The sequence below is a fragment of the Aphelocoma coerulescens genome, chromosome 25 (assembly GCF_041296385.1).
Source record: "Aphelocoma coerulescens isolate FSJ_1873_10779 chromosome 25, UR_Acoe_1.0, whole genome shotgun sequence".
NCBI lineage: Eukaryota > Metazoa > Chordata > Aves > Passeriformes > Corvidae > Aphelocoma > Aphelocoma coerulescens.
This window is the reverse complement of record NC_091038.1, coordinates 1,353,822-1,404,668: the sequence shown is the minus strand read 5'-3', so window position 1 is coordinate 1,404,668 and position 50,847 is coordinate 1,353,822. Positions and strand designations below refer to the sequence as shown.

At 49.7% G+C, this 50,847-nt stretch overlaps 5 protein-coding genes across 5 annotated transcripts; 1 reads left to right on the top strand and 4 right to left on the bottom strand.

Moving 5' to 3' along the window:
• Nucleotides 1-9,814: 9,814 nt before the first annotated feature.
• Nucleotides 9,815-10,705, bottom strand: LOC138098468 (keratin, type I cytoskeletal 9-like). The gene has a single exon (XM_068995035.1). The coding sequence runs from the start codon at nucleotides 10,703-10,705 to the stop codon at nucleotides 9,815-9,817; it is 891 nt and encodes a 296-aa protein (XP_068851136.1).
• Nucleotides 10,706-20,852: 10,147 nt separating this feature from the next.
• Nucleotides 20,853-21,416, top strand: LOC138098467 (scale keratin-like). Its single transcript, XM_068995034.1, has one exon. It carries the CDS (start codon nucleotides 20,853-20,855, stop codon nucleotides 21,414-21,416), a length of 564 nt encoding a protein of 187 aa, XP_068851135.1.
• Nucleotides 21,417-22,657: 1,241 nt separating this feature from the next.
• LOC138098466 (feather keratin B-4-like) lies at nucleotides 22,658-23,290 on the bottom strand. Its single transcript, XM_068995033.1, has 2 exons — nucleotides 23,047-23,290; nucleotides 22,658-22,734 (listed from the first exon to the last, which is right to left on the bottom strand). Exons 1-2 carry the CDS (start codon nucleotides 23,288-23,290, stop codon nucleotides 22,658-22,660), a joined length of 321 nt encoding a protein of 106 aa, XP_068851134.1.
• Nucleotides 23,291-37,174: 13,884 nt separating this feature from the next.
• Nucleotides 37,175-38,104, bottom strand: LOC138098433 (uncharacterized). Its single transcript, XM_068994999.1, has one exon. It carries the CDS (start codon nucleotides 38,102-38,104, stop codon nucleotides 37,175-37,177), a length of 930 nt encoding a protein of 309 aa, XP_068851100.1.
• A 6,661-nt stretch (nucleotides 38,105-44,765) lies between these two features.
• On the bottom strand, nucleotides 44,766-46,568 carry LOC138098464 (G surface protein, allelic form 156-like). Its single transcript, XM_068995032.1, has one exon. It carries the CDS (start codon nucleotides 46,566-46,568, stop codon nucleotides 44,766-44,768), a length of 1,803 nt encoding a protein of 600 aa, XP_068851133.1.
• Nucleotides 46,569-50,847: the final 4,279 nt, after the last annotated feature.

Sequence of the window (50,847 nt, the reverse complement as noted above, 5' to 3'; positions counted from 1 at the left end):
ACCCCAAACCTGCCCGGCTGGTTCAAAATCGCCCGCGGAGAGAGGGGGACACCCCCCAAAAATGCCTCCGAGCAGCCGGAGAATGGAGATCCCAAAATCCTCCTCTTTTTTTGTGGATTACAGCGGGAACCCAACTGGCTGCCCTGAGTTCGGGGTCTGAGGAAAATCTCCGCTTTGTTTTCTCTCATTTTGCACTAAAAGTCGTCCTTGAGGAGGGGAAGTCGAGTTCTGGGAGCTTGGAATGTGCGGGGAGGATAAATCAGGGAAAATATTGGGCAGGAATGAAGGAATTCCGGCCGCTCTGAGGAACCAGCAGCAGATTTGGGATTAGCATTTATGGGCTCATTATCTCCTTACTGAGCCCGTAAATCCCGGTAATTGCTGGATGCTCCCGTTCCGTGGGACACCCTAAAGGAGCAAATCCTGCACGATCCAGCAGGAATTGCCTTCCCTGAGGGCTTTTCCTTCTCAGCACAAACCAGCAGCCTACAAAGAGGAGAGGGATTTATGGAAATTGTATAAACCCGGTTGTGGAGGCCCAAATGGATCCAAAAATCCCGGGCTTCCCGAACATTTAATATTTATAAAGCCATGGAATTTTGTGGAGGCCCAAATGAATCCAGAAATCCCGGGCTTCCCAAACATTTAATATTTATAAAGCCATGGAATTTTGTGGAGGCCCAAATGGATCCAAAAATCCCAGACTTTCCGAACATTTAATATTTATAAACTCTCCTGAAACTTTGTTACTTCTGAGTGTCCCTCCCTCAAAATCCAAATTAATTCCCCTCCCAATGATCTCCTCTTCCTTCCTTGTCTCCTTTTTTTTCCTGCTGCCAGACCAAATTTAATTATTTGTTACTTATTTGGGTTATTTAATCGATCTCAGGGCAGCCAAACATCAAAACCTCCCTGTGGGGTTGAGGAAATCCTATAATTTATGCCAGACGTGGCGGGAGATACCAAGAGCTGGATCCCGTCCAAACTCCTCCATGGAATCAGCACGATTCCCGGAGGGCAGCAATTATCTCCTCTATAAAAAGGGATTTAATAACCCCCCCGTGCTTTCCTTAAAATCTCAGCAGCGATGCCAAAAAAATAAACCACTGGGAAAGTGTTGGGAGCGGCCTCGGGTCGTAAACAGGGATTTAGGGACATTCCCGGCAGTGGGAAGAGGAATTCCTGACTTTTTCCAAGTGTCTCTCCAGTAGTTTTTGGGGGTTTATCCACAGCTGGGTTATCCTCAGGTTTTCCTGTTTTACCTCTCTCCTCAAATATCCCATTTTTCCTCCCTCTAAATGTTACAGTTTTTCAAGGATGTCCACAAAGAAGTTGGAGGTTTCTTTTCTCCAAGGAATTTGGTGGGGGATTGCTGGAAATGGAATTTTCCTAGCCTGGTAACTTGGGGTTGGTTCTCAATAAAATGTTATTTATTTTTATTTGTTTTAATTTTTTTCAGTGTTAAAAAAATCCAAATTTGCTTCAAAATGTGGAGGGAGTGAACTTCTGGAATGACTGGGCTGGGGGATTCCAGTGGATTTTGGGAGCCCCTCTTTAAAACTTGACCTTACTGGAAACATTCCCAAATATTGATTATTGGCACCATAAAATAAAAGAAGAGCAACTTTAGGGTGAAAACCATCAATTTACTTAAAAAAAAAAAAAATATATATATATATATATATTTGGAGAAGATAAAGAAATAAAAATGTGTGAAATGATGAAAATTATGACCTTTTTTTTCCCCCCCCAAATCACTTATTCCAGTCTTAGGGAACATAACCCAAATAAGAGCTAATTAACTTTAAATTAACATTCCAGGTCCAGGCGTGTTTGGGAAGCATCCTGGCTCCCTTTGTTCTGCCTTGGGATATTTTGGGGTGCGGGTAATTGAGGCAATGACCCGGAATTCCAAAGCCACTGCAACGTGGCCATTAGGGAAGAATGAACCAAACATAATTTTTAGGATAAAAACAGCGCCTGGAATTGCTTGGAATGGGATGAGCAGGACACGCCTGACATCCCAAACCGCCTGGAGGGATCCACTGCTGGCACCGGCTCTTGGAATCTGGGCCTTTGACCGGGAGCAAGGAAGCTCCGGGTCCCTCCCTGTCACCGCAGAGAGGTGGAGAAGAGTCCTTGGAAAAGCAGTTCAGGAAAGTTTGGATGCAGAAATGTGGAGAAAAGCTTGGATTTGGCTCAATTCCCTTTGTTTAGAGGGAAGAAAATCCCCAAACAGGGCTGGTTATGAGCAGGGCACTAAAAATTCCCATTTTGCTGCAATCTGAAGGGTTTATCCTGGAAATTGCAGAGCCAAGTATTTTTAGGAATAAAATCTTTTATCCCAGAAAATGCAGAGCCAGGAATTTTTAGGAATAAAATCTTTTATCCCGGAAAATGCAGAGCCAGGAAATTTTAGGAGTTTTGCTCACAGGTTCCTGGCTCATGTGACTGAGAGCCCATTTCAGCATAGGGACCTGTGGAGCAGAATACCAAACCCTAAATTTCACCTTTCATCGAGTTTGGAGCAGTCCGGGAAGAGCCTCGAGGTCGCCTGTGCCTCTATCCAAGGCTGAGTGTCCCCAAGAGAGCCCAAGGAGCAGAGGAAAAAGGGAATTCGCAAGGCCAACGGGTTTGATGCAGAAGCATTTTAATTGGAATGCAAAGTGGAGTCAACATTGGCAGAGAGAATAATGCAAAGAGGAGCCGACTCCTAGAAAAGCCCGAACCGATCACCCGCTCCAGCCTGCCCCCTTCCAGCCCGACATCCCTCCCCTCGCACTTGCCGAGACCTTCCAATCGCTACCATTCCCAAAATCCCTCGGTTTCGATCCCCGCTCGGTGTCGAACTGGGCAGAGAAAGTCCAAAGCACAGACAGAAGATGCAAAGCCCCAAGAAGAAAGAAAAAGCCTGAACTAAACTAAAGCTCTATCCTAGACTTAAACGCAAGGTCCTGGTTTCCAGCGGTGCTTCCCTCTCCGGCAGCCTTCGGATCACATTCCGTATTCCTTCGCTTCTTCCCTTGTTTCTTTCCAGGGTTATTTCCTCAAAAGCGCTCAGATCTTCTTGCAGAGGCCCCTCTGGCACGGGTGCCTCCAGCGGGTGCAGAAGGTGTAGGAGCGCTCGGGGACACACTTGGTGGCACACGGGGTGGCACAGGGCGGGGCGCAGGTGGGGATGCACTTGGTCACGCACTTGGTGGCACAGGGGGTGGCACAGGGGGTGGCACAGGGGGTAGCACAAGGTGCGGGGCACGGCGGGGCGCAGTTGGTGGCACAGGGGGTGGCACAGGGTGGGGGACAGGGTGGGGGACAGGGCGGGGCACAGGGTGGGACACAGGGTGGGGCACAGGGCGGGGCACATTTGGTGGCGCACGGGGCAGCGCACGGAGCGGCACAGGGAGTGACGCAGGGCGGGGCACACGAGGTGACACATGGGGGGTCACACTTGGCCACGAACTGCGGCACACAGCAGGACTCCAGGCACTCCAGGCCCTTCTGCCCCGTCCCGATGGGCACGCCCGCCTCCAGCGCCCCGGCCAGCTCGGCCGACTCCGTGGAGCCCACCACGGTTTCCTGCGGGTACGTGGTGAGGATGGGCCCCGGGAAGGTGACGACCACGGGGGGCGGGAAGATGATGACCCGGGAGTCGGGACAGGCCACCACGCAGGGCTCGGTGCAGGCGGCAGCGCGCGGCTCAGAGCCGGACAGCGAGCAGGGCTCGGCGCACATGGTTTTCTCACAGGACATCTTGCGGCTGGGCTGGACCTGCAAGGAGAGGACAAATGTCGATCCCAAGGAGCCGGCGGGATGAGATCAACCCCTGGAAAGGCACAAGATGGTGGATGGGTCAATAACCACCGTGCTCTGCTTTGCTTGGCTCTTCTCGGTGACCTTCCAGAGCCCTGGGAACCAAACCACCTCTGTGGGGACACCAAACCACCTCTCTGGGGACACCAAACCACCTCTCTGGAGGACACCAAACCACCTCTGAGAGGACACCAAACCACCTCTCTGGAGGACACCAAACCACCTCTCTGGGGGACACCAAACCACCTCTTTGGGGACACCAAACCACCTCTCTGGGGACACCAAACCACCTCTGTGGGGACACCAAACCACCTCTCTGGGGGACACCAAAACACCTCTTTGGGGACACCAAACCACCCCTCTTTGGGGGACACCAAAATACCTCTCTGGGGACACCAAGCCACCTCTGTAGGGACACCAAAACACCTCTTTGGGGACACCAAACCACCTCTCTGAGGACACCAAACCACCTCTTTGGGGCTGTTGTTTAATTAACATCTGTTTTCTCCTGTAATTTGGGCTCCAGAGGTGGAGCTCAGTAAAATGAGGGTAACACATAAATTGTTGTAGGAATGGACAACGTGAGAGGTTTTACTGGACCAAATCTGGACAAAGTCTGGGCTAAGGAGTCAAAAACCCCAAGGAGTATCATCCCTATGATGGAATTGATCCATAAGGATATCAATAATTATGGATTTAGAGCAGTCAGTTCCTAACAGGTGCCTTTAACTCAGATATTTAGCACAAAACTCACTTGGAAAATTCAATAAAAACCTTTTGCAAGATCGTGAGGAAAAAGTCGAAGCACAACAAAAACTTGAGAGCAGCTCTCCCAAATTTAAATTTCAGTGGGATTAAAACCGTTCTCAAACCTGGGCTGAATTCTCCACCTTCTTTCTGGTTTTGAAATAAATGGAAGGGTGGGGATTTGGAAAACTGCACAAAAGTCCATTTCAAGTTGTCATTTCAACCTCATCCAAATTCCACCTCAAAGCACCGGCTGAAGGAGCTGCTTAATCTGTTGTTGCAGATTAAATGGAATGTGAATTCTGGGTTCAGCCCAGGTGATTATTTCTTTTTTAGCTGCATATTGGAGCAGCCTGGGTGGGGCTGAGTTTGACTCAAGCCATTTTTGTTTTCTTTCCTCATTCTAAACACCATGCCCAAATATCCATTATTCACCCAAACTTTAAACCCCAATCCAGATTCTCCTGAGCTTCCCACCCTTTAAATCTGCTACAACTCTGAATTCCCTGTCCTTGACTTGACCCTAATCAGAGACCAAACCAGAGGAAAGGAATCATTTAAAACCAGACCTAAACACAGAACACACAACATCCCGAGTGGATTCGAATATTCTGGCTTTGCATAAAACCAAAGCTTTGCATAAACACAACAAAAGCACCCAAAGCAGCTTCCCAGGCTGAATTTTTTGGGTTGTTCCCACATCTCCTGCACAGGAAAACCAGGAATTCTGCAGGGCCACATCCACAGGGATGTTGTGCCCTCATCCACAGGTGACTGTAGCTCTGCCCATCTCAATATTTGTAAAACCTGTGTTGAAATTTCCACACCCCCTCTGCCCAAAATCAGATAAAAATTGGAAGCCACAAGGTCAGAACCACCCCCCTCAGGTGGAAGCTGCTGGCTGAGGTATTTTAAGGTTACCTAAAGGTTGTACCCATTACATTTCCATCAAACAACGGAATTAACTGGTTTTAATATTATCTAGATTGCAAATACATTTTTAAACCTCGATCCCGCAGCACTTCTGGATGAATAATCAAAATTATTTTGATTATTCGGTGAAAATAAACAGAATTGCTTTCCAGAATGGCGGGATACGAATCCAAAATTCAGCCCTGAGTTAAATGCAAACGTTGTTAAAATGAGACTCTTTTTATTTTATTATTGTAGGAAGAAGTTATATCAGAATCCAACTTACTCAGTTCACCGAGGAGAAGCCAACAGGACCCGCTGGAAGCTCCCTGAGTCGGGAATGGTTTTTATATCCCCGGCTGGACCACCAGGCTGATGCAAGAAAATAACGTCATATTTGGGCATTAGGCCCCATTACTCCCCAAACCAAATTTGAGGGGTAATTACAGTAATTGCTTTGCCTTGCTCATGTTTGTGTTGATTACCCTTTTCTCACCAGCACGTGACCGCCGTTGTTTGGCCTCGGATTCTTCTCATTTCAGAGTTTTGAGGCTCAAATTTACTCCTGCAGCTCTAAACCCGGACTGAGCTTGGCTTTGTGGGAGCTCGTGAGTTTTGCAAGGCTCGTCCTTGCAGCTCCTTAATGCCAGGATTTGTTTTCCTGGCCTCCAAGAATGCAGCAGAGCCTAACCCAGCATTAGCCATGAGTGTTCCTGGCTGTTTCCAAGCTTGTTGGGACGTGTTTATGGGAACTGCTGGACTGGAGTGGCCAAGTCGGCTCCCAGAGCCACTCCCGGCGGAGCCCGTAGGGCCCTGGCTCCTCATTTGGCATCCAAGTCCAGGATCCGACTCATCCCAAGTTTATGGCCATGGATGAAACCTTGAGGAGTTCCACCTCAGAGTGAGGGAGAACTTCTTTCCGTGGAACTGCTGCCCAGGGAGGAGAGAATTCGGATTCTACCTCTCTGGAGTCATCCCAAGCCCACGTGGATGTGTCCCTGTGTCACCTCCCCTGGGAGATCTCCAGAGGTCACTTCCAACCCCAACAATCCTGGGGTTTGGGGACATAAAACAATGCCAGGAGTTGGTGTGGCCGGTGGAGCCCCGGTTCAGCACAAAACTCCTCCTCTGCCACACAATTTGTGCCCGGGAAGAAACAGGAAAGGAGGAAAGTCCCTTTTGGGAAAAGTGGGATGGTCAGAGGGATCCTGGTATGGAATAAATCACTCTGTCCCCAGTTCTTTTCCTGGTGGTTTTGGTCACCAGAAAAATGTTGGAGTGTGGAGGAGTGTGGGAAACTCGGGGTGAGGGAGAAGCCACCAATGACAATCATTCCCTGTCTAACACAGGGAAAACCAGGAAAAAGCTTTATTCAAGGTTGCTGGGGACAGCTTTGGATCCAGAGGACAAAGAGTTACAGCCCCAGTTTGTGCTGGGGTGAAGCAGAAATTCGTGGCATGCTTGAAGCTCAGCCCCTGAGGTGAGAGAAGCCCTATCCCATTTAAATCCCCAAATATACCCTGATTTGGGAAGGTGAGTGTTTGGCCAAGTGGATTGAAATGGTATCATTAGGAAAACAAACACAGGGGCAGGCTTTTAATCCCAAAGAACCAGAGGGATCCAAATTCCCGAGGTGTTTCTCGCTGTCTGAGTCAGGGAAATCACGTGGGTGGCCCTGACACATTTATTTGGAAGGGACGCTATGATTCAATCCTGATTTAATATCTGTGGCCTGTCATTAACTTCAGAGAGCCACGGCGCTTTTGCATGGATAAACCATGAGTGGGTGTTTGCAAAACCATCCCCAAGCATTTCCTCACAACATCCCCAATAAGTGCCTTGGCCCAGGGGAGCCTCCGGAATTGCTTCTTGCAGGAGGGAATGGAGAGCGCAGAGGTCGTGACAAAAATAAGCAAAACCAAAAAGTTGTGTATGAGCAGAAAGGAGGGAAATGAGCCCAGGAAATGTTGGGGGTGCTCAAAAGCACCTGGTGTGGGGTGGCAGGTCCTGAGATTGTGGTGCCAGCCTGATCCAGGGCTCCTCACCAGAGTTTGACACAAAGTTCCAGAGCTGGGAAGGTGGAGTGGGCCCCTGAGAGAGGATTTTAAAGGAATCAGAGAAATGGGATGGTTTGGGTGGGAAGGGACCTTAAAAACCACCTCATCTGCCCCCCTGACACCAGCAGGGACACCTCCCACCATCCCAGGTGGCTCCAAGCCCTGTCCAACCTGGCCTTGGACACTTCCAGGGATGGGGAATCCATGGAATAACCCCTGCCAGGGCCTCCCCACGCTCACAGGGAGGAATTCCTTCCCAATATCCCATCTAAACCCCCTCCCTGTCAGTTTGAACTCGTTCCCCCTTGTCCTGGCACTCCATCCTTTGGGAAAAGTCTCTCCCCATGTTCCTTGTAGCTCCTTCAGGTCCTGCACGGCCACAGTTGGGTCACTCCTGGTCTCTTCCCCAGGCTGAATAATCCCAGCTCTCCCAGCCTTTCCTCCCAGCAGAGCTGCTCCATCCCTTGGATCCCATCCTGGAGCCTCCTCTGGACTCTCTCCAGCAGCTCCACGTCCTCCCTGTGCCGGGATCCAGGCTCAGGATCTGTAGGTCCTGTCAGGGGCTGCTTTTACTGGACCAGCCCAACCCAGCAACTTCTGGGAGCTCTGGAAAAGCGTGGAGTCACTGGAATTCCTTTCCCACTCCTTTCAGCAGTGCCAGCCCTGCCAGGAGGATTCCTCCTCCTCTCTCCTTAACAGCAGCAGCCTCCTGCAGCTTTTATCTCGTTTTTGGCTGTCTCAGGGAATTCCAGCTCCAGCTCCTCATCCCTTGCAAGGTTCCAGCCTCAGGAATTCCCCACAAAGCCCCCTGGCAGGAGCAGGGCACCAGCAAGAGCCGCTCTGCCTTTCCTGGCACAAATTCCCTTCCCCAGAGCAGCTCCAGAGGGAGCTTTTGGACCGGCCCAACTTCCACACGCAGAAATGAATTCATTCTCCTGCATATTTTTATTTATTTACATGGATAATATCAGGGATGAGGAAGTGGTTGTACAATCCCACTTGGAAAAGGGCTCCAGACTCCAAACTGGTGAAGTAACAAAACGTGTTATGAACAGGAAATATAAATCAGTCTGAATTGTTTGAGAAGTTTGGGAAGGGGAAGGGTCTGGAGAACTCCTGACGGAGCTGGGGGGGCTCATCCCAGAGAAAAGGAGGATCCAGGGGGAATTTCGGGCTCTTCCAGGGGCGATTTGGGATCTGATCGCAGGGAACAGGGCCAGGACAAGAGGGAACGGCCTCGAGCTGTGCCAGGGGAGGCTCAGGGTGGATATTTGGGAAAATCCCTCCTGAAAAGGGCGGCCAGGCCTTGGGAAGGGCTGCCCAGGGAGGGTTGGAGTGGCCATCCCTGGAGGTGTCCGAGGGATCCCTGGACGTTGGGCTGGGTGTCCAGGTGGGGACCAGGCACAGCTTGGATTTGGTGGCCTTGGAATTCTTTTCCACCCTTATTAATCCTGAGATTCTTCAAAACCATCACTGAGCAATGCCACGGCCTTAACAAACATTGTTTGAGAATTCATCTCTATTATTTCTATCTCTCTATTTTTGTTGGGTTTTTTTTTTCTCTGATTCACATTCAGGTCTCACGCAGACACATCCAGAGGCAGCAGAGTCGTCCAACCAGATCCAGCAGGATGGGGCACTTTTCCCTGGGAAAGTCTCTTCCTGACAAGAGGCTCAGGGAGCACTGAGCCGAGACAGAGCTGAAGGGCCTGTGTGCTCACAATCCCAAATATTCCGTGATTCCTTAGGAAAAAACCTCAAAACAGAGGCCTCCAGGTGAAAAATTCTTCTGCTACGTCTCAAACTGGGATTTCGTGTTCCTGTTTCCAAGAGGAGTCTGTCTAAAACCAGCTCCTATTTCTAGGAACGCTCAGCTCATTTATTCTTCTTTTTTTTCTGATTCCAACAGGAAATATTGAAGGATGTGATGGAAAATTTGTTGTCCCCCCACTCAAACCCAGTGCTGAGGGTGATAAAGGGGCCTGGTTCTCATCCAGGAGCCTCCCATCCTCCCAAATTCCAACATTAGGCAAAAGATGAGTTGGAAAAAGGAGTCACAAGCAAAACAAAACCAACGATAGGAATTTGAATGCAACAGAACTTTAATGGCAGGGAAGTGTTTGGGGCAGAGTCACATGGAGGGAGCACAAAGGACGATTCCCAGGACTTTGGGAAGCGACGCAGATCCACAAAGGCCGGAAAAGGCAATTCCTTGGATGCTCCTGGCTTGCAGCTTCCCCAGGAGCTGAGCCCAGCCTGGGGCTGCTGCTGGGGCAGCTGGGGCCGCCTCAGAAATAAAAGCTGCAGTTTCCTCCTCCAAACCTCCCGGAGCTGGAGCTGCCCCCTCCATAGGAACCCCCTCCAAAGGAGCCCCCCCCATAAGAGCTGCCCCCGCTGGAGGGGCCCCCAAAGCCGCCGCTGGAGGGGCCCCCAAAGCCCCCACCAGAGGAGCCCCCAAAGCCGCCGCCAGAGGAGCCCCCAAAGCCCCCGCTGGAGGAGCCCCCGAAGCCGCCGCTGGAGGAGCCGAAGGATCTTCTGTTCCCAAAGGATCTTCCCCCTCCATAGGAGCCTCCAGAGCCAAAGGATCTGCCCTCTCCATAGGAGCCTCCAGAGCCAAAGGATCTGCCCCCTCCATAGGAGCCTCCAGAGCCAAAGGATCTGCCCCCTCCATAGGAGCCTCCAGAGCCAAAGGATCTGCTCCTTCCATAGGAGCCTCCAGAGCCAAAGGATCTGCTCCTTCCATAAGAGCCGCCCCCAAAGGAGCTGCCGCCTCCATAGGAACCACCAATTCCCCCTATGGAGCTGCCGCCTCCATAGGAGCCCCCAAAATCACTTATGAAGCTGCCCACTCCACAGGAACCCCCAATTCCCCCTATGGAGCTGCTGCCTCCACCATAGGAACCCCCTGATCCTCCCATGGAGCCACTGCCTCCATAGGATCCCCCAATGGCGCCTCCGGATCCAGAAGATTCTATGGCCCCAGATGGGAAGGAGGTGCCCACGATGCTCTCCTGGGGGCAGGAGCTGAGGATGGGCCCCGGGAAGGTGATGACCACGGGCGGAGGATAGACCACGGCCCGCGAGTCCCCGCAGGAGGTGACGCAGGGCTGGCTCCAGGCGTCCGCGTAGGGCTGGGGACAGGACACCTCGCACGGGGACGAGCAGCCACTGCTCACCATCGCTCCTGAAGACATTTTTGGGATGGACAGCAACCTGCAGCAGCACAGAAATCAGAACTACAACTCCCAAAAGGCCAGAGGGAAACAAATCCCACTCTGGAGTCTTCCAGGAGCAGGAAAAAAGGGCCAAAGGAGAGTTTGGGAAGAGTCAGGTTTGTCCCTTTTCTGCATTTGGCTGCACCGAGCTCTGCTGCTTCCCAAAGGGTTTCCTGCTGCCCTGGCACTGCTGGGAACCCTGGAGAGCAAAGGCAGACTCCAGGGCCCTTTGGAAGCAGCTCATCCCCAGCAGTTTGCAGGATCAGGAGATAAAGTTGTGGTGGGAACCAACAACCTTGAATTGATCCCAGTGCCTGGGAAATTCCAGTCCTGTCAGCGATCCCGCACCTGCAAACGCAGACAGGGATGGGGCTTTGGATTTTAAAGCCTGGACAAGGCAAATGGAGCTGCTGGGCACCACAGGTTCTGCAGGAGAACAAGCCCTCAGTGAAGGACTGTCCTGGAGACACCTTTTGGGATGGGGATGAGCTGGAAGCAGAGGATAAATCACAACTACAGTGCCCAAAATTCCAGAGGGAAAAAATCCTGCTCTGGAGCCTTCCTTGAGCAGGAAAAAGGGGGGAAAGAAGAGTTTAGAGAGATGCCCAAAAACATCTTTTGTGATTGAGAGAAAAGACAGAAAACATTTTCCCGTATTCACGCAGAGAACAAGGAAGATCCAACTCACCTGGTCTGGAGAAGTGGACACGAGGAGCAGCCGTGGATGGTGCTGCAGAATTCCAAGAGCTCTTTTATACTTTTCCTGACCCTCAGTGGGATGGAAGCCGCGCTTTGTGCAAGAGCTTCCCACGCCTTACCAAACCGTGTTTTGCTGGCTGGATTATTTCATTAATTGTCCTAATTGTTCTCCTAAGTGCGGTGATAAATTTACTATTAATCTCAAGTCACGTTCCAAGCGCTGCATCCCTTGGGTTTGATTCCATTTACTCCACATTCCGACCCCCAGGAAGTCTCCTCGGAGCTGATGTTTGTCCCTAGGCCTCGCCGGAATTGAAGCTGGAATGAGTTTAGATCCGTTCGAGGGATTTATTGATTTATAAACAGGTTTTGTACAAAATATTTCACTTTCCACCCGAAAATCTGGATTTTGGGGGGTTGATGGAAACGCTGCCACTTCCCAGAGCTGCTGGAATGGGAGACCCAGCAGCAGGATCCAGGATTTTCCATGTAAATGGATATTTCCCAACCCAACTGGAGGAACCCAGAAAGTTTCACGTTAATTGAGGAGTCAAGGAGGAATTGCTGACTGGCAGAGCTGTGAAACCCAGGGATGTCATCGGGGCCTGACAGGGCTTGTTCAGGTTCTGTTGCAAGATCTTAACCCCGATATTGGCTCCTCGTGTTCTGTTTTCCAATCGGGTCTGGAAACACCAGAAATGTCGGCGTACGAGCTATAGAAACACCGAGTATAAACTTTATCATGATAGAAATGTGAAATATGGGATGATCACAGAATGCCAGGATCCCAGAGGTTGGAAAAGAGCTCCAAGGTCATCGAGTCCAACCTGGGACCCATCCCCACCTGGTCACCCAGACCAACGTCCAGGTGTTCCTTGGACACCTCCAGGGATGGTGACTCCAAACCTCCCTGAGCCCCTTCCAAGGCCTGGCCGCCCTTTCCAGGCAAAATAGGGTGAAATTCCAGCTCCAGGCTGGAGTCTCTTCCTTCCCACAGCTCCGACTGAGAATCAAATCCCAAATCTTGGATGTCAAATCTTGGGTCTCAAATCTTGGGTCTCAAATCTTGGATCTCAAATCTTGGATCTCAAATCTCAAACCTCTTCAGTTGACTTTGATTTAGAACCAAAACCACCCCGGTTTGGGCTTTGATACCATCAATATTTGTGTGACACATTTGTCTGTGACAGCCACCCCAAAATATCCATCATGTCCGAAGTTCTCCTGATGTTTCTGGTGACAGAGAAAGGGAATTTTGCTGGGAGATTTCTCCTCCTATTGATGCATTTCTGCCTTTCACCAGATGGGTTTTAAATCCAGGAATTCTGCTGTGGCTTCCCTGAAAATATAATCCTGGCCAGTCTTAAGATGTTTTTACTTTGTTTTAGGTGGAATCATCTTCATGTACTCAAAAATATTTGGTTTTTTTTCTCCAATGGTGCCTCCTCTGGACCTGCGTCTCCCCAAAACAAATGGGGACAAAAGGAGAATTAGGATAATTAAGGGGACAAAAGGAGAATTATGAAAATTAAGGTGACAAAAGGAGAATTATGATAATTAAAGGACTCCACGCTCTCACACGGAGCTTCCTTGGATGACAATGAGCATGCAAGGAATTAATTTAAGTCCTTTTAAACCAGTTCCTTGCGTTAAACAGATGCAAAAAAATTACCCTTCCCATTCGAGGATTTATAAAGACAAAATCTGTGGTTTTGCCAATTCTGAATTTCCAGGGAATTCTTTCCTGCAGAACAGAAAACACTTGCCCTGACAAAGCCAAACTGATTTTTGACCTTGCTGAGGGAATTCCTGATCCTTCACCCTTCCAAGCCAATTCCCAAGTCAAACCAGGTCAGGAAATGGCAGCAGTCACAAAATCATCTAAAAATTATTTAAGGATTAAAGGAAGATAAAGGGTGTGTGCCCATATTGGCTGATGAGGAGTTGATTTACTAATCATTAGCACTTATCAAAGCAATTATTACAATTAGAGGGCGCTTATACAGCAAAAAGTGTTGCTGGTGATGTCCCAAAGTTGTTTGCATATCCTGGGAGCCGTTGGGAAGGGTATAAAAACCAGGATTTTCCTCCAGGTTCTCCAGCGTCTTCTCCTCAGTCCTGTTCTCCCTGCGAGCCCGGTGAGTTCTCTGCCTTTGATTCCATGTTTATTGACTGGGAGGCGGCTGTGGGTGCTGAATTGGGAAAGAATTCTGTGTCAGGGCTCTGAAATGATCAGGACTATGGACTTGGGGCTCTTTTCCAAGCCAAATTATTCCATAATATCAGACCTGTCTCTTGGGTAGGGACGTTTCTGGTGGCTGGAACTGTTGGGAGATGCAGATCTCAAAATGTGAGGTTGTGTTGTTCCAAACCACGAAGGGAAAGTGTCAATTAAACCTTGATTATTTGATGAGGAGGTTACAACTTAACTACTCCGAGCTTGGCTTTTATTCAGGATGCAGGGAAATGGGAAGAGATCTTGGATTTATGGGACAATAATTCCTTCAGTCATGAAATTATTGATTTTATCTCCCTGGTGATTGTGAAAAGGCCGGGATCTCTCTGTATGTTTTCATTTTACTCCTTTGCTGTGTTGCAGGTTTCCCTCAATCACAAAAGATGTTTTTGGGAATCTCTGTAAACTCTTCTTTTCCCCTTTTTTTCCTGCTCAAAGAAGGCTCCAGAGCAGGATTTTTTCCCTCCGGAATTATGGGCATTGTAGTTGTGATTTATCCCCTGCTCCCAGCTCACCCCCATCCCAAAAGGTGTCTCCAGGACAGTCCTTCACTGAGGGCTTGTTCTCCTGCAGAACCTGTGGTGCCCAGCAACTCCATTTGCCTTGTCCAGGCTTTAAAATCCAAAGCCCCATCCCTGTCTGCGTTTGCAGGCGCAGGATCGCTGACGGGACTGGAATTTCCCAGGCACTGGGATCAATTCAAGGTTGTTGGTTCCCACCACAACTTTATCTCCTGATCCTGCAAACTGCTGGGGATGAGCTGCTTCCAAAGGGCCCTGGAGTCTGCCTTTGCTCTCCAGGGTTCCCAGCAGTGCCAGGGCAGCAGGAAACCCTTTGGGAAGCAGCAGAGCTCGGTGCAGCCAAATGCAGAAAAGGGACAAACCTGACTCTTCCCAAACTCTCCTTTGGCCCTTTTTTCCTGCTCCTGGAAGACTCCAGAGTGGGATTTGTTTCCCTCTGGCCTTTTGGGAGTTGTAGTTCTGATTTCTGTGCTGCTGCAGGTTGCTGTCAATCCCAAAAATGTCTTCAGGAGCGATGGTGAGCAGTGGCTGCTCGTCCCCGTGCGAGGTGTCCTGTCCCCAGCCCTACGCGGACGCCTGGAGCCAGCCCTGCGTCACCTCCTGCAGGGACTCGCGGGCCGTGGTCTATCCTCCGCCCGTGGTCATCACCTTCCCGGGGCCCATCCTCAGCTCCTGCCCCCAGGAGAGCATCGTGGGCACCTCCTTCCCGTCTGGGGCCATGGGATCTTCTGGATCCGGGGGCGCCATTGGGGGATCCTATGGAGGCAGTGGCTCCATGGGGGGATCAGGGGGTTCCTATGGTGGAGGCAGCAGCTCCGTAGGGGGAATTGGGGGTTCCTATGGAGGCAGCAGCTCCGTAGGGGGAATTGGGGGTTCCTATGGAGGCAGCGGCTCCTTTGGGGGAGGGTCCTATGGAGGGGGCAGATCTTTTGGCTCTGGGGGATCCTATGGAGGGGGCAGATCCTTTGGGAGCAGAAGATCCTTCGGCTCCTCCAGCGGCGGCTTCGGGGGCTCCTCCGGTGGGGGCTTTGGGGGCTCCTGTGGTGGAGGCAGCTCTTATGGGGGGGGCTCCTTTGGAGGGGGTTCCTATGGAGGGGGCAGCTCCAGCTCCGGGAGGTTTGGAGGAGGAAACTGCGGCTTCTTTTATTTCTGAGGTGGCCCCAGCTGCCCCAGCAGCAGCCCCAGGCTGGGCTCAGCTCCTGGGGAAGCTGCAAGCCAGGAGCATCCAAGGAATTGCCTTTTCCGGCCTTTGTGGATCTGCGTCGCTTCCCAAAGTCCTGGGAATCGTCCTTTGTGCTCCCTCCATGTGACTCTGCCCCAAACACTTCCCTGCCATTAAAGTTCTGTTGCATTCAAATTCCCATCGTTGGTTTTGTTTTGCTTGTGACTCCTTTTTCCAACTCATCTTTTGCCTAATGTTGGAATTTGGGAGGATGGGAGGCTCCTGGATGAGAACCAGGCCCCTTTATCACCCTCAGCACTGGGTTTGAGTGGGGGGGACAACAAATTTTCCACCACATCCTTCAATATTTCCCATTAAAGCTCTTTTATATCCCTATTTTTGCCTCATGTTTTCCACCTTTTCACCTACAAATCCTTTGTTTGGGAAACACTTTGCCCTGAGCCAGCTGAAATCCTCCTGTCTTAAATCTTGGAGCGACTTTCAGGCCACTTGAGCAGGGATTTGGAGCACTGGAAAATGCTGTGCCCTGTGACACATTCCAGGATTTGCTGAACTGGAATTCTGTGGGATTTTGCCTCCTCTCCCCAGAGCTTCCCCATGATTGCAAACAAATTATCCAATTGTTTTCCAATTGGGCCCGTTCCTTCAGCCCCATTAAGGTTTTGCTCTCAGCTGATGAATTTATTGTGTGCCATCATTAAATTAATGGCAGATTAAAATTTCTAAACCTCTTTAGACACATGGGAACTTTAAGCAACTTTAGTCATGTGTCTAATTTTCTATTTATCTCCAGGGCTGTCAATTAAAACATCTTAAAGCCATTTTCAGCTTAAACAGAGAATGAAACATTCAATTTTTCAAGTAGGAATCTCTCATAGGGACATCCTCTTTTTCCTGATATTTCCCATATTTCAGTTCATCCTTCTTGACTTAACAAATATTAACGGTTCTATAGTTCAATATGATGTATTAAAATAAAATTTAAAATTTCTGGGGGGATTCCTGACCTCCCTCCTGTGTTTTCCAACGGAGTAAAGCCGGGTTTTAGGCTTAAGTCAACTTTAGGGCATCTTTAGACCTGAGACTCACCCATGGGCCTCTTTTTGTTCCTATCCTGGCAATAAAACAACAACACCGGGCGGGATTTGTGCTCTTGTGTCACTCCTCCCTTGGGAAATTCTCTTTTGCACAGCCCGGTGACATTTTGCTGTCACATAAAAGCAGCCCTCTGATGATGCCACAGTCAGGAGAAATTTCTCCACGTCCTGAAGCATTTGGCACTGCAAGCTCAGGGTGACGGCTCAGAAATCAAGGAGAGGTTCTTTGGTGGATTTTCTTTGGTTCCCATCCCCAGTCCTCGATGTTTGTATTGATTTGTGTTCTCTATCACTCCTGAAAATGTGTTCAGCTTTCCTGAACCTCAGAATTCTGCAGGGAATCACATGAACTCCTAAAAACTGGTTCTAAATATGGTGACAGAATGCATGGGGTTGGGCTCTGCTCACAGGGAATGGGGCCAGGACAAGAGGGAATGGCCTCGAGCTGTGCCAGGGGAGGCTCAGGGTGGATATTTGGGAAAATCCCTCCTGGAAAGGGTGGCCAGGCCTTGGAAGGGGCTGCCCAGGGAGGGTTGGAGTGGCCATACCTGGAGGTGTCTGAGGAAGGACTGGGCATGGCACTGGTGAGAGGTGGAGATTGACCAAAGGTTGGACTCGATGACCTTGGAGATCTTTTCCAGCCTCAAGGATTGGATTCTGTGATTCCATGAACGAACAGAATCCTTCAGGGGGGAAGAGCTGAGCTAAACCCCAGACTTTAACATAGAAAACTCCACGACTTTCCAGTTTTTAGCTGACCACATCCCACCCCTCACTTGTTCATCCTCCAGCTCAGAGTCATCACCTCCAGAGACCCCCGTGTCCCCCAGAGAACAGCTGAACTCCTTTGTGCTTAAAGTTTGGCTGCTTCATCCAAGCCTCCATTTCACAACCCCGATTACTTAAACAATTACCTCCCAATTACCATAAAACCTCATAATTGCTGCTCACGGAACCAGCTCGAGGAAGCCTAAGGAAGCAGAGGAAAGGATGGGACTGAAACGGTCCCGCAGCGAAAGGAAATCCCAACACAATGTGACGATGCAGGAGGATTTTAATAGGGTAACAGAATGACACAAACCAGACCCTCCTTCCTTCAGCTTCACCGTCCAAGGAGAATCCACCTTCCACCCATTGCTCTTCTCCTGTCAGGGCTGCACTGACAAACTCCTGTCAGGCCTTTCAAGTTGTTCTTCCTATCTTCTCTCGGCACAATGAAAAGAAGGAGCTGGCACAGAAGGGTGATTAACAGAGGCTGTTACTAATTAAAGACAAAGGGGAAATGCAGGGAAGAGGTGTGGGCCCAGTTTCCAGAGGTCCTGAGCAAGGGTGGCTCCTGTTGATGTTTTTGCCATCTCCAAAAGCCGGTCCCAGCTGCAGGTCTGGGTCATGGGGTTCCATCTCCTGGCTCTGTGGATCTTCCACTGCCTCAGTTTCCCAGGCGGGATCCACGGCTGCCGCTGGTGTAGAACTTCCTGAGGTAGCATCCCCCCGAGGAGGAACCCCCACACCCAGAGGAGCCCCCCTTCCCTGACATGCCCCCAGAGGAACTCCCACATCCATAGGAGCCCCCAGATCCATAGGAGCCCCCAGAACCGTAGGAGCCCCCAGATCCGTAGGAGCCCCCCACCCTTGACAGGCCACCATAGGAGCTTCCCATCCCTGAGCTGTATGAGGCTGTGCGAGGGCCGGAGGGTTGGGGCATGGATGATGCTACGACGCTTTCCTGGCTGCAGGAGCTCAGTATGGGGCCTGGGAAGGTGATGTACACGGGTGGGGCGTAGACGAGGGCCGTGGAGTCCCCACAGGAGGCCACGCAGGGGCCGAGGCCTCTGCTGTAGGTGCAGGGCTCAGGAAACGGCACCTCACAGCCAGGCAGGCAGCGGGAGCTGATGCAGTTCATGGTTCTCAGGGTTGGAGGAGGAGCTGGGAAAGAAAAGATGGAGTCAGGGAATGTCAGAGCCCCGTCACATACACGGGACAGCAAATGAGATCCTTGTCCTTCCTGTTCACTGAATGCCAGCACCACTGAGGTTGGGAAAGAATTCCAAGAGCATCGAGTCCAAGCTGTGCCTGACCTCTACATGGTCACCCAGACTGATGTCCAGGAATTCCTCGGACACCTCCAGGGATGGCCACTCCAAACCTCCCTGGGCAGCCCCTTCCGGGAGGGAATTCCTCCTCCTGTCCACCCTGAGCCTCCCCTGGAACAGCCTGAGGCCGTTCCCCCTTGTCCTGTCCCTGTTCCCTTCTTCCCCCTGTAGAGGACCTCTAGGACTTGGTCTTTCAGTAAATGGAAGTTTTGAAAGCCACAAGAAAAATTCAAATAACTCTTAAAATTCTATCTTTAAGTATCAAATCGATTTCTGCTACCATCTCCAAGTCACTGTGGTGAGACTTTGATGAAAAGCAGGATTTCACCGCCACATCTCCAGGCTAAAACCCCCAAAGCCAAGGAACGAGTCCTTGTTTAAAACTATCCCTACAGAGAATGAGAGAGAGCAAAGATCAGCTTAAATCCAACTCACCTGGAGTAGCAGGAGAAGTCAGGAGAAGGTTTGAGGAGACTCCGGAGATGTTCCTGCTTTTATATCTCTTTGAGGCAGCTCCTGGCATGTGAAGCATCCTGTAAAATCTCTCATTCTTACCAAATTCTGATTTTTTTTCCTCTGTGTGACTCCTCTAACGCCTGTAATTATTTTCATAGTTTCCAATTAGCAAATCAACCCTCGACATATACAATCTGACTCTCGTATCATAAATTCGGCTTTTTCATTGTGTGGGAATTTTACAGCCCCATTTCTGTGCAATACCCCTGGGATGACTGGGTTTACAGTGGAATCTGACCCCTGCTTGTTATTTTTTGTTAATGATTTAAGTGAGGCCTGGACAGATCAACCCTGCAAGTTTGCACTAAAGAACGGCTTGGGCTGATGATGAGATAATTTTGAAGGTCAACCTCACTTGTGAAGAATTTCAGGAGGAATTTCCTCACGGAAAGGGAGGTCAGGCTTTGGAATAGGCTGCCCAGGGGGGTTTGGAGTCCCCATCCCTGGAGTTGTCCGAGGAACAACTGGACATTGGTCTGGGTGACCAGATGGTGATGGGTCAAACATTGGACTTGATGACCTTGGAGGGCTTTTCCAACCTAAGCAATCCCAAGATTTTAAGTTTGGGATCCACCTTGGAGCACAAAGGTCTGGTGATCTTGGGCTGTGCCCTTGCAGTGGCACCGGTGACATCCTGGTGACAATGCTGAGCTCAGCATCCCCAAAATGAGTTTTGATTAAAATTACTCAGAGGCTTTAGAGCTTAGAGGACCTCGCGTGTCACTTCAATCCCTTTGAAATACGTTTTGCTGTCTCATCCCCACAATCCATGGGTGCAGGGATGGTTGCAAAGAGCACTGACCCCCATCCAAGGTCGGATGATTCTGTTTGGGAGGGATTGGACCTAAATCTGAGGCTTACACCCCAATTGTGTGAGTGACACATGGGGAGCCACCTTCCTGCGAGTCACTGAAGGAAAATAAACACAGAGATCAGCTCCTGTTTCCTTTGGAACCACAATGATGCTGAAAGGATTTTTTTTCCCTGAAGTTTGAGACAGAAGGAGATTTTTGGGTGTTGGGTTTGTGTCACTCAAAGCAGGGCTGGAAACGATCACTAATTATGAGCTGAAATGAAGACAATGGCGAGGCTTAAGAGGATCTTTTTCTTTGTAGGTGAAAAGAATTAGTAAATGATGGGTGACCTCACATCCTCCTTATTGTCTGAAAATGGGATAAAAGGGGAGAGACCTGAGAAATCTTCCATTCTTCCAGCTCCACTGATTTATCCCTCCAAGACACCAGGGTAAGTCTGACTTCATTGTACTCCTCAATACTCAAAAATTGCTCCTTTTTTATCTTGCAAAATTCCAGCAGTTTTAGAAAAGCTGAGGTAGAGAGAAGTGGATTTAGAAAAGTTGTGGGAAAGGGAAGAACAGAGCAAGGAAGATTTTCCTTGGGGACTTTCTGAAGGTAAATCTTCCTGTGGGTCAACTTTGAAAAGGGAATTAATGGGATTTTTCTGGGTGAAGAATTGTTTAAGGACCAGGTAGTTCAGTCCCAGAGAAGGGGGAAGATTTTTTTTAAGAGATTCAGAAGAAAAAGGGATGTGGTGGTAGGAAAGGAAGAACTGAGATGTCTCAAACAGGCCAGGAAAGAAGGAAAGAGCAGAAAAAAATGGGAATTTGCGAGGGAGGGTTGAACTTGGAGCAGCTGGAGGAGAAGGACAAAGTACAACTGGTTCATACTGGGAACCTGTGGCTTGACTGTGCTGCTTCCTTGGCTTCACTTTGTCTTTCCCAGCTTGATCCCAAATCCCAAGCAACGATGCAGAACAACGTCAGCTCCGAGTGCCTGCAGGGCTGTGAGGTGGCCTGTTCCCAGCCCTGTGCCTACAGCAGGAGCCTGGAGCCCTGCGTTGCCTCCTGTGGAGATTCCAGGGCTGTGGTGTTCCCTCCTCCCATCATCCTCACCTTCCCAGGCCCCACTCTCAGCACCTGCTCCCAGGAGAGCGTTGTGGGAGCATCCCTTCCCACCGTTTTCGGCGCTCCGATCCCAAACGGCTCCGATGAGTCCTGTGGGGTGGGCGGCTCCTTTGGGCCTGGGGGCCTGGCAGGGATGGGAGGCTCCTTCAGGTCCGGGGGCTCCTTTGGATACGGGGGCTCCTCGGGGATCGGGGGTCCCTCTAGATGGGAGGGTTCCTTTGGTTCTGGGGGCGTGGTGGGAATGCAGAATTCCTTTGGATCCTGTGGGTACGGAGGTGTGCTGGGGGCGAGGGGTTCCTTTGGATCTGGGGGTGCTTCTGGCTACGGAGGCTCCCTGGGAATGGGGGGCTCCTGTTACAGCCGGAGGTTCCACAGCAGCCGCCGCGGATCCCGCCTGGGGAACTGAGGCTCATCCTAAGGCCAAACAACCTGGGAGATGAAAACCCCGGATCCAGATCCACAGCCAGGCCTGGAATTCCGAGGCTGCTCCCTGAAAACCAGGCTCACATCTCCTCCTGCTGTGCCTCACCTTCAATCAAAAGCTGTTTTGTGGGATGATGTCTCTCCTGGAACTCTTTAATTAATCTTGTCCCTTGTCCTTTCTGGTGGGTTGGGAATGCTCCAGAATTCCAGCTGTGATTTTCTGTAAAGGCTCCAGCTTCACCTTGTGTGGCTTTTGCCACCCACAGGGGTGATCTGGCTGCCCTTGGACCACCAATGAATTGCTCTGTTTAATTCCATTTCATTTCCTATGAGCCCGAATAAAAATCCTTCTGAATTGCATTGGCAGCTTCCTGGTTTTCCTTTCCACAGAATGCCAGGATCCTTTAGGTTGGAAAAGACCTCCAAGGTCATCAAGTCCTTTAATCCCCACAAAATTAGGTCACCCCTAAGCATCCCAATCCCCCATTATCCTGGCTCCAAGGGTAAACTGGTTTTGAGTGGGAGCTCCACCAGTCCACCCCCAGAGGTTGTTCCAACCTAAATTATTCTGTGTTATTTGTTAGAATGGATAATGTGGCCTAGATCAGAAGGGGAAATTAGTTTATTGAGGAATTTCAGACAAATTATGTTTGCATTAAAGCGGAATTAATTCCCCTCTGATGAGAATTAATCACTGCCCAAGAATTCACTTCTTTCACACCGGTTTGTAACTGAAACTGTGATGAAATAAAAGCCAGAACCCGGGGCTGTGATGCAACAGGGCTTTAATACAAACAAAAGAGTGGGATGAGGCAGTGCAGAGACAAAGAACGGAATCTCCAAGTCAGAATTCCCATTTCAGCATTCCCATTTCAGCATTCCCATTTCATAATTCCCATTTCAGCATTCCCACTTCAGCATTCCCATTTCAGCCTGGACTCCAATCCAGCAGTCATTCCACGACATTCTTTTTCCAGCTGGACACTTTCACAGCCAAGTCCCGTGACTGGTTTGACTCTTCAGGTTCAGGGAGTACAAAACACAACAGGAGCAAGGGAAAAGGGAGGGAACATCGAGATCCTAAGCCTTGGACAAAGCACAACGAGATCCAAACAACCCCGGCCCCCACAGCATCGGCTGGAGCAGAGACTGCTTGGAATATCTAGCTGTCAACTACTACTTTGCATCCTATTTTTCCTGTGGATATTCCTCGGTTTTAAAGGGTTAAAAAGGCCCATAGTTCCCGTAGCGATACCTGTAGTACCCTCGGGAAAAATAGGGATAATAATTCCTACCGAAGCCTGAGAAATAGGAGCTGCGGTAGAGGCTCCCCAGGCGTGACATTCCACCCCCACAGGAGCCCTCCCCACCGTAGGAGCCCCCTCCCATTCCCCCGCAGGAGCCCATCCCGTAGGAGCCGCCTCCCCCGCAGGAGGAGCCCATTCCTCCCCCTCCAGATCCCATTCCTCCCCCTCCAGATCCCATTCCGCCCCCTCCAGAGCCCATCCCACCCCATCCGGATCCCCTCCCACCTCCTCCAGATCCCATCCCTCCTCCAGACCCCATCCCGCCACCTCCAGACCCCATCCCGCCTCCTCCAGACCCCATCCCACCCCCTCCAGACCCCATTCCCCCATGGATTTCGGGGATGGACGTCCCAACGATGCTCTCCGTGGGGCAGGAGCTGATGATGGGTCCCGGGAATGTCACGACCACGGGTGGGGCGTAGACGATGGCTCGGGAATCTCCGCAGGAGGAGACGCAGGGCTCGCTGCAGGCGTCGACGTAGGGCTGGCCGCACGTCACCTCGCAGGGCGAAGCACAGCGGGCACTGAGCAGTTGCCCGTAGGAAGACATCGTTCCCGATCCAACCTGGAAGGAAGAGAAGGTCCCAGCCCGGTGGAGGCAGAGCCAGAGGATTGGAAGGATGGGGAAGAATTCCTGAATTCCTCGGTTTCAGAGTTATTTGTGTGTTTAATCCTTGAATCACCACCTTTTAGAGGTATAAATGTCCCCAAACTTCTCCGTGAGAGAGGAAATCCAGGTAAAAAGAGGTGGTTTTGTTCTTAAATTCTTAGGGGTGAGACTGAGGTAGCCAGTAGGAAATGGGAGGTGTATGGGAGATGAACCCCCTTGGAATTTGCTGGAAAGGGAGTTGTGTTATGGGAATGGGGATTTGTTTGGAGGGACAGGTGCAGATATGTGGGGTTAAATCATCTAAATAAATGAGTTTGTGGTTAGAAAATTAAAATGACAACTTAAAACCCATCCATTCTAGGGCACAATCCACTTCTCCATGAATGGCACCAATCAAGGGAGATGAACTGAGGGGAAATGCTTCTAATTCTCCTCCCACTCCTCTCTAGGGCTCCATGGAATCATGGAATGGACCTTAAAGATCCAATTCCAACCCCTGCCATGGGCAGGGACATTTTCCATAGACCCCAAACCCCATCCAACCTGGCCTTGGATAATTCCAGGGATGGGGCAGCCACAGCTTCTCTGGGAATCTCACTCCAGGGCATCTCTACCCTCACAGGGAAGGATTTATCCCTAAAATCCCATCTAAACCTCCTGTCCATCAGTGTGAACCCACTCCTCCTTTTCCTGGAACTTGGAAAAAGTCTCTCCCCATGTTCCTTGTAGCTCCTTCAGGTCCTGGAAGGCCACAATTTGGTCACCCCAAAGTGTCTCTGTATTTTTGCCCTATATCTATTCCCAGAATGAATTCTGAGAAGAACCTCCCTGTCCTTTTCCCACATCATTCCCTTTCCCATTCCTTTTGGGAATCAATCCCACCCTAATCTTGGGTTTGGAGTGACCCCTCTCCAAAAATAAATGCTCACTTCCTAAAAATTCCTCCCATCAACATTTTTATAACTCCCGTTCCTTTTCCCCCTTTATCCACCTTAATCCCAAGTCCCACTTCCCACGTAAAACGGGTTTGGAGAATAAACTCTACCCTGATTTAGTATAGGATATAAAACCTGAGATCAAGGCTCCTCATAAACCAAATTATGTCTAATTAGGAGCTGATTCAGTTAAACCCGACTTACCCAGTCAGCGAGGAGGACGAGTCAGCAGAGGCAGCTTCAGGGCCGCCAGGCAGGAGCACTTTTATATCCTGTCATGGAGAAGGGAAATTGGGAGCCACCTTGACGCAATCCCCTTGTGAAATGGAATGTTTTCCCTGCTCCTGCCTCCCCTTGTCGCAACTGTTTTGATAACGCTTTAGGATTAGGAGATAATTCCCAGTCCCACACAGGGCGCTGAGGGTGCTTCACCCTTCCCGGGCCTTTGCTGGAAATCTCTGCATCCACTGAGGGGGATTTTCCCTAAAATACTCACTTTGTGTTCACCCCATGAGTTTTTTTATGGAATTTCTGTTCTTGGGACATCAATTCCCAGGCCCACACAAGGTGCTGCAGGTGCTTCACCCATCCTGGGCCTCTGCTGGAAATCCCACCATGCCCTGAGGGGGATTTTCCTTAAAACAGGTGGATTTTCCCTAAAATATTCGCCTTGTGTGTCTGTGGTCACTTTATGTTCAGTCCATGGGTGTTTTTATGGAATTTCTGTTCTTGGGACATCAATTCCCAGGCCCACACAGGTGCTTCACTCATCCTGGGCCTCTGCTGGAAATCCCACCATGCCCTGAGGGGAATTTTCCTTAAAACAGGTGAATTTTCCCTAAAATATTTGTTTTGTGTGTCTGTGGCCACTTTGTGGTCACCCCATGGGTGTTTTTATGGAATTTCTGTTCTTGGGACATCAATTCCCAGGCCCACACAAGGTGCTTCACCCATCCTGGGCCTCTGCTGGAAATCCCACCATCCCCTGAGGGGGATTTTCCTTAAAATAGGTGGATTTTCCCTAAAATATTCTCTTTGTGCGTCTGTGGTCACTTTGTGTTCGCCCCATGGGTTTTCATGGAATTTCTGCTCTTGGAGCTGTCCTTTGAACAGATCATTTCCTTTTCACATTCCAAGTAGGAAGTTTGAGGTCCCAAAGCAATTCCTGGACAAGAATTCCATCCGAAATTCAGCTACAAAAAGGCACCTGCCCAGGATTTTATGATTTATCAACAGTTCCTAATCTCAAGGGCTGGTTCCCTTCAAAATAAACACATTAAAAATACTAAAAACCAGGAAGAAATTGAATTTTCCCATGGGAACGTGTTTTTTAGAGGCCAAGATGAGGAGAGGAATTTAGTTCAGGGTTAGAGGACTCAGAGAAAACATTAACTGAAGTCCAGACCCATAAACTCAGCTCAAATAAATCCCCACGGCCTGAAAAATGCTGATATTGTGATTTCCACGCTCACATTTACATTAAAAAAAACACCTCTTTGTTCTCAGTTGTGGTGAATTATTAAAATGAAAGGAAAACACAGAAACAAAGCCCCAAATAAATGATTTTATTTACATTTCATGGCCCTGGAATCAATCTAATGAGCAGGAGATACATGAGCAGCACAGAACAGTCTGACTCACTTAATTTGTGGCAATTAAAAGCATCCATTAATTACAGTGATTGACAGTGGAGGCAATTCCAGGAGTTACCAAACCCAATATTTGAGAAAAGTCCCTAAGAACCTCATCCCATTGCCTTGGAGTTTTTTCCAATGGAGAGAAAATTGGTTTAAAATACAAACTGCCCCAAAATCCCCGGGTTTTGGTTTCTGTAATTTGGATTTTCCCCTGGAAGTTTTAATGGGATCCTTTCCTTTGTGGAACTTCAGCTTGATATTCCACGGAGAGCCTTCCGAAAAATCAGATCCCAAGCGCAAACCCCTGGCACGGGCCCAAAACTCCTTTCACAAGCACTGAACCTGCCTCAGATCAAAGAGTTCTTTAAGAGACAAGAGAAAGAGATAAACTCCCTTCCCAGCTGGAAGAGAAATCCTTATGGAAATAGAAATTAAAACAAAAAACCAAAGAGAAACAAATCAGGAATTTTGGCTTTTGCTGCAAAGGATTTGCAGAAAAAAACACCCCAAACGTACAGATTTTTTAAATTAAAAAAAATAAACTTTAAAGAGCATCAATTTGGGCTGAGGAGCTCCAGACTCACCTCAAACAAACCGACTCCAGAGATTTATCTGGGAGATTCCTCATCCTGTTTTTTCCTGGCATGCTGATTGTTGTTGATGATGTTGTTGTTGTTGATGTTGTTGTTGTTGTTGTTGTCATCAGTAAATTGATTTTCTGGCTTTAGGAATTCCAGGGCTCTGCTCTGATCCTTCCCGGCTGCTTTGCATACGGAGATGAAATCAGAGGAAGCTGCTGCAGCTGCTTTGCTCTTCCCTATAATTTTCCAAATTGGGCTCCGAGGTCGCTTGGCAGAGAGGAAATCATTGGTGTCATCATCCCAGATCAGGGCAGAACACGATCTTCATCCCTCATTCTCCCCCAGATTTTATCAGGGCAATGCCAGGCTTGAAAGAGAACAACCAACAACAGCAAGCAGGAAAATAAACAGGCTAAAATTTGGGAATTACTGCATGAATTTAAGGCTGGTTTGGATCCTGGAATTCCTATTTTGGAGCAGTTTCTGAGTTGTCACCTGGAATCCAATTTCCAGATAAAGGGATGATATTTGGGGGTGGTTTTTTCATTGGATAATTATGAGATTGAAGGGAAAATAAGGGATTAACTTAAATCACCACCAACTGCTTGTTAATTATTTGTATTTACAGCTCTGTTTTATTGCTTAGACCAGAGCAGGATCTCAGTTCTGTTCATTTCTGTCCATTTCTGTCCATTGCCGTCCATTTCTGTTCATTTCTGTCCATTTCTGTTCATTTCCCTTGATTTCTGTCCATTTCTGTTGATTTCTGTTCATTTCTATTGATTTCTGTCCATTTCCGTCCATTTCCATCCATTTCTGTCCATTTCCATCCATTTCTGTTGATTTCTGTCCATTTCTGTTCATTTCTGTCCATTTCTGACTTGATTCCCTCAGTTCAATCCCACCAAAAATTAAGTTTTTCCTCTCTCATGGAGAATTTTGGGGACGTTTTTACCTCCAGCTCCACAAAAGGTGGTGATTAAAGAATTAAACCTGCAAATAACTCCGGAGCCAAGGAATTCTTCCTCAACACCCAATGAGATTTGCTCGGAGCTCGGGAATGATGACAGCACCCCAATTTCCTGGGAATCTTTCATCTTGGAAACAAAACACAGCTAATACTCTTTAATTCCCTGGATAAAACCTGGGGGAACATGGAATTGCAGCCACAGGAGGAAGCCTGGAGTGACTGGGCATAATTTGGGTCTGTCTAAAAGCTGGGCCAGGTGTCTCTCTGGGGCCACCACCCAAACGCCTTCTCCAGGTCAGGGTCACCTCCCTGGAGCAGCCAGAGGCTTTCCAGGATCACGGAATATCCCGAGGTGGAAGGGAACCCCATCATCACTGAAGGAAGGATCATCACTGGCCCTACACAGAACCATCCCCAAGAGTCCCCAGAGTCTCATCCCGGGATTTTATAGAGGTCCTGGGCCAGCTGGAGCCGCCGGGAGCGGGCAAGGTTGAAGAAGGAGCTTTGATAAGGCAGCCTGGTCTTATCAGCTCAGCCCAACCACAAACCCCCAGAAGACTGAGGATCGGAGAAGAGGATTTTGTTCGTCTTCGCTGAGGAGCTGGAGTGCGTCCAGGGATGGGAGCAGGGCTGGAGCAGCAGGAGAAGGGAATAGAGAGTCCTGAGGGAGGGGAGGGGGGCTCATCCCGGAGAAAAGGAGGATCCAGGGGGAATTTCGGGCTCTTCCAGGGGGAATTTGGGCTCTGATCGCAGGGAACGGGGTCAGGACAAGAGGGAACGGCCTCGAGCTGTGCCAGGGGAGGCTCAGGGTGGATATTTGGGAAAATCCCTCCTGGAAAGGGCGGCCAGGCCTTGGGAGGGGCTGCCCAGGGAGGGTTGGAGTGGCCATCCCTGGAGGTGTCCGAGGGATCCCTGGACGTTGGTTTGGGTGTCCAGGTGGGGACCAGGCACAGCTTGGACTCGCTGATCCTGGAATTCTTTTCCAGCCTCCGGGATCCTGGGGTTCTAAAGAGCGGCAGGATCTGCTCCTCAGGAAGGTGGATGCTCATGGGTGAATTTGGGGTTATTTGGGGCATCTTAGAAGTTCCACCCTTGCAAAAGAATTAATTGTAATACTTCATTAGCACCTGTGGAATGAGCCAATGCCACAGAGCGAATTCCCATTCCTGTATCGCCCCATGGCTCACCGAGGCGTGGTGCTAAGACCCAATTTAATCATCCATTAATGAGAAAGATATTAATTAAATCTTCATTTGCCTCCATTGCCTCATTAAAGCTGCTCATCTCAGCAAGAAAATCTGGCAGCTTCCTTTGACTTTCTTCAAGGATTAAACCTGGAGCTGGTGGCACAAAATCCTGTAAAATGAATTTCTAGTTGGATTTAAGGGGGGAAAAGGAAATTTTCCCAGAAAAAAAAAAGTGCAGTTTTGTTATCCAGGGGAAATATTGGAAATTTTCCAGATGCAAAGATTTGTACAGCACTGATTAGTCCAGATCAACAAGGCCAAAGGCTCGGCTTGAATAAAATCTGTCAGAAATTCCAGCACTCTCCTTGCTGCTGGAATTCACCAGGAATCGTGGTTATGGGAAAAGGGAGATGGGTTCAAGCTGAAAAAGGGGAAATTTAGGTTGGATTTAGGGAAGAAATTGTTCCCTGTGAGGGTGGGGAGGCCCTGGAATGGATTTCCCAGAGAAGCTGTGGCTGCCCCATCCCTGGAAGTGTCCAGGGCCCAGTTGGATTATCCTGGGATAATGGAAAGGAGCTGGGATAAGATGACCTTAAAGGACCTTCCCAACCGAAACCATTCCAGGATTTTATGATTTTTAGGCCTGAAAAGGGATTTAAGGAGGAAAAGCAGCCCCATCCCTTCCCCTGGGTCTGAGCCAAGACTTGGCCTCCCTGACCTCATCCCAAATATTGCAATATTGGGACTATAATGACAGGTTATCAGGAATAATCCTATTAATAACTGGGTGTGTCCCAGCCTCAGATCTTCCCTCTGGATGGAGCAGCCTTGGGCAGGTTGGGTCACTTTTGGGCACCAGTTTTCCCCTAATAAATGAGAATTTTACTGGGCCAAGAGCGGGGAAAGGGAAAGACCTCTGAGGAGCAGTTGTGGGGTGGGATATCGGAAAGGGAACGAGGGATCTGGATCATCCTGGAGCTCGCTTCCATCCTGAACCATCCTGGGATTCCACGAAAATCAGAAGAAACAGCCGAGCCCCCCTGTGCAAGGCCATAAAAAACCATGGGAACACTGGGAGAGAAAAAGGTGGGATGGGTTTGTGGGAAGCGGGAAAAGGAGGAAAAAGCAGGGAAAAAAAGCAAATTGGCAGGAAAATCCAGGATTTTCTGATGCACGCTTGGTTTTCCAGGCTGCAAATCAAAATAATGATATTAACTTTATTTTTTAATATCTTTTAAATAATTTTAATCAATATATTAATATTAATAATAATAGGCTTAGGCAGATGAGTGGAGAATGTTGAGGGTTGGTTGGGGCAAAAAAACATGGAATGAACCCAAACAAGGTCTCTGGGGTTCAGACTGCGGAAAAAAATGGGATCAGCTGGATCCAAAAGGGATCAGATTGATCCAAAGGGGATCAGAATGATCCAAAAGGAATCCAGGTCTGAGTTCTTGGTGGAAAAGCTCTTCTCCAATGGTTCTTCTCCAAAAACTTCAGTTAGGAGAAAAGGGGGAATTTGGGGCTCTTCCAGGGGGGATTTGGGATCTGATCCCGGGGAACGGGGCCAGCACAAGAGGGAACGGCCTCGAGCTGTGCCAGGGGAGGTTCAGCGTGGGTATTTGGGAAAATCCCGTCCTGGAAAGGGTGGCCAGGCCTTGGGAGGGGCTGCCCAGGGAGGGTTGGAGTGGCCATCCCTGGAGGTGTCCGAGGGATTCCTGGACATCATTCTGGGATCGGGCACAGCTTGGACTCAACCTTGGAGATGTTTTCCAACCTCAATAATTCTGGGATCTTCCTTGAAGAAAAAAGAAAAACTAAAAAAGGAACAATTTCCATTCCTCTTCTTCCTGAGCCCCGTGTGGAACTGGAGATTGTCCAACTCCTCGAGCTGGATGGGGTGGAGCCGCTGGAGCTGATGAGTCAATCCCGATGTTTTGGGGTCTGCCCCACCCGTGACCTCATTGCTGGAGTTTTCCCAACCTTTCTCCTGTGAGCCAAACAAGAAATGTGGGATCTCTGAGCTGCCGCCGGCGCGGGGAGGCCGAGCCACGGCTCACAGGCTGATCTTCCCAGATATTGGGATCGTTGCATCATCGCCGGGATCAGGAACGGGATCAGGAAAGTGGGGCACATGCAAATGGGGGCCGGATAAACAAGGGGATTTAGGGGAGTTCCCAAAATGCAAAGGGAAAAAATTAAATATGGATAGGCAGGGAATATTTGAGGGGATTGTTTTGGCAGGAACGGGTTTGCAGGGAATTGGGAGGGTGGAGAAACCTCTGGTTTCGCACAGGGATGGCCAGGTGAGGTGGAGGAGCACAGAGAAGGGCGCAGAGGAAGGGAAATCCAGCAAAAACATGGTAAAAATGTCCTCAGAGGTTGGAATTCTGCTTCCCGGATGTTTAAGAGCTGGTTTAACATTCCTGACGAGTTTTCCACAATCCCTTTTCCCTCTGAAGGGAAAACCCCCTGAACTGGGGCTGGTCCCTGAAAGAGGAGCCCATCCTGAGGGTGGGGAGGAATTCCAAAATTCCAGTTGTTCAAGGGCAGCTCTCAAACCTCCCCAGCCCCAAAAAACCCAGGGATTTGGGATTTATCCAGCTTTCCCAGTTAGGAAAATTTCCCTGGAAAAAGAAACGAGGAAACCACTGGGATAATGCAGAATAATTTTAATGGGAAGGGAAAGAACGAGGCTAAAATGAAATGAAATTAAAAAATAAAATAAAATAAAATAAAATAAAATAAAATAAAATAAAATAAAATAAAATAAAATAAAATAAAATAAAATAAAATAAAATAAAATAAAATAAAATATGGAGTAAAGGATGGAGATCCAGGTGAAGATTCTTCACTTTCCTCCTGGAATTTTGGAATGGTTGGGGTGGGATCATCCAGACTCACGGGCAAAGGACACCTCCCACTATCCCAGGTTATTCCAAGCCCATCCAGCCTGGCCTGGGACACTTCCAGGGATGGAAAATTCTGCATTTTTCTGGGCAAAGGTTTCCAAGGTGTTAATTTTTATATAAAATGAATTAATTTCCAGAATTTTTTTCCCCTTTTTATTAAAATTAGTTATAAGGAGATCAATTTTTTTCCCTTTCCTGACTTCCCTGCAGTGAAAGTGAAAGCCAGGAAGCAGTGACGGGATTGTGTTTGTGTTTATCCCAGGGAAAAGGGAATTTCCTGATGAGTGATTCCCATAAAAGCTAAGCCAGGCTTAATTAGGCCTGGCAGGGAAAGGCTTTGTCAGGTCTGACCACATTTGGGGTGTTCCCCAATCAGTGCCTGCCTGGATTTCTCTGGAAAACCACGGAAAAGGAACAAATTGCTCCCACAAACCGGATTTCGAGTGTCAGGTTATTCCAAAATTTGGAGAAAAGGGAATTTAATGGCTTTATTCCGCTGCTTGGGAATGTCTGAGGGGAAAAAACCCAACTTAAAAACCCCCAACCTTAAAAACCCCAACTTAAGCTGAACTCAAATTCCCAAATCTGCTTTGGAGGAGTCTCCAGAGCCTTTGGATTGCGCTTGGGTCTGTGTCACACTTCCAACACCTCTTTTTCCTCCTTTGCTGCATCCTCATTTTCCATTCCTGGCTTTTCCAGCTCTGGAATTTCCTCCTGGCTCCCGTTCCCAGGCGGCTGCTGGCTCCCGCAGCTGCTTCTCCTGCAGGGATGGATCCAACGGGAATTAAAGATGTAGGAGCAGCGCGACGCCCGCCGGGGGCTGAATTTCGGTACCAACCCCCCGGAACGCGGGATTTGTGCTCCCAGGGATCTCAGGGAGGTTCTGGAGGTCCCCACTCCTCTCTCCAGCATTCCCGAGGCCTCCCATGGGTCCACGCTGAGGATGGGCCTGGAGCTGAATTTCGGCACGAACTCCCCGGCTCGCGGCGTTTCCGCTCCCTGGGATCTCAGGGAGGTTCCCGCTCCTCCCTCCGGCGTTCCCGAGGATCCCAGCACCATCTCCTGCGGGCAGGTGCTGAGGATGGGCCCCGGGAATGTCACGAGCACGGGAGGGGGGAAGATGATGACTCGGGAAGCGCCGCAGGAAACCACCCAGGGATGGCTGGAGCTGGAGGCCGCTGGCTGCGGGCAGCGCCCCTGGAATTCCGAACACATCTGGGAGAAAAGCCGGAGAACCTGCAGCCAGAGCAGCAAAAACCTCTTGGAATTACGCAGTTTATTGCTATTTATTCGTAAATCCCAGGTGGGGAAACCCCCTAGTGAATATTTCTTTTCTTTTTTTGAAGTGGATTCCATTTTAGAATCGTGTTTTTGGTTTAATTTTTTTAAATGTTACTTTTAAATTTTGAGGCGTATTTTTAGTTTTATTTTTTTAAATTCTATTTAATTTTCATTGTATTGTTTTAAATGTCATTCATTTTTTTTAAATTTTTGTTTTTAAAAACTCTATCTAATTTTCACTGGGTTTTTTTGAATTTCATTTCACGTGGATTGTATTCTTTAAAATTTCGTTTACTTTTTTCATTTTATTTTTAAAGAAACCATTTAATTTTTCATGTTGCTCTTACATTTTCATTTCATTTTAAAATTTTGTTTCTTAAATTTTTTAAAATTTTTTATTTTAACTTTCAATGGGTTTTTTTAAAAAATTATTTAATTTTTAATTCTGTTTCTTTTAAATTATTTAATTTTTTTTAATGCTACTTTTAAACCAAACTCCCAGCTCAATTCCAGCTTTTCCTCTTTTCCCCCCTCAACCTTCCCAAAAAACCCCACCCTGGCTCTATCCACTCCACAATTCCATGATTTTCCATCCCTTCCCGGGATGATTTGTTTATCTCAGCCTGCCCAGCCCTCGCTGGGATAATTACCCAGAGCAGATTCCAGAGCCTGGGATCGCTCCCAGCTCCGGATCCACGTCCGGAGCGGTTCCTTCCCCCTGACAGCCCCGAAATCCGTGATTTCCGTGCCATTCTCCCGGAATTCCTGGGAAAATCTTTCCTCCAGGGACCTCCAGATGAAGTCCAGAGAGCCGAGAACTCCACAGGGAATTTTGGTGCCCAATTTTTTTTTTCCCCTGGACACTGAATCCACCTTTTTGTGGAATTAATTCCAGAATATATCCTGGGATTTAACCTGTCAGGGTTAAAAGCTGTGGGATGTGGATGATTCCCAATAAAAATCCCTTCATTTTGTCCCTGGGGGAATCCAGGCTCTTCCAGAGGCTCCTTCGGAGGTAGGTGTTGGGTGAAGTCACCAAATTCCTGTTTCTCTCCAAAGATTCCGCTGGAAAAGTCCAGGGGAATCCCATTATTTATCTCATGGGGGTTTCCATGGAGACCAAATGCTCTTTGCAGAGAATTCCCAAAGTTTTTGGGTGGGAAAGCAACGGAATTGGAGTTTCTTCTTCCCAAAAATTGGAGTTTTGCACCAAAGAAATTCCCTGGCCAGCTGGAAACTGGGGAGAAACAACTTTTTAGGGAAAATGGGCTCTGGTTTGGATCATTCTGGCAGGAAAAGAAGGAAAGAAGATTTTCCTCCCTTTTTATCCCATAGAAAATAGATTTGATGTATGAATAATAAAATTTGGGGGGGGGGGGAAGGAAAATCTCAGTTTTTCTCCAATTTTTGGATGAAAAACATGGATACAATGTTACTGAGCATCCTGATTTATGATGACCTGACCTTTAAAATCCCTTCCATCCCAAAATATTCCATGATTTGGTGACAAACTCATCCAAATCCCACCGGAATTAAAATCAAAGCTGCAGTTATTTATTGTTAATTAGTAACAACATTCCAGCAGATTTTTTGGGGGGGATTTTAACAAGAATTCCAATCCCCATGGATACATTTTTAAGGCTGCATTCACCCCAAATATCCAATGAAACAATTCCCAGCAGAGAATCTCCCTTGGAATTTTTGGAGCCACAGAATTCCCGTGAAGCCCCAGCTCGTTTTCCCCAAATTATTGAACAGAGGTGAGAGGGACTTACCAAAATTCCTGGAAGGAATCAATGGGAATGGCCAGGGGAGCCCCGAATCCTTGGAGTTTTATAAGAACTCCCGAACTTCCAGGAAGCTGAGGCAACCTTTGGGTGCCAGGTTTTAATTGCCCTCCCCTCATGTGTAATAATCTTAATTACTCTTAATTGGTTTGGGGTTGTTTACCCTCGTTATTCCATTTTCCATGGGAATTCCTGTTACGTCCCCCAGGGTTCCCTTCGGGTTTTTGCAGGAAAAGTTCATTCCAGAGGTGATTTCACCCTTTCTGCCTGGATTTCCAATCCTGGGATGGTTTGGGTGGGAAGGGGATTAAATCTGATCCCATTCCAACCCTCTTCCATGGGCAGGGACACTTCCTGCTATCCCAGCTCGCTCCAAGCCCAATCCCAAATTTCCTTGGGCTAAAAGTGCCTCGAGGGAGACTTAAATAAGAGGAAAAATTGTAATCCTGTGGATGCTGGAAAATGGATGAATTTCGTGGCTTTTTGCTGATTTTCTGAGGATTTGGGTGGATCCTCGGAGCTGCGAGAATCCCAGAATTCCGGAATGGGTCAGGCTGGAAGGGGCCCTCCTCAAAGCTGGCACGGGACTTTCGAGATGGCTCTGGAATATCCCCACTGAGAGGGATTCCAACATTCCCTGGACAATCTGTTCCTGTGCTCAGGGATGAAATTCTTCCCCGTGTCCAGCTGGAAATTCCTGGGAATCAATTCCCCCCCCCTAGAAATTCCCCCAGGCTGAGCAGGAGCTGCTTCAGAGCCAGTTTTGGGGTGATTTTTGAGGCGAAATCAGTTGTTTTGCTTCAGGAATGTGCAAACCACCTGGAGTCGGGCTGGAGAACAACATCCTGTTTATCTGTGGAAGAGGCACTTGCATCCAAGAGGGAATATTCCAGAGCTGCTCCGAGCCCTGAGGAACTTTTTCTGGGATAATTTGTTATTTACATTACGAGGATAAAACACTTTGCATGCATAAATTCCTCGTGAATATTTCTGATAGGTTTTTATATCCCCTCGGTGCGTGGGAACCTCATTATCGGGATTATTTCCCTCATCCCGCCCCAAAAGACAATTCCAGGTTCTCACGGAGTTTTCCAAAGAAAATCAGCGTTTGAATTCCTCCTTCCCAGTTGAGGCTGATCCCATCGAGCTCTGCAGATTTCTGGGAATATGGTGAAACTCCTATTTCATGCCCTTTGATAATAATTCCACGCAGCTCATGGATCTCTTGGAGGCTCCTGCTTGGAGCCTTCCTCCTTAAAACCAGCAAAAACCTCTGGAAAATTTGGAATTTTTATTCCTGTGCCGCTTAAACTGCAGAGCATCCAAACCCCCCCCAGAGAGGGAACTCATTTTAACCTCCCAGTTTTCCTCGTAGAAAGGAGAATCCATCAAAATTGATTTCTGGAAGCAGGGAACTCCTTTAGGAATCGGGAACGGGGATTTGGGAATGGGATGAGGATGGAATTCCTGCCGCGCTTCGCCTCCGTCCCCACCAGGCGGCAGCAGCGCCCCGCGGTACTTTTGGGGTTCCCCGTGGCCTTTTCCAGCTCTCTTGACCTTTCCAGGGGCAAATCCCACCGGGAAAAAACCTCTGGATGAGGCAGGAAAAGGGCAGCGGGAGAGGCCGAGGATCGTCCTCACGTGGAGAGAGCGGAATTACGGCACAATTCCACAGCTTTTTTGGGACAATGGGTTTTTATTTCATCCTCTCAGCACAACTCCCTTATCGGGAGCAAATCCATGGAATCAGGAGCTCAGATTTTTACAATTCAACCTTTTGCTGCTGATCCATCCCCTCTCCCCCATTTTTTTTTCCTCCTGCTGGGAGGAAAGGCTGAGGGAACTGGGAATGTTCAGCCTGGAGAAACTTTGGGTTGACCCCACTGTGGCCTTGAAGGGCCTGAAGGGGCCACAGGGAACATGGGGAGAGATTTTTCCAAGGGTCTTCCAGGGAGTTCCAGGAAAAGGGGGAACGGGTTCAGATTGACGGGGGGAAGTTCAGGTTGAATTCTGGGAAGACATTCCTGTGAGGAACATCATTCCCTTCCCACAGTAAACCCGTGGTAGTGAGCCCAGCCCTAAAATTGGGATTATTTCCCTTATTTTATGCAAAGGAGTGGTGTAACAACAGGGAAATTTTTTTTCCAGAAGCAGGAATTAAAAAGAGTTTAAAAGATGGAAAATAAATCAGGCAGAGAGCAGGAATCAGCTGCAACCTGAGTTTAATGTGAGTGGCACAACCAGAGTAGGATTGATCCCACAACAGTAAAAACAGGGTGCAAACGTTGTCACGAAGGCGCTGGGTGCAGGTTCCAAGTGGCTCAGAGCTCCTCAACCTCTCCCCAACACCTTCCTGGTGCTGGAAAATCCGAATTTGGGGTCAAATAAAACAGGGGATTCACTCTGGGAGCTTAACACGGGCACGATAAGGGGTAAAACCAGGCTTGGGGGGTAGGACTGGGAATGGAGGGGGGACCCCCCCCGAGCCCGCTGCTCCATCTGCTGCGGGATTCCCGGCCGCTCCTGCTCCTCCCTCACCAGAGCCACTTGGAAGCGCAGCGACTTTTCTTGGAGTGCCCGGAGCGCTTGGCCCCCGCCGAGCACAGGCGGGAGGGGCGCGGGGACCCGCGGGGGTGGGGACAGCGGGACTTGCTCAGGTGCTGCGCGGAGGAGCTCCTGGCCTTGGTCCCCTCGTGCAGCAGCGAGCCCTTGGCCACCGGTTTGTGCGGGGGACACTCCTTGGTCTCCTTGACGGCCACACCGCTCCTGGCGGCGCTCAGGCGCTGCTCCGAGGAGTAGCCGGTGACGCATTCCTGCGTCGGGTACCCCTTGGAGCAGCGGTGCGGGGCGACACCGCCCAGGTACTCCTGCAGGAAGGAGTGGCCGAAGCTCTGCTGCGGGGGACACTCGGTGACCCCGCGGAGGGGCAGCGAGTAGCCGCTGGTCAGCCCCGGCGGCGCGCACAGCTCGGCGCAGCGCGAGGGGCATTTGGCCACCTTGTGCGAGCGGCACTCGCCCCGGCAGGACGCCGAGGAGCGGATGCCGCACGGGGGGAAGCGCAGCCGGCCCGGCTCGGGGCAGCGCGGGGCGCAGGGCGGGAGGCTCCTGGCCACGCGTTTCTTGTCGCCGCGGGGCCTCTCGAAGGCCGGCAGCGTCTGGGTGAGGCCGGCGCCCCTCGGGACGGGCTCCAGGCGCGGCAGCAGCCGCGTGGTCTCGCAGGGCTCCGGGTAGAGCACCACGCACTTCTGCACCAGCGGCTGGCACGGCACCAGCGACACCTGGGTGGCGGGGGGCAGCGCCTGGGGACAGCTGTGCCAGCGCGGCACCGGGCTCTTGGTGATGCTCAGGGGGTGGCAGGTGTTGGCGAAGGCCTCGGCGTGCGCCGGGCACTGCGGGAGGGTCTCGGTGATGAATTTGGGGCCCGGCAGGAGCAGCGGGGTGCAGCGCTCCCCGGGGTAGTGCATGGCGGAGCAGGGCCCTCAGACCTGTGGGGGAGAGCAGAAAAGCAGCGATTTGCGGGATTTTTTTTGTGATTCAGCATCAAAACTCGCCCACGCCCCGCTCTTCTCACGGTCAGTGGTTCGAAGCGGGGTGTGTTTAGGAGGGGACAGAAAGTTCTGTCCTCAGCTCCAGGTTCTGCTCTCAAGAGGCTGAAAAAATCCGGAACTGCAGCCGAGGAGGTTCGTGCCGCCCTTCAAACCTCGGCACTTCCCCCTCCTGAGCTGTTCCGTGACTCCCCGAGCACCTCGGGGCCCTCCCTGGGTCACCCTTTCAAGTTGAACTCCTGCGAGATGAAAGAGGAGCCAAAATTACAGGTGTGGCCACCCCATAATAGCCGGGTGCGGCCCCAAAGCCACACCGAGGGTGAGGAGAGGTTTGGAGCTCTCTGGAGCTCAGGTGTGACCTGTCCGAGCTCCGATTCCCCAGGGATTTGGGGCCTGGAATGGGGCAGGGGCAGCTCTGGCTCCCTGTCCCAGCAAATCCCAGGTTTTTTAGGGAAACGCAGCAGCAGCGAGTCAAAACACCTGGGGGAAGGAAGGCAAAATCAAGGTCAAATCTCAGCTTGATAAAGGGATTAAATATCCCAGAATCCCAGAAGATTCGGGGTTGGAAGGGACCTCAGCCCAGCCCTCCTGCCAGGACGGTGTCACCTGGAGCAGGTGACACGGGTGGGTTGGGAACGGCTCCAGCTTCACTGATTTGGGGAGAATTACACCCAATAAAGCAGCCCCCGGGGCCGCACCAGGGCCCTGGTTTTATTATGGGACCCCAAAATCTGCTCCTAAAACCCCCACGAGGGTGAACCCCCACCCTCCGCCAAGGGGAGTCCAGCTGAGACCCAAAAAGAACCAGGTGGCACCAGCAGGTCCCCACTTTTCTCCTCTGAAAACCTCTCCTTTCCTTGGAAATTGTAGGGAAAACCATCCCAACTCCAGAAACACCCCAGTTTTAGGGAGTTTTCCCCAGGTTTAAACAGGATTATTTTGACCAAAAATCGCTTCGTTCCAATATTTTTTGGAGAGTAAAGCATTAAATTCAGCAGCTGTGAAAAATAAATCTACATTTTCTGAGCACCCCTAATTCCGATCGTTCCAGGATTTAGGGTTTCATGTCCCAAACCAGGACAATTCGTTATCGCCACAATCAAACCAATCGTTGTCCAATAAAAACAACGCCGGGAAAACAATGGCAGCAATTACCGCAACAGCTGAAGCTCATTAAGACAAAAATCTCTTAATTAGGGGGATTATTTGTGCCTCCCCCTCATTTTTAGGGGGTTTTAGCCGGGAGGTTTTAGGAATTGGGGGTTTTGACAAGTGCAGGCTTGGCTGGAGAGGCCTGATTTTCCCGTCTGAAATTCCGTCAGCTCCGGGCTCTGGTCGGAACAAAAATCCCTTTGTTTAAAATTCCAGAAAATCAGCAGCAAATTCTTTTTCCCCCACTTCTTTAGGAGGAGCTGCCTCGGCTCTTCCAACTTCACACCCGATCCCTGCCGGGATCCGGCCCTTTATGGAGCCAGATCCTACTGGAGAACACAGGAAAAGACCCCACAGATCCCACTCCTGCCTCCACGATCCGCGTGGAATTTCTTCCCTGTTTTTCTTCAGCGCAGCTCCAGCCGGAAGAGCCGCGCATCCCAAAAGGCTGGAGGGATTAAAATCGGCATTTCGGGAGCTCCTGTGGAAGCCGGACTTACCCAGGTCATGAGGAAGAAGAACCGGAGAGAAGTGCCCGGGAAAGGCCCGGGATGGCCGGGCTTTTATGGAGCCTGGGAATGCCCCAGGGAATCGGGGAGGTTGGGTTTGGGTTGGGTGATGCTTTAATTGCATCCCAATCCCGGCCACGTGCGGCTCGGCGCTCCCAGGGATGTCCTGGATCACCGGGAGCTCCGGATCCCAGAGGTTGCACCAGAGAAAAACCCCTGGAAAACCAAGGATCCTCAGGAATCCCAAATCTGCCGTGCCCGCCCCGTGAAATTCCAGCCAAAACAGCCCTTTCCACCCCCAAAAAATCCCAGTGGAGCCCAGCCAAGGGAATGAGCAAGGAATTCCTCATTCCCATGGGAGCTGCAGGCAGAAATCCCTTTGAAAACGCCGTCCAGGAAGGACTCTGGGCAGCCCGTAATTACTGGGACACGCGGATTCCTTCCCAGGAATCCAGGGAAGAGAGGGATCATTAGGAGCCAGGAACCCTTTCGGGACAGCTCCCAAAAATTCCCAGTCACAAAGGGGCCGGTCGTGCCCCGAGAGGTGACGCTTTTCTGGCATCACAAAGAGGAGAAGGGACCAGGCTCATCCCAACCCCAAAATTCCCATTTCCTGCTCCGTCCCTCCCTTTGTTCCCTGTTTATCCCACAAAAACAAACCCCAGGGAAAACGAGCAGGGGCAGGGCTGGGAATGGCGGCTGGGAACGCGTTTTGGGAGAGTCGCTTCTGCACAAGGAAGAGCCAGGAATTTTCTTAGTCCCTGGAATTCTGGGGTTTTTTTGGTCCCTTTAATCTGAATCCGACACTTTTGGATTCCAGGGATTCGGGTGAGGTGCCTGGAAAAGAGGGGAATGTCATGGAATATCCTCGTAGGAAGGGGCACGCAGGGATCGAATCCAACTCCGGGCCCTGCAGAGAATTCCCAGAATCCCACCCCGTTCCTGGGAAAACGCTCCTGGAGCCTTGGGAATGCGGCCATTCCATAGGGACCCTGGTCACCCTCTGCGGGAAGAATTTCCCTAAAATCCCAAACCTCCCCTGAGGTGAAATAAGTGAATTTTTGATGGAGTGAGCGGAAAATCCCGTATCCATAGGAAGGATCCGCTGGGATCCTTTCCCCGGAGGAAATCCTGTTCCCAACGGACACCGGGATGGTTTTTAGGTGATTTTTGGTGGATTTGGCAGTGCCACATTTACGCTTGGATTCCCCATTCGGAAGGATTTTCTAACATCAAGAATTCCACGACTGGAATATTTGGATATTGGAGTATTGGAATATTGGACTATTGAAATATTGGAATATTTGGATATTGGAGTATTGGAATATTGGAGTATTTGGATATTGGAATATTTGGATATTGGAGTATTGGGATATTTGAGTATTGGAATATTGGAATATTGGAATATTGGAACATTTGGATTATTTGAATATTGGAATATTAGAATATTTGGATATTGTTATATTTGAGTATTGGAATATTGGAATATTTGAGTATTGGAATATTTGGATATTGGAATATTTGAATATTTGAATATTGGAATATTTGGATATTGGAATATTGGGATATTGGGATATTGGAATATTGGAACATTTGGATATTTGAATATTGGAATATTGGGATATTTGAGTATTGGAATATTGGATTATTTGAATATTGGAATATTGGACTATTTGGATATTGGAATATTGGGATATTGACTATTGGAATATTGGATTATTTGAATACTGGAACACTTGGATATTTGAATATTTGGATATTGGAATATTGAAGTATCGGAATATTGGGATATTTGGAATATCGAGCTCCAAATTAAGGCCCACAAACTGAATTTCCAGTGCTTTTTCCTCCTTTCCCAGAAGCCTGGAGGCATCCCCGTGACTTCCATTTAATTTCCCATCTCCATAGGAAATTACAGGGACATGGTGCCTCTTTTCCAGGTCGATCCCAACATTCCAAGGGCTGAAGGGAGGAACCCTGAAGACAAATCCTGACTCCAGCCTGGATTCCTCTCACTTTTATGGAGTTTCCCTCCCCTGAAAAACAACAAACTTTTTAATGCTGAATTCCCTGACCTAAAATCCCAGGAATAAACAGGCGTCGGAGCGTGGATTAATCCCGGTTTTATGGGCTCCGTGATCCCAATTCCTTGGGAAGCTCGGGATCAAGGAGCCTCCAAGAGCTGCTAATTCCCGGTTGTGCGTGCCCAGTTTGGGCGAGCAGAGCATTACCACCATGACCTGGCATTAAAAATGTCCTTAATTAGCATCCAAATGCCCTTAATTAACATTTGCGAGGCCCTTTCATCTCCCAGAGGCTCCTGGGACTTTGGGGGGGGGTCATTATTCCCAATTAAACACTGGGGAAACTGAGGCACAGCTGAGTCAGAGCCAGGGCCAGGCTCCAGCACAGCTCCCTCCAAAACATCCCCAAATCCTGGTGACCCCAAAACCCGGGATCCAGCCCCCCCAGGAGGATTTTTCCAGATGATTCCATGCGAAAAGCCACAAGGCCACCCTGGCATGGGACAACTCCTCCAGAGGTGATGGAGGGACCGGGAACATTGGGAATGTTCAACCTGTGGAGACCTCAGAGCCCTTCCCAGGATCTGCAGGGGCTCCGGGGAAGCTGGAGAGGGGCTTTTCCTCAGGACAGGACACAGGGAATGGGGTCAGAGTGACAGAGGGGGAATTGGGGTGGGATTTTGGGATGGAATTGTTCCCTGTGAGGGTGGGGAGGCCCTGGCCCGGGTTATTCCATGGATTCCCCAGCCCTGGGAATGTCCAAGGCCGGGCTGGAGCAGCCTGGGACAGTGGGAATGTCCCTGCCCATGGAATGGGATGATTTTGACATCCCTCCAACCGAAACCATTCCATGATTTCATCCCTCAGTTTTGGGGGGATCCGGAGGGTTGGGTCGTGGCACCGTCCCTGGCTCGGGGGGCGGCAGGAGCAGCACATTCCCTGCTGGAAAAAAGCCCCAAACTCCCAGGAGAAGGCGACCCCCGGGATCTCCCAACACTTCCAGGAGCTCTTGGACAACTCCAGGTGGCACCTGGAGGTCACCGAGCCAGGGAGGGGCAGGACAAGATGCGGAACAGCGTCCCCAGCCCGGGCACACCCTCCTGTCCCCGCTGGCACCACCCGGGGTCACCTCCCGAGCTGCTCGGGTGAGCTCCTGCTCCTTTTCCTAATGACGGGGCTCATCCACTGCTTTTTCCAGCCCGGATTTCACTGGATTTAATAAAGAAATATTTAATATTTAATAAATATTTCTTATTAAATAAATACTCCATATTTAATATTTCATGTTAAAGAAATATTTATTGTTAAAGAAATATTTATTATTGAAGAAATGTTTAATATTAAATATTAAAGAAATATTAAATAAATATTTAATATTAAATATTTCTTATTAAATAAATATTCCACATTTAATATTTCACATTACAGAAATATTTATTATTAAAGAAATATTTATTATTAAAGAAATATTTAATATTAAAGAAATATTTAATATTAAATATTTATTATTAAACAAATATTTCTTATTAAGATTCCATATTAAATAAATATTTCTCATTAAATAAATATTTAATATTAAATAAATATTTATTCTTAAAGAAATACTTATTCTTAAACAAATATTCCGTATCTAACATTTCATGTTAAAAAAGCATTTCTTACTGAATAAATACTTATTATTAAAGAAATATTTCTTATTAAATAAATTTTTATTATTGAAGAAATATTTAATATTAAAGAAATAGTCCATGTTTAATATTTCATATTAAAGAAATATTTATAATAGTATTAAACATTTCTGATAATATTAATAACATGATTTATAACGATATTCAATTAATATTGAATAAAAATTCAATTAAAAAAACACCAAGAGGCAGAAAACCAAGATTTTAATCTGAGGTCGGACAAGAATGTTTATTTAAGTTTATATCTATTTAAAGTATTCATATATTTCTGTAAATAAAGTTTGCTTTCAACGCACATCTTCAGCATAAAGAGTTTAATTAATTAATTACCTTTATAAGGAAACATTTATAAAATAATCCTGCTACAGCTTTCAGTGTTTTTTCGAAGAGTTTTCCTTTCAAGTTGTGCTTTTTGTCTTAATTAAGGGATAAAACATCGGCGTGGAACGTTTCAGCTTTGGCACACTGGGAATTCTTGGGGAATTCTTGGGGAATTCTTGGGGAATTCTTGCTTGGGGACTCTGCTGGAGTCAGGAGTTGAAAAAAACGGGAATTCTGGCCACATTCCGAAGGGAAAGGGCTCTCCTGGGCTGGGATGGTCCTTTTCCACCTGAATTTGAGGAATTCCCTCTCTGTGCACTGGAAAAGGTCTGGAGTCTCCCTCCCTGGGGATGTTCCAGAACCATCCCATGCTCCGGGATCACCCTGCTGGAATAGGGAATTTGGACCCACCCTGGTCCCTCCTGACCTTGCCCATCCTGGGATTCTGAGGGAATTTTATCCCATTTCCTTCAGAAATTCACCTTCGGCTTCTGAGTCCAACCCCGGATGTTCTGGAAAGCTCCGAGCCTTGTGGAATCCAACTTAACCGGAACATTCCCTCCCAATTCCAGGAATAAACGTGGAGCTGGGATCTGGAGCAGTCCTCCCAAAGCTGGGGAGATCTGGACTCCTCAGACCTTTCTATTCCTTCGTTTAATATTATTTTTATTGCTTAAAATCAGGATTTCTTGGAATTCGGTGGGAATTTCATCCCATCCCACCAACACCTTGCGGCAGATCAAGGAAAGAACCAGAGGCACCCATAATGTCACCACGGGAAGGGAGAGAAACGCTGGGAAACCGGGATAACGCCGATGGGAGCGACGGGAGGAGATAAAGATCCCAAATCCCGATTTCCCAGGGATTGTCCTCGTCCTGCTCCCTGTCACCAGGGCCACTTGGGAGCCGAGCAGTATTTCTTGGAGTGGCTGGAGATCTTCACTCCACCACACTGCTGGGGGACACACTTGGTGGCACTTTGCTGGGTGACACTCTGGGTCCCACACTGCTGGGGGATGCACTTGGTGGCACTTTGCTGGGGGACACATCTGGTCACGCTTTGCTGGGGGACACACTTGGTGGCACTCTGCTGAGGGATGCATTTGGTGGCACTTTGATGGGGGACACAAACTGTCCCATACTGCTGGGGGATACACTTGGTCACGCTTTGCTGGGGGACACTCTTGGTGGCACACTGCTGGGGGACACAGACTGTCCCACACTGCTGAGGGACACACTTGGTGGCACTTTGATAGGTGACACTCTTGGTTACACACTGCTGGGGGACACAAATTGTCCCATACTGCTGGGGGACACACTTGGTGGCACTTTGCTGGGGGATGCACTTGGTGGCACTTTGCTGGGGGATGCACTTGGTGGCACTTTGCTGAGGGATGCACTTGGTGGCACTTTGCTGGGGGATGCACTTGGTGGCACTTTGCTGGGGGATGCACTTGGTGGCACTTTGCTGAGGGATGCACTTGGTGGCACTTTGCTGGGGGATGCACTTGGTGGCACTTTGCTGAGGGATGCACTTGGTGGCACTTTGCTGGGGGATGCACTTGGTGGCACTTTGCTGAGGGACACACTTGCTCATACCTTGCTGAGGGACACATCTGGTCACGCTTTGCTGGGGGACACACTTGGTGACACTCTGTTGAGTGACACTCTTGGTGGCACACTGCTGGGGGACACAGATTGTCCCACACTGCTGGGGGACACACTTGGTGGCACTTTGCTGAGGGACAACCTTGGTGGCACTTTGCTGGGGGACGCACTTGGTGGCACTTTGCTGGGTGGCACAAACCGCCCCACTCTGCTGCTGCGGGACACAAATGCTGGCCCCGCCGGTGTCACACTGCTGCGGGACACACTTGGTGACGCACCTGCTGTGCCACTGCGGGGGCACACAGGGGGTGACGCTCTGCTGCTGCTGGGGGACAGGCGCTGGCATCCAATGGTAGGAGACGCACTGGGCCGCGCGCTGCTGGGGAACGCAGGTGGTGACACACCTGGGGACACCCTGCTGGGGACAGAAGGTGCTCACACGCTGCTGGGGGACGCACCTGGTGGCGCTCTGCTGCTGCGGGATGCCCTTGGTGGCGTACGGCGGCCGCGGCACGCAGGTGGTGACACACCTGGGGACGACCTTCTGCTGGGGGACGCACTCGGGCTGGGGCACCCGCAGCTGCTGTGGCACACACTGGGTGACGCCGGTGACACCCGCGCCGCCCGTCACGCGCTGCTGTGGCACGCACGTCGTCACGCACCTGGGGACAACCTTCTGCTGCTGGAGGACGGGCGGGCACTGCTGCGGCACCTGAAGCTGCTGTGGCACGCACTGGGTCACCCCCACCTGGTGCGGCACGCACTGGGTGACACCCGCGCCGCTGGTCGCGTGCTGCTGCGGCGGCACGCACGTTGTCACACGCCTGGGGACAATCTGCTGCTGCAGGAGGCGCTGGGGCACACAGAGGGGTCCACAGAGCTGCTGGGGCACGGCCTGGGTGACGCTTTGCTGGTGGCACACGCTGGAGGACATCGCCCGCTGCAGGGGGACGTGGCCGAGCACGGCCTGGGGGATGCAGGTGGTGGAGTGCCACTGCTGAGCCGGGAAGGGGACGCCAGGGGACAGTGCCACGGGGTGCTGGTAGAGCGGAGGGAGGTGCTGCTGGAGGTAGCAAGACATCTTGGGGACACTCGGCAGGACTGGAAGGACACGGACGGGGTTGGAATGAGGTGGACTTTGAGGTCCCTCCCAACCCAACCCATTCGGTGACACCTGAGGAAGCCTCTGGTCCCCAAACCTCAGGGACATGTCCCAGCTGTGCCACGGTCCCAGCACAGGTGGGAAGTCTTGGGGACATCTTGGGGACACTTGGGCAGGACAGGAATGACACAAGTGGGGTTGCAATGAGGTGAATTTTAAGGACCCTCCCAACCCATTCGGTGACACCTGAGGAAGCCTGGACAGGTGAGTTCCTCGCAGTGCCCACACATCGGGGGCACGTCCCAGCTGTGCCACCATCCCCACACAGCCCCAGCAGCACCTGAGGGACCCAACTGCTCCTTTTAGCTCTGAACCATGGCTCGAATCCAAACTGGGGACACTTGGGGGCACCCAGCACTGAATGTCCCACCAGAGTGACAAGGACATCGCTGAAGATCTGACTTGAAGTCACTCAATATCTTCTCGAAGCCCTCGTGGTCCCCTGTCACAGACTGTGACCCCCTCCCCATCCCTGGAGCTCCACGGGGAACTGATTTGGGATCTCAAACTGATCCTGGAGCTGCTTTCCATCCTTAAATCCAATCCCCCATCCCTCCCTTCCCTCTTTTTGTGGCCTCCTGGTGATGCTTGGAGGAGAAATCCCAGCCCCAAGGAGCTCTGAACCTTTGGCCACCTCTGCCACAGCTGGAGAGGCCGAGGCCACCCAGGGCGGGGGTCCTCAGCCCCCCCACCCCCCAAAGTTCAAGCTCGTTAACGAAGCAAAGTTAATTAAAGGGGATTGAGACCACAACAGCACCAGGCTGATTGTGTGGCCCCACACTGCAGCGCTGTGCAGGCACTCCCCAAATCAAACAGCCCCCAAATTAATGCAAATCCCCCTAATTAGTGAATTAATTTAATGAATGAATGATTTAAAACAAACTTCCCTCGCTCCCAAATTCCCCTTTTTCAGCAGCGAATCAGGGATTCAGATATTCAGCAGCAAATACCAAGAGTCCCCTCCCAGTTCCAACCCATCGGTTGGAAGAACCTCTCCCAAATATCAGTTTTTATATGGAAAAATCAGGAATGAATCTGAATTTCCTAATCACGGAATCCCAGAGCGATTTGGGTTGGAAGGGACATTAAAGGATCAACTCAACCCGTGCCATGGGACACCTTCTGCTGTCCCAGGTGGCTCCAGCCCGGCCTTGGACACTTCCAGGGCTGGGGAATCCATGGAATAACCTGGGCCAGGGCCTCCCCACCCACACAGGGAGCGATTCCTTCCCAAATCCCACCCGAATTTCCCCTCTTTCACTCCGAACGCATTCCCCCTTCTCCTGTCACTCCAGTCCCTGAGGGAAAGCCCCTTTCCAGGCTCTCTTCTTGCAGGGAATGTTCTCCTTGGAAACCACCAATCCCACCCCAAAACAAGCTGGCATTTTTTCCAAAGCCACCCTGGATCTCACCAAACCCAAGTCCTGCTTCCAAACCCTGTCCAAGCTGGCCTTGGACACTCCCCAGCATGGGGAATCTTCCCTGAGCAACCCAATCCAGCCCATCCCCACTCTGGGAATAAAGAACTCCCTTCTAATTCCCCATCCCAGCATCTCCAGAGGCTCAGGAACCAGACTCACCCAGCTCCCAGGGGTGGGAAGAACTTCCAGAGGTGACCAGCGCGTCCCAGCTCCAGGAGAGCTTTTATAGGGCCGCCGGAGGTGCCTGGGAGCCGCCAGGGCCCCATTAACTCCCGGCCCTCCTGGAGTGAGTCGGAGCCGCCGACTCATCCCCGACAATGAGTGGTTCCATGTCAGCTTCCCAGAGCGCGTAATTACCTCGGGATAATCCCGCCTGGCACGGGAAGCCTCGATGGCATTCGGAGCAGCAGCCCCAGCCTTGGGCTGTGTTTGGGGAGTGAACCCCTGGATGTGTAGGAATGGCTTTCCAGGGGTTTTCCCATCCCTGGAGGTCTCACAGGGAACGATTCCTTCCTAAATCCAACCTAAATCTCCCCTCTTTCACTTTTAGCTCGTTCCCCCCTTTTGCCGTCGCTGCAGTTCCTGATGGAAAAGTCCCTCCCACCATCCCTGTGCAGGGAATGTTCTCCCTGGAAACCACCAATCCCAGCCCAAAACGAGCTGGCATTTTTGCCAAAGCTACCCTGGATCTCTCCTTGGGAATGGGATGGGGTTGTCCCAATAATTGATGGCTCTGTTGGATTTGGGACGGGTTTTCCGTGGGCTTCTCCAGCTCTGTGGGTGCCCCCCACCCACCCCTCAATGCCCGGATTTTGGGGGTGTTTGGCCAGGTTTTGGGCAGGGATTTGGTTCCACTGAGGGAAAACAGGAGAACAAATCCCCCCTCGGATATCTCGTTAGCCAGAAAAATCTTCATTTTTCAATAAAAAACCTCAAATTCTCTCCCCTCCCTGAGGTTCCAGCTCGGTGTTGATGTCACCAGGGCCGGACGTTGTTTTGTCCTGGTCCCTCTCAGCTCTCCTTGGGATCAGCAGGAAGAAATTGTCCCACAGCACTGAGCAGGAAGGGTCTGGATTCATTCCTGGACTCGTCCCTGATGGAGAATTCCGTAATTAAAGGAGCATTTCGCCCTCTCTGCTTCTTCCCCCATGTGGGGCACAGTTACCCAGGAACTCCCAAACTTCCTGATTCATTTTCGTGGCCGAATTCTTTGGGGCCCTTTCTCCCGGCCACAAAAACCGCCCGGGCGGGGCCGTTTCTGCCGGTTCACAAGAAACCACATTTTTTAATTAAAAAAAAGTCAAATACTCAGGCCCTGTCCCCTCCCTGTGCGTTTGGGTTCCGTGTTGGTGTCACCAGGGCTGGGCATTATTTTGTCCCTCTGAGCTCTGCTGGAGCCAGCAGGGACAAATTGTCCCTTTTTGGGGTCATTTTGTGTCAAAATGAACCCATCAAAGCTCGGAGCAGGTTTGTAGTGACTTAAAAGAATTAATTCCTGGTTTTAGAGGGTTTTTTATGTGTGTGAGGTAAGAACTGAATGACTGAGGAAGTCACACGGGGCTGGAGGAAGTTTATCAGCTCCGGAGCTTTTTGTCACCTCTGGCTCTGGGTGTCCCCACGCGGATCCTGAGGCTGTCACCTGCCCCCGGAGCAGCGGGAATGTGGCACCCGGTGACTCTCAGGTGACCGGGAGAGGTGAGGCACAGCCAGCTTGGGTGGCAGCCCTTGCACAACCAGCTCAGCTGCCACCCAAAAATAAACTTCCTCCGAAAACCACGTGGGACTTTCTTGGTGATTCAACTCCTTATCTCACACAGGTTCGAATAAATCCTCGTAAAACCCAGAGATGAATTTTTTAAGTCACTAAAAACCTGCTCTGAGCTTTGATGGGTTCATTTTGACACAAAATGACCTCCAAAAAGGGACAATTTGTCCCTGCTGGCTCCAGCAGAGCTAAGAGGGACAAAATAATGCCCAGCCCTGGTGACACCAACACGGAACCCAAACGCACAGGGAGGGGACAGGGCCTGAGTATTTGACTTTTTTTTAATTAAAAAATGTGGTTTCTTGTGAACCGGCAGAAACGGCCCCGCCCGGGCGGTTTTTGTGGCCGGGAGAAAGGGCCCCAAAGAATTCGGCCATGAAAATGAATCAGGAAGTTTGGGAGTTCCTGGGTAACTGTGCCCCACATGGGGGAAGAAGCAGAGAGGGCGAAATGCTCCTTTAATTACGGAATTCTCCATCAGGGACGAGTCCAGGAATGAATCCAGACTTTTCCTGCTCAGCTCCGAGTGCTCGGCTCCACCTGAACCACAAGAACGGGGCTTTGTTGTGGCTCCTCTCCCGCAGGAATCATTTCTTTGATGCGAAGCCACGATTCCCGCGTGGTTTTCGGCTCCAAATGCCGGAGGTGTGAACCTCCCTTGGACCAAAACAAGCAGCTCATGTTTCATATTTATGGGAATAGAAATTAGAAATAAATATTGTTTTTATAAGTTGTTATAGAAATAGGTTTTTTATTCTATATTATTATTTTATATTGTTATTTTAGATTATTGGTTTTTATTATTATTTTATATAATTGTTTTAGATAATTGTTTTATATTATTATTTAATAATATTATTTTATATAATTGTTTTCTATTATTATTTAACAATATTATTTTATATAATTGTTTTCTATTATTGTTTTATATTGTTATTTTATATTATTATTTTATAGTATTGTTTTATAGTATTATTTAATAGTATTATTTTATGTTATGGTTTTATATTAT

Coding starts and splice junctions, on each gene's coding strand:
- LOC138098468 (XM_068995035.1), bottom strand. CDS start 10,705: ATGGTGAGCAGTGGCTGCTCGTCCCCGTGCGAGGTGTCCTGTCCCCAG.
- LOC138098467 (XM_068995034.1), top strand. CDS start 20,853: ATGCAGAACAACGTCAGCTCCGAGTGCCTGCAGGGCTGTGAGGTGGCC.
- LOC138098466 (XM_068995033.1), bottom strand. CDS start 23,290: ATGTCTTCCTACGGGCAACTGCTCAGTGCCCGCTGTGCTTCGCCCTGC. Junction 22,735..23,046: donor GGGAATGGGGTCTGGAGGGG/GTGGGATGGGGT, acceptor CCTATTTCTCAG/GCTTCGGTAGGAATTATTAT.
- LOC138098433 (XM_068994999.1), bottom strand. CDS start 38,104: ATGCACTACCCCGGGGAGCGCTGCACCCCGCTGCTCCTGCCGGGCCCC.
- LOC138098464 (XM_068995032.1), bottom strand. CDS start 46,568: ATGTCTTGCTACCTCCAGCAGCACCTCCCTCCGCTCTACCAGCACCCC.